At 46.8% G+C, this 69,288-nt stretch overlaps 8 protein-coding genes across 9 annotated transcripts; 2 read left to right on the top strand and 6 right to left on the bottom strand.

The window, feature by feature from the left end:
• Nucleotides 1–17,965: 17,965 nt before the first annotated feature.
• Nucleotides 17,966–19,049, bottom strand: LOC134198677 (chorion class high-cysteine HCA protein 12-like). Its single transcript, XM_038016233.2, has 2 exons — nt 18,973–19,049; nt 17,966–18,476 (listed from the first exon to the last, which is right to left on the bottom strand). Exons 1-2 carry the CDS (start codon nt 19,021–19,023, stop codon nt 18,123–18,125), a joined length of 405 nt encoding a protein of 134 aa, XP_037872161.1. The 5' UTR covers nt 19,024–19,049; the 3' UTR covers nt 17,966–18,122.
• Nucleotides 19,050–19,326: 277 nt separating this feature from the next.
• On the top strand, nt 19,327–28,726 carry LOC110386598 (chorion class high-cysteine HCB protein 12). The gene is made up of 2 exons (XM_062673356.1): nt 19,327–19,404; nt 28,285–28,726. The coding sequence occupies exons 1-2, from the start codon at nt 19,354–19,356 to the stop codon at nt 28,627–28,629; spliced, it is 396 nt and encodes a 131-aa protein (XP_062529340.1). The 5' UTR covers nt 19,327–19,353; the 3' UTR covers nt 28,630–28,726.
• LOC101739377 (chorion class high-cysteine HCA protein 12-like) lies at nt 26,756–27,847 on the bottom strand. Its single transcript, XM_004933883.5, has 2 exons — nt 27,771–27,847; nt 26,756–27,279 (listed from the first exon to the last, which is right to left on the bottom strand). The coding sequence occupies exons 1-2, from the start codon at nt 27,819–27,821 to the stop codon at nt 26,926–26,928; spliced, it is 405 nt and encodes a 134-aa protein (XP_004933940.2). The 5' UTR covers nt 27,822–27,847; the 3' UTR covers nt 26,756–26,925.
• Nucleotides 28,727–47,414: 18,688 nt separating the features above from the next.
• Nucleotides 47,415–48,283, bottom strand: LOC119629662 (chorion class high-cysteine HCA protein 12-like). The gene is made up of 2 exons (XM_038016184.2): nt 48,233–48,283; nt 47,415–47,747 (listed from the first exon to the last, which is right to left on the bottom strand). Exons 1-2 carry the CDS (start codon nt 48,281–48,283, stop codon nt 47,415–47,417), a joined length of 384 nt encoding a protein of 127 aa, XP_037872112.2.
• Nucleotides 48,284–52,282: 3,999 nt separating this feature from the next.
• LOC119629666 (chorion class high-cysteine HCA protein 12-like) lies at nt 52,283–53,958 on the bottom strand. Its single transcript, XM_038016203.2, has 2 exons — nt 53,882–53,958; nt 52,283–53,410 (listed from the first exon to the last, which is right to left on the bottom strand). The coding sequence occupies exons 1-2, from the start codon at nt 53,930–53,932 to the stop codon at nt 53,048–53,050; spliced, it is 414 nt and encodes a 137-aa protein (XP_037872131.1). The 5' UTR covers nt 53,933–53,958; the 3' UTR covers nt 52,283–53,047.
• Nucleotides 53,959–58,836: 4,878 nt separating this feature from the next.
• On the bottom strand, nt 58,837–59,705 carry LOC119629665 (chorion class high-cysteine HCA protein 12-like). Its single transcript, XM_062671969.1, has 2 exons — nt 59,655–59,705; nt 58,837–59,169 (listed from the first exon to the last, which is right to left on the bottom strand). The coding sequence occupies exons 1-2, from the start codon at nt 59,703–59,705 to the stop codon at nt 58,837–58,839; spliced, it is 384 nt and encodes a 127-aa protein (XP_062527953.1).
• Nucleotides 59,706–60,008: 303 nt separating this feature from the next.
• LOC119629645 (chorion class high-cysteine HCB protein 12-like) lies at nt 60,009–66,258 on the top strand. 2 transcript variants are annotated; one of them, XM_038016174.2, is made up of 2 exons: nt 60,009–60,086; nt 65,817–66,258. In XM_038016174.2, the coding sequence occupies exons 1-2, from the start codon at nt 60,036–60,038 to the stop codon at nt 66,159–66,161; spliced, it is 396 nt and encodes a 131-aa protein (XP_037872102.1). In that variant the 5' UTR covers nt 60,009–60,035; the 3' UTR covers nt 66,162–66,258. The 2 variants fall into 2 exon arrangements, with proteins under 2 accessions (XP_037872102.1, XP_037872101.1); XM_038016173.2 differs by lacking the exon at nt 60,009–60,086 and adding an exon at nt 65,680–65,734.
• On the bottom strand, nt 64,305–65,380 carry LOC119629664 (chorion class high-cysteine HCA protein 12-like). Its single transcript, XM_038016189.2, has 2 exons — nt 65,304–65,380; nt 64,305–64,832 (listed from the first exon to the last, which is right to left on the bottom strand). The coding sequence occupies exons 1-2, from the start codon at nt 65,352–65,354 to the stop codon at nt 64,470–64,472; spliced, it is 414 nt and encodes a 137-aa protein (XP_037872117.1). The 5' UTR covers nt 65,355–65,380; the 3' UTR covers nt 64,305–64,469.
• Nucleotides 66,259–69,288: the final 3,030 nt, after the last annotated feature.

Here is a 69,288-nt window from a genome sequence, read left to right as displayed (position 1 = left end):
CCGGTTGTGGCTGCGGCTGTAGAGGTTGTAGCTGCGGTTGTAGAGGTTGTGGCTGTGGATGTTGTGAAAATTTCCGTGTATGTTCCAATTCGGCTGCTCCTACTGGTCTAAGTATATGTTCTGAGAACAGGTACAAGGGTGGTGTCTGTGTCTGCGGTGAAGTGCCTTTCCTTGGTACTGCTGATGTCTGTGGCGACATGTGCAGCTCGGGTTGTGGTTGTATCGACTACGGCTGCGGAAACGGTTGCGTCGGTATCACCCGAAGCTGCGGCGGGTGCGGATGCGGCTGTGGAGGCTGCGGTTGCTGCTAAGGATGCAGTTGCGGACGTTCATGTTGTGGCGTCTATTAAAAAGCTCATTGAGTTATGTATTATTGAAAAAATCAATAAAACCCACATTCAGTAATTATCCTCATTGTCTTTTCAGTACCACAATTGTATTTTATTGTAATGTGTGAAATGTTCCTGAATACGTGTTAATTGCTGATTCTTTTAATTGCTTAATTGGGTGGACGAGGCCCACCTGATGTTATGTGTTGACCGGAGCCCATAGACATCAACAACGTAAATGCCGCCCTACCCGTCTTGAGATATAAGTTCCTAATCTCAGTTTTATAGTACAACTAGGTGTACCCGTCCGCTTTGCTGGGCATTTAAAATTAACATTATTATATCTCACCCTCACAAAGATTCTCATCATTAACGCCCCCGGAACTGGTGTAGCGAACCCAACACTCATATAAATATTAGCCTATCCATTAAATACATGTATTTTCTACATGAATACCAAGTTTCAAGTCAATCGGATGCATGGTTCAGTAGTTATAACGGAACTTCCGTAAAAACCACTGTAGATTTATATATTAGTATAGATGGCTGCCCCACCTTTAAATAGCCATGTGTTATTTGTCAAGGCTAAAATGGACGGGGGTTGATACTTAACCATGAGATATTCCAGTATGTTTTATGGTTGGATAAAACTTGGCCGGCAAATATATTGAAGAATCACGATCACATCTGATATCAAATATAACTAATTAGGCAATAGGAGCTTACAATCTTTTTCAGAAAAACTAATAGTCTAAAAAACTGAATGGTTAAAATATGTCAGGATAGATTATTACCCGAGGGACCTGGGCGGGCCCCCCGGCGCGCACTCTGCGTGGCCGGGGGCTCCGTCTGTGGGGGAGTTTTGCTGGACTTCCACCGGGCGCGTCCGTAGGTGGCGGATAACGGGATCCTCTGGGAACAGTCCCACTCCCAGGGGTATCGTCCGATCTTTTTCGTTGCAAGGATTCTTAGGTGTTAGGGAGGTAGGTTAGGTGTAGGTGTAGGGTAGCCTAGTTAGGCTTTGCAACGAAAGAGATCGGATGACGCGGACCAAAACCAGCAGGGGGAGTTGCGGGCTCTCCACGCCCTTCACTCGCTGAAGGGTGTTCCTCCTGGAGACGCTCGGGCTCCCTCTCTTGTCCCCTTTCTTCCCCCTTTTTGTTTTTCGGGTCACGTCCGACCCGTTTCGGACGTAGCCCATGGGTGACGGTGGGCCACTTTTGGTCTGCCTTTTGATGGAGTAGTGAGCCGGCGTTGCTTATGCATCTTCCGGCCGCTGGTCGCCATGTCCCCGGCTTCGGCTACAGGGGCACGCCCTCCAGAGGGGGGCACCGGTATACCGGCGTGGCTTCGTCGTTGTTGCTCTTTTGAGCGTCGGGCGGTGGTCTGTCGTGTTGCTCGTTGCACTCGGCGGGCCGCCGGCCAACCCGTAATCCTCACCGCGTGGGGGACGGGGGCCGCTGCCGCGAGGCACGGGGCCGCGAGGACGTAAACCTCTTTAAAAAATGCCCCAATCCTAAGCTCTGGTGCCCGGCGATGGGATGAATGGCTGGAGGGAGTCCAGTCCCGAGGGTACCAACCAGACCCCAGGGGACCGACCCCTGGTTAATAAAAAAGGAAAACAATGAAATATGGCACTTGTTAAAAAATTATTACCCCAGGAGGGTACCTCCCGCTCCGCGGGAGGAGAATCCCTCCGTGCGGTCGAGGAATCGGCCGCACGCTGCCCCACCGTTTCTGGGGGGGGCAAACAATGCCACGATGAAGGGGGCGACAGCACGGGTCGCGTAAGGGATCGAGTTCCCACCGTGCTCCTCGAACGATGCGACAGCCTGTTCTCGCTTCACTCGGCGCGAAGCTCCGCGAGGGGCGACGCGTCCAGTGGGAGGGAGACGCCAGTGCTGTTCGCAGACAGCGCGCAAAAGCGGACTCGGCGGAAGCGGAAGTCGGCTCGACGGCCGGCGTCCTCCGCTCCGTCTGACTCGTCCGAGGGTGAGCCTGCCAGCGCCAAATATATGGCGTTGGCGGAAGGGCCGGCGACTGCTGCGGCGTCGCCCGCCACTGATTTAGAGACTCGTTCGTCTCGCGGACTGGCTGCTGCCTCCTCGGCGCAAACCAGGGCCGCCCGCCGTGAGGCCAACGAACCTATAAAAAACGGAGAGGTTGAGCATCTGGAGCGCTCCCTTACCGAGGTGGGTCCCTCCGACCCCCTCAGAACATGTGATATCGCCCAGAAATTAGTGGCTGCGGTAGTGAAGAAGTCGGCCAAGGGCCTAAAGGGCGACTGCGTGCGGGCCCTAAAATCGGCTACCTCCTCCCTGGAGGAGCAAATGGCAATTGCAGTAAGCCGCACCACGAATGATGAAACGGTGGGTCTACGAAAAACAGTGGACCTGCTGCACGCCCGACTGGCCCAAATCAGTGCCGAAAACGATCGCCTTCGGCAGGAGAACGGGCAGATGAAGGTCGACATGGCTGAGATGCGCACGCTCGTGAACGACTTAGTCGAGAAGCAGTGCAACTCGGCCCCTGCATCTACTCCGCTCGCGACAGAAGAGGCCAACGAGGCCGAGGAGTTGAGGCGGCGGCTCCTAATACAGGAGGCACGCAGCTCGAACGTGGAGCGTGCGAGACCGCCCCTCGCTCACGAGAGAAAGGGAGAAGCACCAACACCGGCACCCCGCAGGATCATGAAGACGACCGCCAGCTCTAACGCGGTATCAAGGGCCACCAAAACATATGGCGGCCCCAAAACCAAAATGGGCGTAACTCCTGCGGCACGTCCCGCCGCGATTGCTGCTGCGAGGGCAACAACGTCCGCCCCTCCGAAGACACCGGCGTCTGCTCCTGCCCCTACCCAGCCTGTGAAGGCGGGGCCTGGCAGGAGCCGGACTAAGAAAAATAGGAGCGTCAACGCCGCAAAACCGGCCCCGACCCCCCAGCCCCGCCCACTGCCCCCTGCCCCGGCCAATATGGAAGAGGCCTGGACGACGGTAGTGCGGCGTGGGCCTAGGAAAGTGGCGGCGCCTGCTGCGCCGCGTCCCAAGCCCGCCCCTACGGCCACCGCTCCCCGCCAAGAGGGTCGAGCGGAGCCGAGGGGCCAAAAAGGAAGAAGAGGAGCACGCAGAAAGCCGCGCGCCCCGCGGTCGGCTGCAGTGGTATTGGAGCTGCTGCCGGCCGCCAAAGAAAAGGGCATCACGTACCACGACGTGATGACCCAGGCGCGCGGCGGCGTAAATGTGGACGCCCTCGGCGTGGAGGGTGGCGTCAAGGTCCGGCAGACGGCCAACGGGGCTCGTCTTTTGGAGTGCCCCGGCGAAAACACGAACGCCGCGGCCGAAAAACTGGCGGCCCGGCTTCGAGAAATTCTGCCGGACCCCGAGATGGTGCGCATCGCGCGGCCCGTGAAGATGGGAGAAGTTAAAATCACGGGCCTCGACGAGTGCGCCACAAAGGAGGAGGTCGCCGCAGCCATTGCGTCGCAGGGCAACTGCGCCCTCGCCGACGTCAAAGTCGGAGAGCTCCGGGTGACATATTCCGGAACCCGGACGGCGTGGGCGCGTTGCCCGATTGCAACGGCGACCCTCCTGGCCACCCCTCCACAGGGGCGGCCTTCCGACAGCCCAGGAAGGCTGCGCGTGGGCTGGGTAGTGGCCCACGTGCAGCTGCAGGATGCCAGGCCGTGGCGTTGTCTTCGGTGCTTCGGCACCGGCCACGGCCTCGCCAAGTGCCCCTCGACCGTGGACCGCAGCGGCTTGTGTTTCCGCTGCGGCCAACCGGGGCACAAGGCAGCCTCCTGTACCACAGCCGCGCCGCACTGCGTCTTGTGCGACGCGGCCAAAAGGAAGGCCGACCACCGGGCCGGGGGCCCGGCGTGTAAATCCGCCCCCTCCTCTACAAAAACGAGGAGGGGCGGAAAGAAAAAGAAGCCGGCTGCAAAAAGGGCAGCCGGTGAGTCAGCTCCCGCCGCGGCACCAGAGCAGCCGCAGGGCGGGACAGACGAGGGAGCGATGGACGTAGCCCCGTAATGGGTTGCGTCCATCGCTTCCTCCAATGTAATTTGAACCACTCCGCCAGGGCACAGGATCTCCTCGTCCACACCATGGCGGAGTGGTCAATCGATGTTGCTGTCGCTGCGGAGCCGTATTTCGTCCCCACCGACCAGGACTGCTGGATGGGGGACGTCGACGGCTCCGTGGCCATTGTGTTGAGACAGTCCGCGGCGTTACCCCCCTTGGATATGGTGGCCAGGGGACCCGGGTACGTCGCGGCTAGGATCGACGGGACCGTCGTGATCGGGGCGTACTTTTCTCCGAACAGGAGCCTCGCCGAATTCGAACGGTTTCTGGGCGGGCTCGAGGCGCTTTTACACCGCCTCGGGTCCCGCCCTGTCATCGTCGCGGGGGACTTCAATGCCAAGTGCACGGCTTGGGGTTCCCCCCGCACGGATGCGCGAGGCGAGGCCCTTTCGGAGTGGGCGATCGCGATCGGCCTCTGTCTCCTAAACAGAGGCACGGTCGCGACTTGCGTGCGGTGGAACGGGCAATCTCACGTGGACGTTACGTTCGCGTCCCCGTCCGCCGTGCGCCGCACCCGCGGCTGGCGCGTACTCGAGGGGGCGGAGACGCTCTCGGACCACAGGTACGTCCGATTCGAGCTCTCCGCCTCCTCCTTGTCGTCGTCGTCAGCCGCGGGCGCCCGCGGTGAGGAAGAGCTCCCGCAAGGTGCGCCCCGTTCGTTCCCCAGGTGGGCCTTGAAACGAATGAACAAGGAGTTGCTGATGGAGGCGGCCGCTGTTGCTGCGTGGGCGCCAAAACCCGCGCGGCTCGCGGACGTGGATGCGGAGGTCGACTGGTTCCGGGGCACCATGGCAAACATTTGTGATGCCGCCATGCCCCGGGTCGGCCCCCGAGCACCACGTGGGGGTGCATTCTGGTGGTCGCCCGAGATCGCAAGACTCCGAGAGGAGTGCGTGAGGGCGCGCCGCCGGAGCGCACGCCACCGCCGCCGCCGTAGTCGCGACGCAACGTTCGCGGAGACGGCGGCCCGGCTGCACGCTGACTGTCGTCAAAAGCAGACGGCGTTGCAGCTGGCCATCGGCGAGGCCAAGAAGCAGAGCATGAAGACTCTCCTGGAGTCGCTCGACGAAGATCCCTGGGGGCGCCCATACAAGATGGTTCGCAGGAAACTGCAGCCGTGGGCGCTCCCGGTGACCGAGCGGCTCCAGCCTCGGCAGCTGCGGGAAATAGTTTCCGCGCTTTTCCCGCCAGCAGCGGGGGGAGACTTTGAGCCCCCCCAGATGGACGCCACGTGGGGCACGCCTCCGCGTCGCCCCAGCGTTCCCGCTGCCGAGGAGCCCCCTCCCCCTATCACGGGGGCGGAGATCCATGCGGCCGTGTCCAAAATGAGAGCGAAGGACACGGCCCCCGGCCCTGACGGCGTTCACGGCCGGGTCTGGAGCTTGGCCTTCGAGGCCCTAGGGGACCGGCTCGGGGGGCTTTTCGAAGCGTGCCTCGAGTCGGGACGGTTCCCGTCGAAATGGAAGACGGGCAGACTGGTCCTTCTGCGGAAGGACGGGCGCCCCGCGGACTCACCCGCGGGCTATCGCCCCATCGTGTTGCTGGACGAAGCGGGCAAGATGCTCGAGAGGATCGTCGCGGCCCGCATCGTCCGGCACCTGACCGAGACGGGTCCCGATCTTTCGGCGGAGCAATACGGCTTCAGAGAGGGCCGCTCGACTATCGACGCAATTCTGCGCGTGCGGGCCCTCTCCGACGAAGCCGTATCCCGGGGCGGGGTGGCGATGGCGCTATCCTTAGATGTAAGGAACGCCTTCAACACCCTGCCCTGGTCGGTGATTGCGGGGGCGCTGGAGTATCACGGCGTCCCCGCATACCTCCGCCGACTGATTGGCTCCTACCTCGAGGGCAGGTCGATCCAGTGCATCGGACACGGTGGGACGATGTACCGCTTCCCCGTCGAGCGCGGTGTTCCGCAGGGGTCTGTCCTGGGCCCCCTGCTGTGGAACATCGGCTACGACTGGGTCCTGCGGGGCGTCATTCGGGGTCCCCTCCCCGGGCTGAGCGTAATATGTTACGCCGACGACACGTTGGTCGTGGCTCCGGGGAGGGACTACCGGGAGTCTGCCCGTCTGGCGTGCGCAGGCGTGGCACACGTCGTCACTAGGATCCGACGGTTGGGGCTCGAGGTGGCGCTCGATAAAACCCAGGCCCTGCTTTTTCACGGGCCGGGACGAGCGCCGCCTGTGGGTGCCCACCTCGTGATCGGAGGCGTCCGCGTCGGGGTTGGGGTGACCGGTCTTCGGTACCTCGGCCTCGAACTGGATAGTCGGTGGAACTTCCGCGCTCACTTTGAGAAGTTGGGCCCTCGACTGATGGCGACGGCCGGCTCTCTGAGCCGGCTGCTTCCAAACGTCGGGGGTCCCGATCAGGTGGCGCGCCGCCTCTACATGGGGGTGGTGCGGTCGATGGCACTATACGGGGCTCCCGTATGGTGCCGCGCCCTGACCCGCAAGAACGTCGCGGCTCTGCGACGTCCGCAGCGTGCGATCGCGGTCAGGGCGATCCGAGGATACCGCACCGTCTCCTTCGAGGCGGCGTGCTTGCTCGCCGGGGCGCCACCCTGGGACCTGGAGGCGGAGGCGCTCGCTGCCGATTACAGGTGGCGTAGCGACCTCCGCTCTAGGGGGGAAGGGCGCCCCGGCGAAGGTGTAGTTCGAGCGCGGAGGCTCCACTCTCGGCGGTCCGTGCTGGAGGCGTGGTCTCGCCGCTTGGCGGACCCGTCGGCCGGCCTCCGAACCGTCGAGGCGGTCCGCCCGGTTCTCGCGGACTGGGTGGGCCGCGACCGCGGATGCCTCACCTTCCGGCTAACGCAGATGCTTACCGGCCATGGTTGTTTCGGCCGGTACTTGCACAAGATAGCCGGAAGGGAACCGACGGCGCAGTGCCACCACTGCGCGGACCGCGACGAGGAAGACACAGCGGAACACACGCTGGCGCGTTGCTCTGGATTCGACGAGCAACGCGCCGCCCTCGTCGCGGTCATTGGAGAGGACCTCTCGCTGCCGCGCGTCGTGGCTACGATGCTCGGCAGCGACGCGTCCTGGAAGGCGATGCTCGACTTCTGCGAGTCCACCATATCGCAGAAGGAGGCGGCGGAGCGAGAGAGGGAGAGCTCTTCCCTTTCCGCACCGATCCGTCGCCGTCGAGCCGGGGGCCGGAGGCGGGAATACGCCCGTACGTCCCGGCCCCTGTAGGTGGCGGCCTCCCCCCGGTGAAGGTCAAGGGGCGACCTGAGGGGGTGAGGCCGCGCGGCGCGCTACCAGCACTCTAGCGCGCTGCCGTGGAGTGAATAGAGCGACCGGTCGACGGTGTATCGCGTCCCGACCCGGCAGGCTGGTTCTGGTCCAGCGGGGTATTCCGGGACACCAGCGGCACCGTCTGGGCGGCCCGACGGGCTGCCGTACCGAGACGGCCGACGTTTCAGAGCCTTCGATTCGCCTCGAAGGCTCCGTCGGCTGGGCGTCCTTGGGGTGAGCCGCGCCGTCTGGTTGTAGTGTTGACCGCGGTAGCCCCCCTACCTCATCCGGGTTCTGACCTCGGAGGGGATCGGACGTCGGGTGTAAGAGTGCAGAGGAGTCGTTTAGTGGGTGGGCTCTAAAATCCTTGGGCCCGCGGTCTGCTCACAACACCATGCAGATCGTTGAGTCTCACATACCCCGCGCGCCCCTTTTGCGCGGGGACCTCGTAGGAGGTTCGGCCCTCTACCCGAAAAAAAAAAAAAAAAAAAAAAAAGGATAGATTATTAGAATTAATTTATTTGTTAAATACAGATAGTAGCTTGGTCGTATGCCCCTGGCATAATTGATGTACTCCAATTTAATGCACAAGAACAGGCATTATTCCATAACAATTGAATTCTATCTCTTCGAAAACAGTACAATGTTCGCGTACTTATAGTACTTATAAATCACGACAACTTGACTCGAGGTGGCTGTGGTGAGTGAAGCCAATAAGTGTGGCTAGTTGAATAGTCTATTAATTTCCTAATACAGTCTTAAGCCTCAAGGCTTCGATTCATTCGGGATGTTCTCGATGTTATTTTGTCCTCTAAATACTGCGCAAAGCTTGCCCTTGTTTTACCCCTGATTTTAGTGGTAGCGACACGTGCAGATCACCTGTATGGGTGGATAACTCTACTGACTTCTGCGTTACAATACTAGACCATTCCGGTCTTAAGGTTATGAAACCAGTATTAAAAATATTGGGTTAAAATTAATTTGTGCTATTAACCACTTAAAATGAACAAGTTTTTTTTTTTTTTTATGATTGAAGTATTACTGGTGGCCCGGAGACCTTTCCAGTTTCACCAGGACAGGTGGGCGAGCAAAGGCTCAGCCAGGAGGGGTGGGATTTGCTAACAGCTACCTGAGCGCCTCCGAAGGAGACCTTACAGCTCAAGAGCAGCTGTTTCGCGAATGAATCTACTACCGGATCGGAATCGCGACCCGCTGAGAAGATCCGGCGAGAAACTCAGCGAGCTGATTCATGGGTTAGGTTGCACGGCGAACTCTTTGTCGAGTTCGACGAGTACGGTTACTGGGGTCCCTAAGCCTGCTCCTAGTCGTCGTGTAGGTCAACGTTTCTCACGAACCACGGAGCTCCGACGGCTAACCTGCAAAAGCGGGATTGTAGAGATTGGAGGGTGTCTATGTGTGTGCGGGCCGCGTGAGCGAGCACCACACTCGCGTAAGTCATGACGGGCCTTATCCAAGTTTTGTAAAGTGTCACCTAATTCCGAAGGGACATTTTACTCCGCTTACAGATCATGGGGTAGAGTCTACCGAGAATAAACGCGGCACGGTCACGGACTGATTTTATAAGTGGGCGGAAGGTCATCGATGCATCCAGGGTAACGCCCAGGTACTTGACCTTCCTGGCCAGGGTATGGGTTGTCTAAAGAGAGTAATCGGGGTGTGAGATTCCTCCTCCTAATCCGGGAGGAAATCCGTGTGGAGCTTCCCCTCTGAAATAGCACCGCAGTACTTTTCGCTGGGTTGATGTCTATGCGCCATTTTCGGAACCAATGTCCTAGGGCTAGGGCTGCGCTCTGAAGCTTCTTCGCAATTAGGGACTTGTTTCTACTGGAATAGTAAACAGTCGTGTCGTTGGCGAATAAAGCTAACTGGGTCGGCGGCGACCGGGGAATATCGTTGACGAATAAGCTAAATAGGAGGGGTGAGAGGACAGAGCCTTGCGGGTCTCCAGCTGTGAGAGGTCGCGGGGAGGAGCGGGTTCCCTCGACTCGATATCAAAAAGAACGGTTCGACAAGAAGTCCCGTATGATGAGCACGAAACTATCCGGCACACCCATGTTGAATAGTTTGAAAATCAAACCGTTGTGCCAGACTTTGTCGAACGCTTTTGCGACGTCGAAGAAGAGAGCTCCCGTGTATAATGGTTTTAGTCGATTAAGCCCCACAAGAATGTGCTCCGTGAGGCGGTGCACCTGTGGAACGCATGAGTGATTTGTACGAAATCCGAATTGTTCATCGATGAGAATGCCCTTGGATGAGACGAAGTCTCTGAGGCGTTTGTAGAGCAGACGCTCATGCAGTTTGCCTAGAGACATGAGGAGGCTAATCGGGCGGTAGCTCGTCGGATGATTTTTTGGTTTACCGGGTTTATGTATGCCGATAACGTCCGTTTCTTTCCACACCGCGGGAAAGATACAGTTTGCCATAGCGGCATTGAAAATAAATGCCAACATCACGATGAGTTGGATGGGTAGAAGTTTAATAACGCGGTTGGATATACCGTCGGAACCGGGAGCCTTGCGAGGACTTAGGTCTTTGATCAAGTCTTTAACTTCCATCGGGGTGACGGGTGGTAACGCATCCGAGGGCGGCAAGGAGGCTCTGCGTTCTACCTCATTGTCTACTAATTCTTCATGAACAGGGTCCACGGATTGAGTGCTGGGCGTGCACTGGGTTTGCAATGTATCGGCCAGCAACTCTGCTTTTTCGTCATCATCAAACGCCGTGAGTCGGCCTGAGGGGCCTACGAGGGGGGGCATAGTTACTACCGTATCCGATTTCAGAGTACGAGCAAAGCCATAGTAAGACCGTTGTGAGGACATGAGTTCTTCTAAGATATTAGACGGACGGACATATTGGACTTCCGACGATGCGAGACTTTACGTCGCGTTGTAGGGCACGCATTCGAATACGATTTTCCGCGGTAGGATACCTGTCGTAGGCGCGTATCGAGGCGTTCTTAGCTCTAAGGTGTTCCCTAATATCGTCGGGCAATTTGAAGCGGTAAAGGAAGTCCTCCGCTACAACTTGTTGCGATGACCTATCTAATGTCGAGGTGATGTGTGACGTTAAGATGTCTATGGCTTCAGCGGTATCCTGAGGAGACGGGGTAGAGTCCGAGCTAAATGGGAGCGATGGTGGATCAGATTCAGCCAGGCTGATGCCTAGCGTGTGCCAATCCACCACAGTCCTCGTGACAGGAACGGAATCGGAAGCGCGACCGAGCTTCATAACGACGGGACGGTGGTCTGAATCTAACTCTGAAACTACTTCGATCGAGTGTAAACGCAGAGTTACGTTTTTTAATAACGCTATGTCGAGTATATCCGAGCGATGCGCGGTATTTAGCGGGTAGTGAGTCGGGGTTAGCGGAGCGACGATATCGAAGGCGAGATCATTGACTAACGCGTCAAGCCGCCTGCCATTCGGGGTTGTAGTGTGTGAGTTCCACCTAATGTGTTTACAATTTAGGTCGCCCGCCAGAATGACAGAGCTCCCCATGCCGAGCAGCGCCTCGATATCACTGCTTAGAACGATCTTATCCGGTGGAAGATAAACGGACGCGATAACGATCGGCGCGTGTCCCGTCAGTGAGATTCGTCACACTGATAATTCGATATTAGCGAGCGCGGGAGGATCGAGCGGGACGCAATGCAGGGCTCTTCTATAGTAAATGACGGTACCACCACCACGAGCAAAGAGCCTGTCGTTCCTGACCATGTTATAGATCGCGATTTTAGGGTCACGGCGCGCGGGCTTAAGTAGGGTTGCACTAAAAATATATCAATTTGATGGTCACACAAAAAGTTAGAAACCTGATCACGTTGATATGCGAGACCGTAAGCGTTAAAAAATCCTATCGTTACGGATAGGGGCTTTACTCTACTTATATACGCCATTGATTACCGGCGGAGTGAGGGGAGGACGTACGTATTTAGTGACGCGTATGCGTCGGCGTATTCCTGCACAACGGCGATAAAGTGTTGTGCAGTGGAGGCAGCGCGAATGGCGTCGCCCAAAGCGTAAACGCGCTCAAAGTTGATCGACTGAAAGAAGTCGATCGCTAAAGCGAGATTTTCGGACGCCGTCGGAGGGCAAGTCGCGGGAGAGGGACGAGTCGCGGGGGTGGGACGAATCACGGAGGAGGGAGTTCTAGCCGTGTTCGTGTACGGCAGCGGTTTCGCCCAGGCCGAGACACTGGGCACCGGCGCCGGAACGAACGCTGGCTTAGCCTGCGACACAGAGGGTGCCGAGGCTTTGATGTCTGGGCAGGAAGCTCGGAGGCGGTTTTGGCGGGCGACACGGCGATTTATTTTCGGGGCTCGGGGGCATCCGCGGTAATTTGCGGGGTGACCCTATGTTCGGCACAGGCCGCAGCTAGGCGGTTCCGTCGCGGTTATTTGGTCGCGAGCGCAGAGGGCCGTGGCGTGATCGCCCAAATACTTAACACATCGGGGGCGCGCGTGACAGTTACGGGAAGAGTGCCCCTACAGTTGACAGTTATGGCACTGGGTAGGAGTGCCTTTTTAATGGGGGGCTTCGACGGCGATACAGGAGAGCCTACAGACGGTCTGCGTTTTGAAGATTTTCTTACCCTCGGGGGTAGGCTGGAGGGCGACGAGAACCATGTTATATGGCTCCCTTCCGCGACCTGTGTGCATGCGGTGTACGGAGTTAACCGGTAGGCCTTGTTCGAGAAGGTCGGCCTTGACTAGCTCGACATCCAACTCTTTAGGGATGCCACGTATGACGGCACGGAGTTCGCGCTCCTCCTGGAGCGTATACGTGTGGAAACTTATACGCTCCTTACGGAGGTAAGAAGAGAGGGCCCTATGGTCGTCGGGTGTTCGAACCTTAATTTGAATGCCGTTCGCGAGGTTACGGGCATTCGTGAAGTTGATATTTTTGGCCTTAAGGGCCAGGCAAACTCGATCCCAAGCTGCCTTCTCTTGGAGGATTACCGGGGGAGAGGTCTCGGTTTTATTTTGTGCCACCGGACGCGGCGACGGAGTGGCACGGGCTGGGGGCGCAACGGGAGTCTGAGGGCGGGGGCGCGACGCGTTCGCGGCTTTGCTAATTTTAGCGGCCGCGGGAGCTCGAGACTCCACGGCACGCTTCTTACCCTTTTGTACCAAGGTGAATCTATCCGTCGATGAGGCGGGGGCGAGGTCGACCTCCATCTCCGAGTCAGAGTCGGAGGACGAGGAGGCGGGCGCAGGTGACCTACGAGCAGGTATTTTGGAGGGCGCGACGGAGGCCGTGGATGATCGCGCTGCTGGAACGGTGGCCACGGCGGACGACGCAGCAGTTTTACTCGCCAGTATAGGCGACGCGGGAACGGCAGGCACGACGGAGGCTGCGGTGCTCGATGCAGAAGCTTTGCACGCAGGTACAGGCGACGCAGAAGCAGCGAGCACGGCGGAGTCTTCGAGAGGGCTCGCAGTGTGATTGGCCTTGAAGGCCAGAAACTCTGAGGCGAGCTGTGGGTGACGAAGTCGGAGGAATTCCGCGAATACAGCGTCCATGATCGCTGAGTGCCCAGGTGGGGCGGCCCCGGGTCTTGAAAACACTCACCTTACGGCGAAGCTCCAACTTCTCGGAGCTGAGCGGTTCTATTGAACACAGGTGGCGATGCAGCGCAATTACTATAGGACAAAGAAGAACACAACAAAACAGAAATAACAAAAAGAAACAAAACAAATAAAAACTTCCAGGAAAAAAACTTGGTCGGCAGACGTACCACGAACGGACCGCGACGAGGAAGACACAGCGGAACACACATTGGCGCGTTGCTCTGGATTTGACGAGCAACGCGCCGCCCTCGTCGCGGTCATTGGAGAGGACCTCTCGCTGCCGCGCGTCGTGGCTACGATGCTCGGCAGCGACGCGTCCTGGAAGGCGATGCTCGACTTCTGCGAGTCCACCATATCGCAGAAGGAGGCGGCGGAGCGAGAGAGGAAGAGCTCTTCCCTTTCCGCACCGATCCGTCACCGTCGAGCCGGGGGCCGGAGGCGGGAATACGCCCGTACGTCCCGGCCCCTGTAGGTGGCGGCCTCCCCCCGGTGAAGGTCAAGGGGCGACCTGAGGGGGTGAGGTCGCGTGGCGCGCTACCAGCACTCTAGCGCGCTGCCGTGGAGTGATTAGAGCGACCGGTCGACGGTGTATCGCGTCCCGACCCGGCAGGCTGGTTCTGGTCCAGCGGGGTATTCCGGGACACCAGCGGCACCGTCTGGGCGGCCCGACGGGCTGCCGTACCGAGACGGCCGACGTTTCAGAGCCTTCGATTCGCCTCGAAGGCTCCGTCGGCTGGGCGTCCTTGGGGTGAGCCGCGCCGTCTGGTTGTAGTGTTGACCGCGGTAGCCCCCCTACCTCATCCGGGTTCTGACCTCGGAGGGGATCGGACGTCGGGTGTAAGAGTGCAGGGGAGTCGTTTAGTGGGTGGGTCCTAAAATCCTTGGGCCCGCGGTCTGCTCACAACACCATGCAGACCGTTGAGTCTCACATACCCCGCGCGCCCCTTTTGCGCGGGGACCTCGTAGGAGGTTCGGCCCTCTACCCGAAAAAAAAAAAAAAAAGATGTACCACGAACACAAGCCAAGTAGGACGAACAAAGGCCGAGCGATCGAGTGGTCGATGAGCACGTCCGCACGTGACGGGTGCTTCTATCGTAATGATTAACAAGTATCTTCACATCTGCTGCATTAGAACTCTGAACCTCTGGGTATACGAAAGTACTTTAATTCCACTGTGTTTTGTATCTTATGTTCCATAGTAAAATTGTAATTATTATTCTAATATCATTTATTTACAAGTACCGATGTTATTGCCAGATAGTTAAGCGAAACTTTGTTAATAGATGCTTTACGACGAATTATTAACTCATTTTTATTGAAAGCCCAATTTCGATATTGTTTTGCACAAAGACCTTTGCTTTCAACTTTCTTTTCAGTAGCCACGACATCTATATCCGCAGCTGCAGCTACCGGTAGGATCGAAACGTCTGCAGATAGAGACACGACTGCTAGCGCAGGCGGGACCTCTGCACTCGACAGTACCGATTTTGGACAATCAGGCATCGAAAGCGGTAACAACACACACGGGCATCTCACCGGCTCCACCAACATTACCGACGCTCTCGTTCCCATAACTATTGCAAGCAGCACCGCATCCGCAGCTGCAGCCTCCCATACATCTACCCAGGCACCAGTCCAATTAAAAGCTAAGAATGAAATCTTCATTTCTCTGTATTCAGAGTGTCCCGCGATGGGTATATCAAGGCGAAATGTGGCTGTAATATCAACAAGGTCGATGACAGTAAAAATGTTTAAAAAATCTTCTCATAATTAGTAGCACTAAGTAACTACATAATTAGTTTACTGGTGGTAGGACCTCTTGTGAGTCCACGCGGGTAGATACCACCACCCCACCTGTTTCTGTCGTGAAGCAGTAATGCGTTTCGGTTTGAAGGGTGGAGCAGCCGTTGTAACTATACTGAGATCTTAATCTCAAGGTGGGTGGCACGTTTACGTTGTAGATGTCCATGGGCTCCAGTAACCACTTAACAACAGGTGGGCTGTGAGTTCGTCCACCCATCTAAGCAATAAAAAAAAATAAAAAATAAAAAACATCAAAATCAAAATTAAATTACAACAGGTAAACATACAAATATTAAGGTAAACGTTACATAAATAAGCAACTAGGCCTTCTCAACTAAGATTATAATGAGACTATTGAGAAACAATATCAATTTGGTTCAAAAGCGTTGTACACAAGAGGCGATTAAAACTTGTGTCTGAAGTGGAGAATTCTCTGGGGCGGGTTTCCAAGTGGGGTGAACTGAATTCAGTTCAGTTCAACCCATTGAAGACACAGGTTTGCGCGTTCACTGCGAGGAATGACCCTTTTGTCATGGCGCCGGAATTTCAAGGAGTATCCCTGCAGCTTTCTGCGAGTATCAGGATTCTAGGGGTCGATATTTCGAACGATGTCCAATATCGGAGTCATTTGGAAGGTAAAACCAAATTGGCCTCTAAAATGTTGGGAGTTCTCAACAGCGCGAAGCGGTATTTCACGCCTGGGCAGAGACTCGCGCTTTATAAAGCGCAGGTCCGGCCTCGCGTGGAGTACTGCTCTCACTTCTAGGCTGGGGCTCCCAAATACCAGCTACTTCAATTTGACTCCATACAGAAACGGGCTGTTCGGATGGTCGATAGTCCCGCTCTCGCGGATCGCTTGGGGCCTCTGGGTCTACGGAGGGACTTCGGTTCTCTCTGTGTTTTATACCGTATGGTCCATGGGGAATGCTCTAAGGAATTATTCGAGATGATCCCCTCATCTCCTTTTTATCATCGCACCTCCCGCCATCGGAGCAGAGTTCATCCATATTATCTGGAACCACTGCGTTCATCGACAGTGCGTTTCCAAAGATCTTTTCTGCCACGTACCATCCGGCTTTGGAATGAACTCCCCTCCACGGTGTTTTCCGAGCGCTATTACATGTCCTCAAACGAGGCTAGCAGAGAGAACTTAATGGTACGCAGCGGCTTGGCTCTGCCCCTGGTATTGCTGACGTCCATGAGCGACGGTGACCACTTACCATCAGGTGGGCCGTATGCTCGTTTGCATACAAAGGCAATAAAAAAAAAAGTTATACATATTTGGATTCTGATTCACAACTCTGAACGCAGATAAGGAGAATAGATAGCACAGAAGGTAACAACGCTCAGAATTTACTTAGGGAATCCTGAATACTTCAAGCTTCAAGACTTTGTTCTTATATCGAGGGGACACAGACTATTTGGTTTACGCGACATTTCGCCTAATACACAACATTTATCTTTGTAATTAAAGGTGCGTTTTATTTGGTACTAGCCCAACAATTCGATGCTTTTAACTGATCTTCAATTATGTTTAACCCATTCAAATGACTGAAGAAGTTTTTTTGGTGATGACAGCTTTTTCAAATTTTAAACTTTTAATAGCTTTCCTGTAAAGTTGCAACGTCGCTTACACCAAATAGCCATTCGCCCTTCGATATAGTAACTGAGGATCATGTTCACCTTGAGATATGAAACAATTCAATTCAATTCATGTATTTATCACATAACAATAATCCATCAATCCACGTACACATCAAAATCAAAATTTAATTACAACAGGTACATAATATAAAAAGCAAAATAAAATAAACAAAGAATAAACAAGTAGTTAGGCCTTCTCAGCTAAGATTATAATGAAACAGGTGAGAAAAAACGATAGTTTGATTTTTAATCAAACAGTTGTCCGTAATTGTTTCTCGATTACACCGTCCGAAGGACGAAATTCCAGAATATCTCTGAAGTCACGTCTATATGCTATTTAGATACAGAGTAAGTGGATTTTCAAGGAAACTGCTTGGTATAGAAGCTGATCCAGTTCAAAGTCAACTGATTCTGAAGTCGCTACCGCCCTCGTGGTTCTGGTAAGTCTTTTAAAATTAAAATTGAAATAAGTGGACATAGAGCGGCAAAAACTTAACCGTTCCGCATTGTTCACAGTTGGAGGTTACAGTGGATGCAGATGTGTGATGCATCTACTAAAAAGCTTATTAAATTAAGTGTTATTGAGAAATTAAATAAAATCAACATTCAATAATAAACTTCACTGTCCTTTCAGTAAGATAATTTAAGCAAAAAAAAAACTGGTAACTGATTTTAAATAGGTTCTGTGTATTCAAATAAAATAAAAAAAGACATTATAAATCATTGTAAACATTACAAAATAGAATCTCTACTAAATCTGTAGCAGTTTGAAAACTGATGCAGCCCTTTTCCAATTAGGACCTATCTTTGTTGATTTTAATGCAACCACGAATTCTTTAGTCTTTCGGAATTGTCGTATCTGAACTGAAACTCACTGTTGGGATTGGACATATTCGTTGTTGAACATCTCCATAAAGGACCACACGTGGGCTACTTTAAATCCATTTAGACGTATCACCCTCTTTGCTCCTTGGAAATGACACTAGACTAACTTGTTTTATATAAATGGTGAGTATCAAATGTTGCAAAGGAACGCATAATTATTATTATTGGTGCAGGTCAGAGTATGGGGTTTTTTATTACTTAGACGGGTCTATGAGCTCACATCCCAACTAGTATGAAGTGGCCATGCGTGTATACCTCAACAACTTGGGACACTCGGGCCACACACGTGGGCCACTTGTAATTCATACTCTTTAGAGCGTATTGTCAGCATTAGCGCTTTGCTGGATGTGACCAAGACAACAGATCTAATGAAAATAGACGAATTATGAACTCGCTTTTATAGAAAACTCAATTTAGATTTTTTTTTATTGCACAAAGATGTTTGCTTTCAATCATAAATAAAATACATTGTGGTATTGAAAATACAATGAGAATTATTATTGAATCTGGATTTTATTGATTTTTTCAATAATAAATAACTCAATGGGTTTTTTAGCAGCAACAGCATCTACGTCCGCATCCGCATCCTCCGCAGCCTCCACAGCCGCATCCGCATCCACCGCAGCCGCATCCACATCCACCGCAGCCTCCACAACCGCATCCGCAACCACCGCAACCTCCGCACCCGCATCCGCAGCAACGTCCGCAGATAGAGACACAACCACTAGCACAGGCAGGGCCCTTGAAGCAAACACCTCCGCAGATGGGCACGCGGCCACAGACACAGGTTTCACCACACACGGGCAGCTCACCGCAGACGTTCACATTACCGTCGCCCTCGCCGCCATAGCAACCGCAACCGCAACCACCACCGCATCCACAGCCACAGCACTGACCGTACACATTCTAAAACAGCCACATAAATTAAAATTTAACATTGACACATTAGTTTCTCTGCACATAATCCACCAATTTCGTCAATTGTAGAATTTGAGTAAGTACTTATCTGCCTCAATTACAATGTATCTAAAGTATTGGAGTAAAAAAGTAGACGTACATAAATATATCATTTACGTACCCATCACGTTTTTAATAATAATTTCCACGGTGAAGGAATAATATCGTGTAATGATTAAATTATTAAATGCACAATTACTAGTGGTAACATGGTCTATTATGAGCTGCTACAGACAGGAAACATTGTTCTCCGGCTTGAAGGGAGCACTTACAGAACAAATCAGAATTCGACCTCATGTCTCAAGATCTGTCAAATCCTCTACGTTTTCGTTTTTATTACGAAGATAATCAGAGAACAATGAAAGGGCACAAAAGAGGTCTACAACTGACCTATTAAGTTAAAAATATTGCTTACATTCGGAAGCTTTTAAAAAATAAAACTTACTTGGATCAGGCAGCCCTGAACGCAGAGAAGGAGAATAGCGAAGGTAAACATGATGCTGGATATGCAGGCACTTAATCTTGAATACTTTAAGCTTCAAGACTTCGTTCTTATATAGTAACTAAGGATCATGTTCACCTTGAGATAAGAAACAATTCAATGACAAACAGTTGAGAAACAATGATAGTTTGGTTTTTAATCAAACAGGTGTTCGTAATTGTTTCCTTATTACACGACCCGAAGGACGAAAACTGCAGAATATCTCCAAAGTCACGTCTTTATGCTATTTAGATATGAAGCATGCGGATTTTCAAGGAAACTGCTCGGTATAAAAGCTGATGTAGTTCAGAGTTAACTCATTCTGAAGTCATTCAGTGAAACAACATGGCCGCTAAACTCATTCTCTTCGTCTGCGCCATCGCCCTCGTGGCTCAGGTAAGTCTTTTAATTTTAAATTTAATTAATTGAACTTAAAATGATTACTTAAAAATATTTAATTTTTTCATTTGTTCATAGTCCGTTTTGGGCACCGGTTGTGGCTGCTGCTGTAGAGGTTGTGGCTGCGGTTGTGGAGGTTGCGGCTCTAGATGTTGTGACCGTTTCTGTGTGTGTTCCAACTCGGCTGCTCCTACTGGTCTAAGTATATGTTCCGAGAACAGGTACAATGGTGATGTCTGTGTCTGCGGTGAAGTGCCTTTCCTTGGTACTGCTGATGTCTGTGGCGACATGTGCAGCTCGGGTTGTGGTTGTATCGACTACGGCTGCGGAGACGGTTGCGTCGGTATCACCCAAAGCTGCGGCGGGTGCGGATGCGGCTGTGGAGGCTGCGGTGGATGCGGATGCGGAGGCTGCGGCGGATGCGGCTGTGGAGGCTGCGGTGGATGCGGATGCTGTGGAGGTTGTGGTGGATGCGGATGCGGCTGTGGAGGCTGCGGTGGATGCGGATGCTGTGGAGGTTGTGGTGGATGCGGATGCGGCTGTGGAGGCTGCGGCTGCTGCTGAGGATGCAGTTGCGGACATGCATTTGTGGCGTCTACTAAAAAGCTCATTGAGTTATGTATTATTGAAAAAATCAATAAAACCCACCTTCAGTAATTATCCTCATTGTCTTTTCAGTACCACAATTGTATTTTATTGTAACGTGTGAAATGTTCCTGAATACGTGTTAATTGCTTATTCTTTTAATTGCTTAATTGGGTGGACGAGGCTCACCTGATGTTATGTGTTGACCGGAGCCCATAGACATCAACAACGTAAATGCCGCCCTACCCGTCTTGAGATATAAGTTCCTAATCTCAATTTTGTACTACAACTAGCTGTGACCGTCCGCTTCGCTGGGCATTTAAAATTAACATTATTATATCTCACCCCCACAAAGATTCTCATCATTAACGCCCCAGGAACTGGTGTAGTAAATCCAACACTCATATTAAATATTAGCCTATCTATTAAGTATATGTATTGTCTATATGGATACCAAGTTTCAAGTCAATCGGATGCATGGTTCAGTAGTTATAATGGAACATCCGTAAAAACCACGGGGGATGCGCGATATATCGGCCATCAGAGTCTCTCTCGAAGCGTTGTACACAAGAGGCGATTAAAACTTGTGTCTGAAGTGGAGAATTCTCTGGGGCGGGTTTCCAAGTGGGGTGAACTGAATTCAGTTCAGTTCAACCCATTGAAGACACAGGTTTGCGCGTTCACTGCGAGGAATGACCCTTTTGTCATGGCGCCGGAATTTCAAGGAGTATCCCTGCAGCTTTGGGGGTTGATTGCTTCCCGCTTCCGTAGGTTTAACCCGCGATTCCCTACAAGTGACCCCTGGGTGGTGCAAAACGGGAGCCGAACACATAATCGGTGGTAGGACTTGTCCGACTGGCTGGCGACCACCCTCCAACTAGAGTCCGCCGCCAAATAGCCTAGCTGTGTTCCGGCGTGTGGGTTGGAGAGCCAGTTTTATTCCTTCCCTTTCCTCTTCCTTGTTCGGGGTGAATCTTGATGATGCCTGGAACATGCGGAGCAGACGTGCGTGCGAGCTCGCGGGACGTGATTGTTTGACGGGGGTATAGGGAGACCCAGTGAAACGGTGTTCGCCGCCGCCCGCCGGTCAGTTGGGGACCTGAACCCGGGTGTCTCTACTAAACTCCGCCCCGGGAAGCTGTCCCGCCAACCGGTGTAAAATCCTGCCGTGCGGTCGTCGTGCCGGAGTCGGAGACCGGAGTGGATCCCGGCGATCGCACGCAGGGTGGACTGGGGGCCCTTCCATGCCCTGCGTCAGTCTCTCACGCAACCCGTGGTCGAGCACGTACTGTGTTCCGCGCTTTATTCAGGTATCGTCATGATTTCGCTTCGAACTTCCTACCCCACCCATTCCCACTCTCCAAACAAAAAAAAATCAAACATGACAGTACAAAAAAGGAAAAGGGTTTTGTCGGCGATGCCCCATTCCACATTTAATGTGGATTTCAGCAATGTAAGGGGCCTACACAGCAACCTCGACGCCGTACACCACCATCTTGAGACGGCGCAGCCTGCCCTCCTTTTTCTGACGGAGACGCAGATATCTGCTCCGGATGATACTTCGTACCTTGAATACCCCGGCTACGTATTGGAGCACAACTTCCTGCGTAAAGCCGGGGTGTGTGTATTCGTCCGGGCTGATGTCTGTTGTCGCCGTCTACGAGGCCTCGAACAACGGGACCTGTCCCTCTTGTGGCTGCGCGTAGACCATGGGGGTTGTACCCGAGTCTACGCGTGCCTGTACAGGTCCCAGAGCAGTGATGCAGGTTCAGCTCTGATAGAGCATGTGCAAGAGGGGACTAGCCGCGTGCTTGAGCAGTACCCATCTGCGGAGGTGGTGGTTCTTGGAGATTTTAACGCTCACCACCAAGAGTGGTTGGGGTCCAGAACCACTGACCTCCCGGGTCGGGCTGCCTACGATTTCGCCCTGGCCTACGGCCTCTCCCAGCTGGTGACACAGCCCACCCGTGTCCCAGATATTGAGGGGCACGAGCCTTCTCTGTTGGACCTTCTGCTGACCACCGATCCAGCCGGATACAGTGTAGTGGTCGACGCTCCGCTTGGATCGTCTGATCACTGCCTTATCCGTGCTGCCACACCACTCTCTCGTCCTAGTCGTCGAACGACGACCAGGTATCGAAGAGTTTGGCAGTATTTGTCAGCAGATTGGGATGGATTGCGTGAATTTTACGCATCCTACCCATGGGGGCGGTTCTGCTTTTCCTCTGCTGATCCTGACGTCTGTGCGGACCGTCTTAAAGACGTGGTGCTCCAGGGGATGGAATTGTTTATTCCCTCCTCTGAAGTGCCCGTTGGGGGTCGCAGCAGACCCTGGTATAACAATGCCAGCAGGGATGCTGCACACCTCAAGCGGTCCGCATACGTGGCATGGGATAATGCCAGGAGACGTCAGGACCCTAACATCTCAGAGGAAAGGCGGAAATATAACGCCGCTTCCAGGTCCTACAAGAAGGTTATTGCCAAGGCGAAGTCGGAGCACGTTGCTAGAGTTGGCGAGCGACTAAAGAGCTATCCCTCTGGGAGCCGTGCTTTTTGGTCGCTCGCCAAAGCCGCAGAAGGAAACTTTTGCAGGTCTAGTCTCCCACCACTGCGAAAGTCCGATGACAGTCTGGCCCATAGTGCGAAAGAGAAGGCTGACCTTCTGGTCAAACTCTTCGCCTCGAACTCGACCGTGGACGACGGGGGTGCCACACCACCGAACATCCCCCGGTGTGATAGTTCCCTGCCGGAGATCTGCTTTACACAGTGTGCAGTCAGGCGGGAACTCCGACTCCTGGACGTCCATAAGTCGAGTGGGCCAGACGGCATCCCCGCAGTGGTTCTGAAAACGTGCGCTCCTGAGCTGACGCCTGCGCTAACGCGTCTGTATCGCCTCTCTTATTGCGCTAACAGGGTTCCGTCTTCATGGAAGACCGCCCACGTCCACCCTATCCCCAAGAAGGGTGACCGGTCGGACCCATCGAGCTATAGGCCTATCGCGATAACTTCCTTGCTTTCCAAGGTGATGGAGCGAATAATAAATATACAACTCCTGAAGTATCTTGAAGATCGCCAGCTGATCAGTGACCGACAGTACGGTTTCCGTCACGATCGCTCAGCTGGCGATCTTCTCGTATACCTTACTCACAGGTGGGCTGAAGCCTTGGAGAGCAAGGGCGAGGCTCTTGCTGTGAGCCTTGATATCGCGAAGGCCTTCGACAGGGTCTGGCATAGGGCACTTCTGTCGAAGCTACCATCTTACGGAATCCCCGAGGGTCTCTGCAAGTGGATCGCTAGCTTTTTGGATGGGCGGAGCATCACGGTCGTTGTAGACGGTGACTGCTCTGATACCATGACCATTAACGCTGGCGTTCCACAAGGTTCGGTGCTCTCCCCCACGCTTTTCATCCTGTATATCAATGACATGCTGTCTATTGATGGTATGCATTGCTATGCGGATGACAGCACGGGGGATGCGCGATATATCGGCCATCAGAGTCTCTCTCGGAGCGCGGTGCAAGAGAGACGATCTAAACTTGTGTCTGAAGTGGAGAACTCTCTGGGGCGAGTCTCCGAATGGGGTGAATTGAACTTGGTTCAATTTAACCCGATAAAGACACAAGTTTGCGCGTTCACTGCGAAGAAGGACCCCTTTGTCATGGCGCCGCAATTCCAAGGAGTATCCCTGCAACCTTCCGAGAGTATTGGGATACTTGGGGTCGAGATTTCGAGCGATGTCCAGTTTCGGAGTCATCTGGAAGGCAAAGCCAAGTTGGCGTCCAAAATGCTGGGAGTCCTCAACAGAGCGAAGCGGTACTTCACGCCTGGACAAAGGCTTTTGCTTTATAAAGCACAAGTCCGGCCTCGCGTGGAGTACTGCTCCCATCTCTGGGCCGGGGCTCCCAAATACCAGCTTCTTCCATTTGACTCCATACAGAGGAGGGCCGTTCGGATTGTCGATAATCCCATTCTCACGGATCGTTTGGAGCCTCTGGGTCTGCGGAGGGACTTCGGTTCCCTCTGCATTTTGTACCGTATGTTCCATGGGGAGTGCTCTGAGGAATTGTTCGAGATGATCCCCTCATCTCCTTTTTATCATCGCACCTCCCGCTATCGGAGCAGAGTTCATCCATATTATCTGGAACCACTGCGTTCATCGACATTGCGTTTCCAAAGATCTTTTCTGCCACGTACCATCCGGCTTTGGAATGAACTCCCCTCCACGGTGTTTTCCGAGCGCTATGACATGTCCTTCTTCAAACGAAGCTTGCGGAGAGTACTTAATGGTAGGCAGCGGCTTGGCTCTGCCCCTGGCATTGCTGAAGTCCATGGGCGACGGTAACCACTCACCATCAGGTGGGCCGTATGCTCGTCTGCCTACAAGGCAATAAAAAAAAAAAAAAAAAAGCTTTCTGCGAGTATCAGGATTCTAGGGGTCGATATTTCGAACGATGTCCAATATCGGAGTCATTTGGAAGGTAAAACCAAATTGGCCTCTAAAATGTTGGGAGTCCTCAACAGCGCGAAGCGGTATTTCACGCCTGGACAGAGACTTGCGCTTTATAAAGCGCAGGTCCGGCCTCGCGTGGAGTACTGCTCTCACTTCTAGGCTGGGGCTCCCAAATACCAGCTACTTCAATTTGACTCCATACAGAAACGGGCTGTTCGGATGGTCGATAGTCCCGCTCTCGCGGATCGCTTGGAACCTCTGGGTCTACGGAGGGACTTCGGTTCTCTCTGTGTTTTATACCGTATGGTCCATGGGGAATGCTCTAAGGAATTATTCGAGATGATCCCCTCATCTCCTTTTTATCATCGCACCTCCCGCCATCGGAGCAGAGTTCATCCATATTATCTGGAACCACTGCGTTCATCGACAGTGCGTTTCCAAAGATCTTTTCTGCCACGTACCATCCGGCTTTGGAATGAACTCCCCTCCACGGTGTTTTCCGAGCGCTATTACATGTCCTCAAACGAGGCTTGCAGAGAGAACTTAATGGTACGCAGCGGCTTGGCTCTGCCCCTGGTATTGTTGACATCCATTAGCGACGATGACCACTTACCATCAGGTGGGCCGTATGCTCGTTTGCATACAAAGGCAATAAAAAAAAAGTTATACATATTTGGATTCTGATTCACAACTCTGAACGCAGATAAGGAGAATAGATAGCACAGAAGGTAACAACGCTCAGAATTTAGGGAATCTTGAATACTTCAAGCTTCAAGACTTCGTTCTTATATCGAGGGGACACAGACTATTTGGTTTACGCGACATTTCGCCTAATACACAACATTTGTCTTTGTAATTAAAGGTGCGTTTTATTTGGTACTAGCCCCAACAATTCGATGTTTTTAACTAATCTTCAATCATGTTTAACCCATTCAAATGGCTGAAGAAGTTCTTTTTGGTGATGACAACTTTTTCATATTTTAAACTTTTAACAGCTTTCCTGTAAAGCTGCAACGTCGCTTACACCAAATAGCCATTCACTCCTCGATATAGTAACTGAGGATCATGTTCACCTTGAGATATGAAACAATTCAATTCAATTCAATTCATTTATTTATCAGATAACAATAATCCATCAATCCACGTACACATCAAAATCAAAATTTAATTACAACAGGTAAGTACATAATATAAAAATCAAAATAAAATAAGCAAAGAATAAACAAGTAGTTAGGCCTTCTCAGCTAAGATTATAATGAAACAGTTGAGAAAAAACGATAGTTTGATTTTTAATGAAACAGGTGTCCGTAATTGTTTCTCGATTACACCGTCCGAAGGACGAAATTCCAGAATATCTCTGAAGTCACGTCTATATGCTATTTAGATACAGAGTAAGTGGATTTTCAAGGAAACTGATTGGTATAGAAGCTGATACAGTTCAAAGTCAACTGATTCTGAAGTCGCTACCGCCCTCGTGGTTCTGGTAAGTCTTTTAAAATTAAAATTGAAATAAGTGGACATAGAGCGGCAAAAACTTAACCGTTCCGCATTGTTCACAGTTGGAGGTTACAGTGGATGCAGATGTGTGATGCATCTACTAAAAAGCTTATTAAATTAAGTGTTATTGAGAAATTAAATAAAATCAACATTCAATAATAAACTTCACTGTCCTTTCAGAAAGATAATTTAAGCAAAAAAAAAACTGGTAACTGATTTTAAATAAGTTCTGTGTATTCAAATAAAATAAAAAAAGACATAATAAATCATTGTAAACATTACAAAATAGAATCTCTACTAAATCTGTAGCAGTTTGAAAACTGATGCAGCCCTTTTCCAATTAGGACCTATCTTTGTTGATTTTAATGCAACCACGAATTCTTTAGTCTTTCGGAATTGTCGTATCTGAACTGAAACTTTCACTGTTGGGATTGGACATATTCGTTGTTGAACATCTCCATAAAGGACCACACATGGGCTACTTTAAATCCATTTAGACGTATCACCCTCTTTGATCCTTGGATAATGACACTAGACTAACTTGTTTTATATAAATGGTGAGTATCAAATGTTGCAAAGGAACGCATAATTATTATTATTGGTGCAGGTCAGAGTATGGGGTTTTTTATTACTTAGACGGGTCTATGAGCTCACATCCCAACTAGTATGAAGTGGCCATGCGTGTATACCTCAACAACTTGGGACACTCGGGCCACACACGTGGGCCACTTGTAATTCATACTCTTTAGAGCGTATTGTCAGCATTAGCGCTTTGCTGGATGCGACCAAGACAACAGATCTAATGAAAATAGACGATTTATGAACTCGCTTTTATTGAAAACTCAATTTAGATTTTTTTTTATTGCACAAAGATGTTTGCTTTCAATCATAAATAAAATACATTGTGGTATTGAAAATACAATGAGAATTATTATTGAATCTGGATTTTATTGATTTTTTCAATAATAAATAACTCAATGGGTTTTTTAGCAGCAACAGCATCTACGTCCGCATCCGCATCCTCCGCAGCCTCCACAGCCGCATCCGCATCCACCGCAGCCGCATCCACATCCACCGCAGCCTCCACAACCGCATCCGCATCCACCGCAACCTCCGCACCCGCATCCGCAGCAACGTCCGCAGATAGAGACACAACCACTAGCACAGGCAGGGCCCTTGAAGCAAACACCTCCGCAGATGGGCACGCGACCACAGACGCAGGTTTCACCACACACGGGCAGCTCACCGCAGACGTTCACATTACCTTCGCCCTCGCCGCCATAGCAACCGCAACCGCAACCACCACCGCATCCACAGCCACAGCACTGACCGTACACATTCTAAAACAGCCACATAAATTAAAATTTAACATTGACACATTAGTTTCTCTGTACATAATCCACCAATTTCGTCAATTGTAGAATTTGAGTAAGTACTTATCTGCCTCAATTACAATGTATCTAAAGTATTGGAGTAAAAAAGTAGACGTACATAAATATATCATTTACGTACCCATCACGTTTTTAATAATAATTTCCACGGTGAAGGAATAATATCGTGTAATGATTAAATTATTAAATGCACAATTACTAGTGGTAACATGGTCTATTATGAGCTGCTACAGGCAGGAAACATTGTTCTCCGGCTTGAAGGGAGCACTTACAGAACAAATCAGAATTCGACCTCATGTCTTAAGATCTGTAAAATCCTCTACGTTTTCGTTTTTATTACGAAGATAATCAGAGAACAATGAAAGGGCACAAAAGAGATCTACTGCTATTAAGTTAAAAATATTGCTTACATTCGGAAGCTTTTAAAAAATAAAACTTACTTGGATCAGGCAGCCCTGAACGCAGAGAAGGAGAATAGCGAAGGTAAACATGATGCTGGATATGCAGGCACTTAATCTTGAATACTTTAAGCTTCAAGACTTCGTTCTTTTATAGTAACTAAGAATCATGTTCACCTTGAGATAAGAAACAATTCAATGACAAACAGTTGAGAAACAATGATAGTTTGGTTTTTAATCAAACAGGTGTTCGTAATTGTTTCCTTATTACACCCCCCGAAGGACGAAAACTGCAGAATATCTCCAAAGTCACGTTTTTATGCTATTTAGATATGAAGCATGCGGATTTTCATGGAAACTGCTCGGTATAAAAGCTGATGTAGTTCAGAGTCAACTCATTCTGAAGTCATTCAGTGAAGCAACATGGCCGCTAAACTCATTCTCTTCGTCTGCGCCGTCGCCCTCGTGGCTCAGGTAAGTCTTTTAATTTTTAAATTGAATTAAAAGGACTTAAAATGATTACTTAAAAATATTTAATTTTTTCATTTGTTCATAGTCCGTTTTGGGCATCGGTTGTGGCTGCGGCTGTAGAGGTTGTGGCTGCGGTTGTGGAGGTTGTGGCTGTGGATGTTGTGAAAATTTCCGTGTATGTTCCAATTCGGCTGCTCCTACTGGTCTAAGTATATGTTCCGAGAACAGGTACAAGGGTGATGTCTGTGTCTGCGGTGAAGTGCCTTTCCTTGGTACCGCTGATGTCTGTGGCAACATGTGCAGCTCGGGTTGTGGTTGTATCGACTACGGATGCGGAAACGGTTGCGTCGGTATCACCCGAAGCTGCGGTGGGTGCGGATGCGGCTGTGGAGGCTGCGGATGCGGCTGTGGAGGCTGCGGTTGCTGCTAAGGATGCAGTTGCGGACGTTCATGTTGTGGCGTCTATTAAAAAGCTCATTGAGTTATGTATTATTGAAAAAATTAATAAAACCCACATTCAGTAATTATCCTCATTGTCTTTTCAGTACCACAATCGTATTTTATTGTAATGTGTGAAATGTTCCTGAATACGTGTTAATTGCTTATTCTTTTAATTGGGTGGACGAGGCCCACCTGATGTTATGTGTTGACTGGAGCCCATAGACATCAACAACGTAAATACCGCCCTACCCGTCTTGAGATAAAGGTTCCCAATCTTAGTTTTATAGTACAACTAGGTGTACCCGTCCGCTTTGCTGGGCATTTAAAATTAACATTATAATATGTCACCCCCACAAAGATTCTCATCATTAACGCCCCCGGAACTGGTGTAGGGAACCCAACACTCATATAAATATTAGCCTATCCATTAAGTACATGTATTTTCTACATGAATACCAAGTTTCAAGTCAATCGGATGCATGGTTCAGTAGTTATAACGGAACTTCCGTAAAAACCACTGTAGATTTATATATTAGTATAGATGGCTGCCCCACCCTTTAAATAGCCATGTGTTACTTGTCAAGGCTAAAATGGACGGGGGTTGTTACTTAACCATGAGACATTCCAGTATGTTTTTCGGTTGGATAAAACTTAGCCGGCAAATATATTGAAGAATCACGATCACATCTGATATCAAATATAACTAATTAGGCGATAGGAGCTTACAATCTTTTTCAGAAAAACTAATAGTTTAAAAAACTGAATGGTTAAAATATGTCAGGATAGATTATTAGATTTAATTTATTTGTTCAATACAGATAGTAGCTTGGTCGTATGCCCCTGGCATAATTGATGTATTCCAATTTAATGCACAAGAACAGGCATCATTCCATAACAATTAAATTTTATCTATTCCCAAACAGTACAATGTTTACGTACTTATAGTACTTATAAATCACAACAACTCGACTCGAGGTGGCTGTGGTGAGTGAAGCCAATAAGTGTGGCTAGTTGAATAGTCTAGTAATTTCCTAATACAGACTTCAGCCTCAGGGCTTCGATTCATTCGTGATCTTCTCAATGTAATTTTATCTTCCAAATACTGCGCAAAGCTTGGCCTAGTTTTATCCCTCATTTTAGTGGTAGCGACACGTGCAGATCACCTGTATGGGTGGATAACTCTACTGACTTCTGCGTTACAATACTAGACGATTCCGGTCTTAAGGTTATGAAACCAGTATTAAAAATATTGGGTTAAAATTAATTTGTGCTATTAACCACTTAAAATGAACTAGTATCTTCCCATCTGCTGCATTAGAACTCTGAGTCTCTGGGTATATGAAGATATCTTAGTTCCACTGTCTTTTGTATCCTATGTTCCATGGAAAATACTTTGAGGACTTGCTTGAAATGATTTCATAATCTGCTGACTGCTGAATTATACTTCATCCCTGCTACTTAGATCCAGTGCGTTCATCCACAGTGTCACAGTTTTGCAGTCTATACAATCGAAATATTTATACAGCATACTTTTATATCGGACGACACCGGTGCACCTTTCAGTACTTACGCTACCGGTCACAAATGTACAAGGGTTCAAATTGCCCTCAAAAAAGAAAAATAGTAAAAATTTAATTATTATGCTAATATCATTTATTTACAAGTACCGATGTTATTGCCAGATAGTTAAGCGAAACTTTGTTAATAGATGCTTTACGATGAATTATTAACTCATTTTTATTGAAAGCCCAATTTCGATATTGTTTTGCACAAAGACCTTTGCTTTCAACTTTCTTCTCAGTAGCCACGACATCTATATCCGCAGCTGCAGCTACCGGTAGGATCGATTTTGGACAATCAAGCATCGAAAGCGGTAACAACAGACACGGGCATCTCACCGACTCCACCAACATTACCGACCTAGCCCCCATAACTATTGCAAGCAGCTCCGCATCCGCAGTTGTAGCCTCCCAGACACTCAGGGTCGGATTTAAACTGAATGCCGCTCCTGGGCACCGGAAAAAGATCCACCCCATTACTGGAATTTTACTTAAGCTTACAGTTTACAACATATTTTATTTTTCAAAATTAAAATATGTAATTTATTGCAGAAACTTCATTAGATTGCTGAGTCTCTATATAGGGCAAGGATTAATAGGACACGTGTTCAGTTAAGTGACTAAAGTATATTGGGATTACAACCTAACGTGCTATCGACAGCCCCGACAGTCCCGAGACTGACGTAGCATTACTGCAATATAATTATTGCTCACACATACATATTAATAGTTGCTATGGGGACATTTGTGGTCCCTAAAAGATGTTATTATATTCCAAAAACATAAACAAATATTTGTTTTTTTTCTAACTTCAAAAATTTTCCGCCCTAAAAAATTTACCGCCCTGGGCACTTATATAGACGCCCGGTGTATTTGTATGTAGCGAGGCAAGGGTGTTTGAATGCTGCAGGCAAGTGCCAATTTTTCTGATGAAATCCGTACTTAACTAATGTTCAGGATCGATTTCCACGATGAAGGAATAAGTTGCATAATTACTGTTGGTAGGACGTCTTGTGAGTCCGCACGGGAGTCGACTAAAGCTCTATTTAGAGAATTTCTCCGCCTACGACACCGGAAACTAACCACGGAATTACTGGCCTTCAAAGCTGAACACGCCGCAAACTCTCTCGCGGATTTCGTCGCGCTCGCCGCTTCCGTGTCCTCGGTACCCGAATGCAAAGCTCCCGCGTCGTACACGGCGGGTTCGGTCGTGCCCTCCGCTCCGGCGTCGCCTGTACTGGCGCGTAAAACCGCCGCGGCCCCCGTTTCTTCCGTGCGATCGTCCGCGGCCTCCGTCACGCCCGCCGCTCCCGCGACTTCTGAACTACCTGCACCCACCCACATGTCGTCCGCGCCTGCCTCCTTGTCCTCCGATTCTGACACAGATATGGAGGTCGACATTGCCCCTGTCTCATTGACGGACGGATTCACCTCGTACAAAAGGGTAAGAAACACGCCGCGGAGTCTCGAGCTCCTGCAGCCGTTAAAGTAAGTAAAGGCGCAAACGCGTTGCGCCTCCGGCCTCGGACCCCCGTCGCTCCCCCTGCCCGCGCCACACCGTCACCGCGTCTGGTGGTACAAAATAAAACTCAGACCCCTCCCCCGATTATCCTTCAAGAGAAGGCAGCTTGGGACCGAATTTCCCTGGCCCTTAAGGCCAAAAATATCAATTTTGTCAGCGTCCGTAATCTCGCCAACGGGATTCAAATAAAAGTAACGACACCGGACGACCATAAGGCTCTTTTCAAGTTACCTCCGCGAGGAGCGTATAAGTTTCCACACTAAAGTAAGTTTCCACACTTATACGCTCCAGGAGGAGCGCGAACTCCGCGTTGTCATACGCGGAATCCCGAAGGAGCTAGATGCCGAGCTCGTCATGGCTGACCTGCTAGAACAAGGTCTACCAGTAAATTCCGTGCACCGCATGCACACCGGCCGTGGTAGGGAGCCATATAATATGGTTCTAGTCGCTCTCCAGCCTACCCCCGAGGGTAAGCAAATTTTTAACATACGGACCGTCTGCAGGCTCTCCGGTATCGCCGTCGAAGTCCCTCATAAAAAAGGCACTCCTAGTCAGGGCCATAACTGCCAACTGCGCGCCCCCGATGTGTTAAGTGTTTGGTTCTCGGCCGTCTTTATCCTATGATCTGTAAGCGGAGTAAAATGTCTCTTCGGAACAAGGTGACACTCTACAAAACCGATAAGAAACAATTCAATTAATTTATTTATCAGATAGCAATAATCCATCAAATTACATACACATCAATATCAAAATTAAATTATAACAGGTACATATAAAAAACAAAATAAAATAAACAAAGAATAAACAACTAGGCCTTCTCAACTAAGATTATAATGAGACTATTGAGAAACAATTACAGTTTGGTTTTTAATCAAACAGGTGTTCGTAATTGTTTCCTTATTAGATCGCCCGAAGGACGAAAACTGCATAATATCTCCAAAGTCACGTTTTTATGCTATTTAGATATGAACCAAGCGGATTTTCAAGGAAACTGCTCGGTATAAAAGCTGATACAGTTCAGAGTCAACTCATTCTCTTCGTCTGCGACACCGCCCTCGTGGTCCGGGTAAGTCTTTTAATTTTAAATTGATTTAAATGGATTTAAAATGATTACTTAAAAATATGTAATTGTTTTATATTTTGTTCATAGTCCATTTTGAGCATCGGTTGTGGCTGCGACTGTAGAGGTTGTGACTGTTTCCGTGTGTTTCCAACCGACTGCTCCTACTGGTATATATACCGAGAATCGGTACAATGGTGAAGTTTGTGCCTACGGTGAAGTGCCGTTCCTTGGTATTGCTGTTATCTGTGGCGACATGTGCAGCTCAGGTTGTGGTTGAATCGACTACGTCTGCGGAAACAGTTGCGTCGGTATCACCCAAAGCTGCGGCGGATGCGGATGTGGCAGCGGAGGCGGCTGTGGATGCTGTAGACCATGCGGATGCCGCGGTAGTGGTTATGGATGATGGGGATGCGGTTGTGGAGGTTGTGGAGGATGTGGATGCTGTTGTAGAGGCTGCGGTGGATGCGGATGCGGCTGTGGAGGTTGTGGAAGAAGTGAATGCTGCTGTGGAGGCTGCCGTGACTGCGGACGATGCGGATGCGGACAAAGATGTTGAGGCTCATTGAGCTGAATATTAGTGAAAAAATCAATAAAACCTACATTCAGTAATAATCGGGCTCGAAGGACCATATGTTGCGTTGTAGTGAATAAGAGTGGACTGTATTATTAGTTTGATATTTTTATTTATCTATAAGTGACAAAATAAAGAATTTAAAATTAATGACTATAAGAAATTAGAAACAGATGTATCGCCCTTGACGGCTGGAAATGGAAAAAGGGGTAAGGCGTCATAGCGGACGTCGCTCGTTGACACCTTTTTCGTTCCGAATTCAAACATCCTCATTGTCTGTTTAGTGACAAAATTGTATTTTATTTGAACGTGCGAACTATTTTCCTCAATACATGTTAGGTTTTCTAATTCCTTAATCAAGTGGACGCGATCCTCCTGATGTAATGTGTATACGGGAGCACATAGACATCAACAACGTAGCTCCCGCCTTACCCATCTTGAGACATGAGTTCCAAATCTCAGTTTTGTAAATACATTGGCTGCCTCGCTCTTCAAATCGCATTGCGTTAATGTTTCATGGCTGACATAGGCAGGGAGATGATAGTTCTCATACGGATTCGCAGAGATTCTACCACCAGTATTTTACCCAGTCGAACTTATGTCACTACCAACTATACCGACTCCAATCAACCAGTATTGATACGGGAATCAGGTTAATGTGGTGGGATGGTCGGAGACGCTATAGGATATGTTGCTGCAATGTGGTGTTAGGAGTGGGCTAACATCACCGAACCTCTTCACCTTTTATGTCGATGACCTAGTCCCTGAGCTCAGCAGAGCCGGTTGTTCGATTAAGGATGTTTTTATAAACAACATTAGTTATGCAGACGATATGGTCCTGCTCAGCCCATCGACCAAAACCCTCAAGGAAGTCTTCACCATATGTGTGCGAAAAAGGGGGCTCATGAACTCAGATATACTACTATTTACTCTGCACTACCTACCTTTGGTTAACTGGTAGAGAATACCTTAGGCATTAAGTCCGCCAATGTAAGTTTTACATGAAGTCTAGTAAATAAATAAAAATAAATATAAAATAAAAAGCCTATATTCTTCATTTTACTGTAAACAACATAGTAAATGCTATATTGCAAGATGTAAATGTTGGTTTTCATTTGTTAGTATTTATATAAATATAATAGTTTTTCTTTTAATCTAAGATAGTTCGTTTTTTGGGATACGAACTCTTTGTTTTTTTTCTATTTGTCCCTATTTATTGCAAATAATCAGCCACTCATTGCCTGCAATATCTGTTATGTCGTCAGCCCACCTTTTCTTCGGTCTGCCTGCTATTCTTTTTCTTTTTGGCTCTATCCACTCTGATGTTATGACTTTCCACCGATTATTTTTGTATCGTGCCAGTCCATTGCCTGCACCTGCATTGCATAAGTTAGCTTGGCTTTTTGTCGCAAAAACGCCTCGATCCATGCCTACAATAGGTATCCTACCGAGGAGAATCGTATTCCAATTGGTGCTCTACAATAGGACGTAAAATCTCGCATCGTCGAAGTCCAATATGTCCGTTCGTCTAATATCTTAGAAGGACTCATGTCCTCACAACGGTCTTACTATGGCTTTGCTCGTACTCTCAAATCGGATACGGTAGTAACTATGCCTCCCCTCGTAGGCCCCTCAGGCCGACTCACGGCTTACAATAACGACCAACAAGCAGAACTGCTGGCCGATACATTGCAAAACCAGTACACGTCCAGCACTCAATCTGCGCACATACCTCGGTCACCGTCGACCCGGCCAGCCTAGTTACTCTTAACCTAGTAGTTACTCTTAGGCTTAAGGACCCCGGTAACCTTAATCGTCAAACTTGGCAAAGAGTTCGACATGCAACCTAACCTAAATATCAGCCCGCTGATTTTCTCGCTGATCTTCTCAGCATGTCGCGATTCATTCGCGAAACAGCTGCTCTTGAGCCGATAGGCCTTCGGAGGCGCTCGGATAGCTGTTAGCAAATCTTATCACTTCTGGCTGAGCCCTTGCTCGCCCACCTGTCCTAGTGAAACTGGAAAGGCCTCCGGGCCACCAGTAATCCTTCTAAAATCTTGAATTGTAAACCAATATTGTAACGTTTTAAAGTAAAATCTCTAAATCTTTACTTTATGAATATGGCAGCAGCTTGAAATTTGATGTAGTCTCTTCGATTTGAAAGCAATCACGAATTCTTCAGTCTCCCCGAATTGTCATATCTGAACTGAATCTCTCTCACTTTTGAGACACAACGAGTTCCTCGTGATGCAGGAGTTGTTGGACTTTCTTTTCACGGGACTTGGAAACACGGTTAATCAACTCTGACTTTAGTCGCTCGTACTTCCTACTGGCTGGAGGATTGGGGATGATACCCTCCACTGTCGAGGCGTAGGTTTCATCCAACTGGCTGCAGGTATAGTGGAATTTTGTCGAGTCAGCGGTGATACTCGACAACAGGAACTGGCTCTCCAGCTGTGCAAACCACAGCGCAGGTTTATCCGGGTAGAACGGTGGTACCCTTACACCCACACGACCAAGGTCACTACTGCCAATTGCAATTGTTTTTTCCACACTCATATTGCGTTCTGTATGAGAGGTCACCAATAAAGTGTTGTAAAATTAAACCACCCGCACAGTTTAAAGTACTATCAGTTTATTGTCAAAAGAAAGCACAAACACAAAGAAGGAGAAAAGAGTGGAGATATGAGAAACGATAACATGAAGCGACAGTATATACTATTACAAACTTATAAGTATTTTATAATCACTGTTGTTAGCCAAAGTCATTCAAAAAGCGCAAGCGTCTCGCCTTAAGTCGACCAGCTGACTGACTTGGCGAGGACCTACACCAAGTGTGTCTAGATGTACATTTATTTTGTATATGTAGTCACTATATAAAAATTCGGATCGTTTGTCCGTTCAACATACAATTATTTATAAAAATTTAAATTGTAACGTGCGGAACTGAAATATAATAAAAAGATCCTCGCACGCTAAGCGGAACCCTAAAGTGTTGACCAACGCCGCGCGACCGACACCTGCGCAAGATTCGTAAAAATGCAGTCAGTGAGTTTCGAAAAATTTGAATAACGCGCATGCGCCGGTCGCTGCACAAAATTATTAATTTAAAACTATCTTGTTATACCTTGTTGTACCTTAAGTTGTAACGATTAAATAAATGATTAACATTAAATTGGCGCCCAACGTGGGGCCGTCATCGTATTTAAGTCGACGTACATAAATACTTACCCACTAGAAATTTCGAGAAGTACCTGAAAAATGCCGCCGCGAAAAATACGCCAACAGACGGATGACAATAGTGATTCTGGTGATGAAAAGGTGGACGCAGTGCCCTCGCCAGCACCAGTGCTCATGTCCGGGGATCAGCTGTCCTCGCTCCTGGCCGCCTTCTCAAAGTCGCAGGCCGAGGCGAACCGACAACTCGTCGAGTCCCTGTGGGCATCGCATGGTTTGGGAAGTGGATCGAAGTTCACCACCCCGATAGTGTCACCGTCCCCGACGCCAACAAGTAACATGGCTAAATGCACCGCGCGTTTTGATGGCGTCGCTCGCGATCCGGAGGCCGTTGAAGCGTTTATCGACTCTGTGGAGGTGTACAAGGAGTGTGCGTGCGTCTCCGACGATATCGCATTGCGTGGACTACCAATGCTCATGGAAGGCGAAGCAGCCATATGGTGGAGAGGGGTCCGGAACGAAGTGTCCTCGTGGCCCGACGCTCTCAAAAGGTTACGAGCTATGTATGGTGTGCCACGCCCTGCACATAAAGTTTTTCGTGACGTGTTTTCGTCTGAGCAAGGTGATGAGCTTGCTGACAGTTTCATAGTGAGGATACGTGCTATGCTGTCCAGATTGCCGTACCAGCTACCAGAGGAAGCCAGGTTAGACATAATCTATGGTCTACTTCATAAACGGATAAGGAAAAGACTACCGAGAGATGGTGTGAGCGACATAGAAACACTCATAGAGAAGTCGCGCATGGTGGAGGAGTCACTTGTGGAGTGCACGGCTGCCCCCAACATTCCGCCGCAGCCACACAAGTCGTTACCTACGGTGTTCGGCGAACGCAGCTCCGCGCCTGACGTGACAAGTGTGAGATCGCCGAGACCTGCCGGCGCCGCCGCTGCGCTAGTGCGCTCCTCCGTTGCTGTTGCACCGTCGTCGCTACCTCAACCGTCCCCATCCCCGCGTAGTGTAAAAAGCGAAACATTGGTTAAAAAGCTATTTTGTGTGTATTGCAAATCGCGTGGACATGTCCGTGATTCTTGTAACAAAATTAGTGAAAACAAATCTGTATCTTGTTATGGTTGTGGTGAAAAAGGTTTTATTAAAAGTAACTGTCCAAAATGTAACAATATTCCTAGCAATATTCAGAGTAATGTTATTAATAGAAACTCGCACGTTAAGGACAATGTATTCTATTCTGTAAATGTAAACACTTTCTCAGATTCACATTGTAATGATAAACATTCTGTAAGTCGACCTATATTGCATATAGGTATACAGGGTTATAATGGGACTGCTTTGTTAGATACCGCCGCACGGCGTAGTATCGCGGGTTACACACTCTACGCGCTTTTTCAACGTTTAGGTATGAAGTTTCGCACTGAAAATATGTCGGTGAGACTCGCAGATGGTACCACTCGGAACACTAAGATATTATTAACACATGCAGACGTTGAATTAAGTTCAGTATGTATACCTATTGAGTTTATTATATTCCCCGATTCTCAGAATAATGAAACCTTGTTAGGAATAGATTTTATTTTGAAGGCACGATTAATAATTGATTTCTCTTCTATGACTTGGCGCTCGGCTGATCAGCCCCGGGACATTCACCCTTTGTCATGTGAAAATTCACGTGACCCCATAAGTTGCGCTTCTATAAACTTGTTGCGCGAGGATGAAGGCAAATTCTTATCGGAGTCTGAAAAGGGGCGTCTGGTGGATTTACTGGGTGAATATACTGATGTTTTCGAGGAAGTCGGTGAGCCGACTCCTTTTTCAGAGCATCGGATCGACACCGGCGACCACCCTCCTATCGCTGTACCTCCGTATCGTGTCACGCCGGCGAGGAAAGAGGTCATGCGCGCCGAGCTCGACAAGATGCTAGCAGAGGACGTGATCGAGGAATGTGAGTCTGCGTGGTCCGCGCCGTGTGTCTTGGTGCCGAAACCTAACGGTACGTATAGGTTTTGTGTTGATTATAGGAAACTGAATGCGGTCACCAAGACCGATTCCTATCCCATGCCTCGAATTGATGAACTTCTTCAGTCTACCAATGGAGGTTGCGTTATGAGCTCGTTGGACCTTCGGAGCGGGTACTGGCAGGTTCAAACCCTGGACAGAGACAAAACTGCTTTTAGTACACCCTTTGGTACCTTTCGTTTTAAGCGTATGCCTTTCGGCTTGAAGAACGCACCGGCAACCTTTCAGAGACTGATTGATCGGTTTCGATCGGGCTCTTCTCTCCAGGAGGTAGCTATCCTGGCGTATCTCGACGATATTTTAGTAATATCAGAAAATATTGATAAGCATTTTTCAGATCTCCGTGCGGTGTTTGACCGGCTCCGCGTGTTCAAGCTGCGAGCCAATAGGGACAAATGCGCTTTTGCCCGGGAGCAAGTCAAATACCTTGGTCACGTGATCTCGAGGTCAGGTATATCTCCGGACAGGGACAAGGTAAGCGCTGTGTTGGATATGAAGGAACCTACATGTCTTCGACAACTTCGTACTTTTCTCCAGACGTGCTCGTGGTTTCGTAAGTTCATCCCGAACTTTGCGAAGATAGCCGAACCACTCACACGATTGACCAAAAAGAGTCAGCTTTGGATTTGGGGCCTGGAGCAGGATGATGCCTTCAAATCTCTTAAGAGGCTACTGACGACATCTCCGATTTTGGTACAGGCAGACTATACTAAGCCTTTCATCCTTAGGACTGACGCGAGTGATTATGCTCTAGGTGCATGTTTGCTCCAGGGGGAGTCATCCAATGATGAGCGTCCCATTGAGTACGCCAGTCGTCTTCTGACATCGGCGGAGCGCAACTATTCGACGACCGAACGGGAGGCGCTCGCTGTCGTCTGGGCTGTGGAGCGATTCCGAGGCTACATCGATGGACATCTGGTGCACGTTCGTAGTGACCATCAGCCCCTGAAATGGTTGTTTTCAGTAAAGTCACCGAGCAGCAGGTTAGTTCGCTGGGCTATGAAGCTTCAAGCTTACGATTTGCAAATTGAGTACACCCCAGGAAAAGTTAATGTGATAGCCGACACGCTTAGCCGCCCAGTGACCGAGCTCAACTCGCCACCGGACTGTGGAATCTGTCCCGTTATCGTCGACGTGCCCCACTGGGATGCCGCTTCGACCTGGGACGCTCAGATGGCTGATCCGGAAATTTCCAAGATCATCATTGATTTGGAAGGGACCGATGAATTATCTGTTAATAGATGGTCTGAACGAGGCTATCTCCTAACTCAAGGCGTTCTATACCGCTACGCCGAAGATTCTGAGTCCGAGGAACCTCAGCTAGTCGTACCAGAGAGCTTGCGTGGCAAGGTCATGTTCGAGTGTCATGACTCGCCCACAGCCGCTCACGGGGGGATTCAAAGGACCATTCATCGTATCTCCCAACGATTCTATTTTCCAGGTTTGAGACGCTATGTTACTGAGTATTTGAAAACGTGTATAGAGTGCCAGCGGTACAAGCCGTCTAACTTTAAGCCAGCGGGACTACTCCAGACTCCAGTTCCAGCTCAGCGGTTTGAAGTTATTGCAGTGGACCTTTTCGGGCCTTTACCCAAAGGACCCTGCGGTGAGAGGTGGATCCTGATAGTCGAAGACACCGCCAGTAAGTGGGTTGAGCTGTTCGCTCTCATTGATGCCACTGCCGAGGTATGTGCAAAAAACCCTCGTTAATGAAGTCTTTATGAGATTCGGAGTGCCTCGCCGGATGATTTCCGACAACGGAGTTCAATATGTGGCCGATGTCATGCAAAAGGCTATGTTTTTTTTAGGGGTAAAACAAAATCTCATTCCTCTTTATCATCCCGAAGCCAATCCGGTTGAGCGGAAGAATCGGGACTTAAAGGCTCACCTTGCCATATTGCTTAAAGGCCGTCACCAGCAGTGGCCTGAGGTACTGTCGTTCGTCCGATTCGCTTTTAATAGTTCCGTCTGCACGTCAACCGAGCAAACGCCAGCTTATCTTACCTTTGGTCGTGAGCTCCGATCTCCAATATCCGCTCAGCTTGATCTTCGCGCCGTCGTAGAGTCCGAGAACTTTGTCCCCCAGATAAGCCCATACTTGTCCAAGCTTGCCGAGACCATCTCGACCGCTAAGGAGAATATTGAACATCATCAAGATATTCAAAAGACGCGCGCTGATCTAAGGCGCTCTGAACCTTACCAGTTTGCAGAAGGGGATCTCGTATTGATGAAGACCCACGTACTTAGTAATGCTAGTAAGGGTATTACGTCGAAGTTTAATCCTAAGCGGGATGGGCCATATGTGATTTCAAAAAAGGTGAGTCCTACTTCCTACCTTCTAGCATACGAGTCGTCGGGCGAAGTTTTTGGTAAGTATCATGTCTCGGATTTGCGACCTTATCATGCGAGGGAGGATGTATGTCCCGAGCCTGTGATTCCCAAGCGCCGCCGGGGTCGACCGCGTAGGGTGGTGGAGTAGACTGGGTCTCATTCCGCGTTGTTTGTTTGACCAGTCAAGGATTTCTCGCCAGGTCAAAAGGGGGAGTGTGTAACGTGCGGAACTGAAATATAATAAAAAGATCCTCGCACGCTAAGCGGAACCCTAAAGTGTTGACCAACGCCGCGCGACCGACACCTGCGCAAGATTCGTAAAAATGCAGTCAGTGAGTTTCGAAAAATTTGAATAACGCGCATGCGCCGGTCGCTGCACAAAATTATTAATTTAAAACTATCTTGTTATACCTTGTTGTACCTTAAGTTGTAACGATTAAATAAATGATTAACATTAAAAAATCTATTTATATAATGTAATAATGTAAATGTAATAATAATAATAATATTACGTAACAAAGAATTTTTAACATGCTACAGATCTAATGAAAATAGACGAATTATGAATTTCGCTTTTATTGAAAACTCAATTTAGATTTTTTTTTATTGCACAAAGATGTTTCCTTTCAATCATAAATAAAATACATTGTGGTACTGAAAATACAATGAGAATTATTATTGAATCTGGATTTTATTGATTTTTTCAATAATAAATAACTCAATGGGTTTTTTAGCAGCAACAGCATCTACGTCCGCATCCGCATCCTCCGCAGCCTCCACAGCCGCATCCGCATCCACCGCAGCCTCCGCAGCCGCATCCACATCCACCGCAGCCTCCACAACCGCATCCGCATCCACCGCATCCGCAGCAACGTCCGCAGATAGAGACACAACCACTAGCACAGGCAGGGCCCTTGAAGCAAACACCTCCGCAGATGGGCACGCGGCCACAGACACAGGTTTCACCACACACGGGCAGCTCACCGCAGACGTTCACATTACCGTCGCCCTCGCCGCCATAGCAACCGCAACCGCAACCACCACCGCATCCACAGCCACAGCACTGACCGTACACATTCTAAAACAGCCACATAAATTAAAATTAAATATTGACACCTTAGTTCCTCGGTACATAACCCACCAATTTCGTCAATTGTAGAATTTGAGTAAGTATCTGCCTCAATTACAATGTATCTAAAGTATTGGTGTAAAAAAGTAGACGTACATAAATATATCATTTACGTACCCATCACGCTTTTAATAATAATTTCCACGGTAAAGGAATAATATCGTGTAATGATTAAATTATTAAATGCACAATTACTAGTGGTAATATGGTCTATTATGAGCTGCTACAGACAGGAAACATTGTTCTCCGGCTTGAAGGGAGCACTTACAGAACAAATCAGAATTCGACCTCATGTCTCAAGATCTGTCAAATCCTCTACGTTTTCGTTTTTATTACGAAGATAATCAGAGAACAATGAAAGGGCACAAAAGAGATCTACTGCTATTAAGTTAAAAATATTGCTTACATTCGGAAGATTTAAAAAAATAAAACTTACTTGGATCAGACAGCCCTGAACGCAGAGAAGGAGAATAGCGAAGGTAAACATGATGCTGGATATTCAGGCACTTAATCTTGAATACTTTAAGCTTCAAGACTTCGTTCTTATATAGTAACTAAGAATCATGTTCACCTTGAGATAAGAAACAATTCAATGACAAACAGTTGAGAAACAATGATAGTTTGGTTTTTAATCAAACAGGTGTTCGTAATTGTTTCCTTATTACACGACCCGAAGGACGAAAACTGCAGAATATCTCCAAAGTCACGTCTTTATGCTATTTAGATATGAAGCATGCGGATTTTCAAGGAAACTGCTCGGTATAAAAGCTGATGTAGTTCAGAGTCAACTCATTCTGAAGTCATTCAGTGAAACAACATGGCCGCTAAACTCATTCTCTTCGTCTGCGCCATCGCCCTCGTGGCTCAGGTAAGTCTTATAATTTTAAATTTAATTAATTGAACTTAAAATGATTACTTAAAAATATTTAATTGTTTCCTTTGTTCATAGTCTGTTTTGGGCACCGGTTGCGGCTGCGGCTGTAGAGGTTGTGGCTGCGGTTGTGGAGGTTGTGGCTCTAGATGTTGTGACCGTTTCTGTGTGTGTTCCAACTCGGCTGCTCCTACTGGTCTAAGTATATGTTCCGAGAACAGGTACAATGGTGATGTCTGTGTCTGCGGTGAAGTGCCTTTCCTTGGTACTGCTGATGTCTGTGGCGACATGTGCAGCTCGGGTTGTGGTTGTATCGACTACGGCTGCGGAGACGATTGCATCGGTATCACCCAAAGCTGCGGCGGGTGCGGATGCGGCTGTGGAGGCTGCGGTGGATGCGGATGCGGAGGCTGCGGCGGATGCGGCTGTGGAGGCTGCGGTGGATGCGGATGCTGTGGAGGTTGTGGTGGATGCGGATGCGGCTGTGGAGGCTGCGGTGGATGCGGATGCTGTGGAGGTTGTGGTGGATGCGGATGCGGCTGTGGAGGCTGCGGCTGCTGCTGAGGATGCAGTTGCGGACATGCATTTGTGGCGTCTACTAAAAAGCTCATTGAGTTATGTATTATTGAAAAAATCAATAAAACCCACCTTCAGTAATTATCCTCATTGTCTTTTCAGTACCACAATTGTATTTTATTGTAACGTGTGAAATGTTCCTGAATACGTGTTAATTGCTTATTCTTTTAATTGCTTAATTGGGTGGACGAGGCTCACCTGATGTTATGTGTTGACCGGAGCCCATAGACATCAACAACGTAAATGCCGCCCTACCCGTCTTGAGATATAAGTTCCTAATCTCAATTTTGTACTACAACTAGCTGTGACCGTCCGCTTCGCTGGGCATTTAAAATTAACATTATTATATCTCACCCCCACAAAGATTCTCATCATTAACGCCCCAGGAACTGGTGTAGTAAATCCAACACTCATATTAAATATTAGCCTATCTATTAAGTATATGTATTGTCTATATGGATACCAAGTTTCAAGTCAATCGGATGCATGGTTCAGTAGTTATAATGGAACATCCGTAAAAACCACGGGGGATGCGCGATATATCGGCCATCAGAGTCTCTCTCGAAGCGTTGTACACAAGAGGCGATTAAAACTTGTGTCTGAAGTGGAGAATTCTCTGGGGCGGGTTTCCAAGTGGGGTGAACTGAATTCAGTTCAGTTCAACCCATTGAAGACACAGGTTTGCGCGTTCACTGCGAGGAATGACCCTTTTGTCATGGCGCCGGAATTTCAAGGAGTATCCCTGCAGCTTTCTGCGAGTATCAGGATTCTAGGGGTCGATATTTCGAACGATGTCCAATATCGGAGTCATTTGGAAGGTAAAACCAAATTGGCCTCTAAAATGTTGGGAGTCCTCAACAGCGCGAAGCGGTATTTCACACCTGGACAGAGACTTGCGCTTTATAAAGCGCAGGTCCGGCCTCGCGTGGAGTACTGCTCTCACTTTTGGGCCGGGGCTCCCAAATACCAGCTACTTCAATTTGACTCCATACAGAAACGGGCTGTTCGGATGGTCGACAGTCCCGCTCTCGCGGATCGCTTGGAACCTCTGGGTCTACGGAGGGACTTCGGTTGTCTCTGTGTTTTATACCGTATGGTCCATGGGGAATGCTCTAAGGAATTATTCGAGATGATCCCCTCATCTCCTTTTTATGATCGCACCTCCCGCCATCGGAGCAGAGTTCATCCATATTATCTGGAACCACTGCGTTCATCGACAGTGCGTTTTCAAAGATCTTTTCTGCCACGTACCATCCGGCTTTGGAATGAACTCCCCTCCACGGTGTTTTCCGAGCGCTATTACATGTCCTCAAACGAGGCTTGCAGAGAGAACTTAATGGTACGCAGCGGCTTGGCTCTGCCCCTGGTATTGCTGACGTCCATGAGCGACGGTGACCACTTACCATCAGGTGGGCCGTATGCTCGTTTGCATACAAAGGCAATAAAAAAAAAGTTATACATATTTGGATTCTGATTCACAACTCTGAACGCAGATAAGGAGAATAGATAGCACAGAAGGTAACAACGCTCAGAATTTAGGGAATCTTGAATACTTCAAGCTTCAAGACTTCGTTCTTGTATCGAGGGGACACAGACTATTTGGTTTACGCGACATTTCGCCCAATACACAACATTTATCTTTGTAATTAAAGGTGAGTTTTATTTGGTACTAGCCCAACAATTCGATGTTTTTAACTGATCTTCAATTATGTTAAACCCATTCAAATGGCTGAAGAAGTTATTTTTGGTGATGACAACTTTTTCATATTTTAAACTTTTAACAGCTTTCCTGTAAAGCTGCAACGTCGCTTACATCAAATAGCCATTCATTCCTCGATATAGTAACTGAGGATCATGTTCACCTTGAGATATGAAACAATTCAATTCAATTCATTTATTTATCAGATAAAAATAATCCATCAATCCACATACACAACAAAATCTAAATTTAATTACAACAGGTACATAATATAAAAAACAAAATAAAATAAACAAAGAATAAACAAGTAGTTAGGTCTTCTCAGCTAAGATTATAATAAAACAGTTGAGAAACAATGATAGTTTGATTTTCTATCAAACAGGTAATTGTTTCTTAATTACACCGTCCGAAGGACGAAAACTCCAGAATATCTCTGAAGTTTTTTTTTTATTGCCTTTGTAGGCAGACGGGCATACGGCCCACCTGATGGTGAGTGATTACCGTCGCCCATGGACTTCAGCAATGCCAGGGACAGAGCCAAGCCGCTGCCTACCGCTTAATACTCTCCACAAGCCTCGTTTGAAGAAGGACATGTCATAGCGCTCGGGAAACACCGTGGTGGGGAGCTCATTTTATAGCCGGACGGTACGTGGCAAAAAAGATCTCTGGAAACGTACTGTGGATGACCGCAGTGGCTCCAGGTAGTATGGATGAACTCTACTCCGGTGGCGGGCGGTGCGATGGTAAAAACGAGATGCCGGTATCAACTCGACCAATTTCTCACGTCTATATGCTATTTAGATACAGAGCAAGTGGATTTTCAAGGAAACTACTATATAGAAGCTGATCCAGTTCAAAGTCAACTGATTCTGAAGTCGCTACCGCCCTCGTGGTTCAGATAAGTGTTTTAAAATTAAAATTGAAATAAGTGGACATAGAGCAGTAAATACTTAACCATTCCGCATTGTTCGCAGTCCAGCCAGTTCAATTTTGGGCATTGGTTGTGGTTGCGGTTGTGAAGGTTGTGGCTACGGCTTTGGGAGTCTCAGCGCTGGATATGATAGCTCCGGTGGGGATCTCAATGTCTTCTGCTTGGGCTGCTCCTACTGCCCAGGGTTTACGAGGGCTGTATCGGTGTCTGCGGTAACATGCCTTACCTCGGTACTGCTGATATCGCTGACTAATTCCCCACCGCTAGTGCTAGTAGTCTCAACTACTCAGCTCGACGAACGAATCAACGAATCGGCTATGACGCTGGCTATGGTCTCGGCTGCGGAGGCGGCTGTAGAGGCTGCGGTGGACGCAAAGGATACGGATGCGGCTATGGAGGTTACAGTGGATGCAGATGTATGATGCATCTACTAAAAAGCTTATTAAATTAAGTGCATGAGAAATGAAATAAAATCAACATTCAATAATAAACTTCACTGTCCTTTCAGTAAGATAATTTTAGCAAAAAAAAAACTGGTAACTGATTTTAAATAAGTTCTGTGTATTCAAATACAATAAAAAAAAACATAATAAATAGTTGTAAACATTACAAAGTAGAATCCCTACTAAATCTGTAGCAGTTTGAAAACTTATACAGCCCTTTCCCAATTAGGACCTATCTTTGTTGATTTTAATGCAACCACGAATTCTTTAGTCTTTCAGAATTGTCGTATCTGAACTGAAACTTTCACTGTTGGGATTGGACATATTCGTTGTTGAACATCTCCATAAAGGACCACACGTGGGCTACTTTAAATCCATTTAGACGTATCACCCTCTTTGCTCCTTGGATAATGACACTAGACTAACTTGTTTTATATAAATGGTGAGTATCAAATGTTGCAAAGGAACGCATAATTATTATTATTGGTGCAGGTCAGAGTATGGGGTTTTTTATTACTTAGAAGGGTCTATGAGCTCACATCCCAACTAGTATGAAGTGGCCATGCGTGTATACCTCAACAACTTGGGACACTCGGGCCACACACGTGGGCCACTTGTAATTCATACTCTTTAGAGCGTATTGTCAGCATTAGCGCTTTGCTAGATGCGACCAAGACAACAGATCTAATGAAAATAGACGAATTATGAACTCGCTTTTATTGAAAACTCAATTTAGATTTTTTTTTATTGCACAAAGATGTTTGCTTTCAATCATAAATAAAATACATTGTGGTATTGAAAATACAATGAGAATTATTATTGTATCTGGATTTTATTGATTTTTTCAATAATAAATAACTCAATGGGTTTTTTAGCAGCAACAGCATCTACGTCCGCATCCGCATCCTCCGCAGCCTCCACAGCCGCATCCGCATCCACCGCAGCCTCCACAACCGCATCCGCAACCACCGCAACCTCCGCACCCGCATCCGCAGCAACGTCCGCAGATAGAGACACAGCCACTAGCACAGGCAGGACCCCCGTAGCAAACACTACCGCAGATGGGCACGCGGCCACAGACACAGGTTTCACCACACACGGGCAGTTCACCGCAGACGTTCACATTACCGTCGCCCTCGCCGCCATAGCAACCGCAACCGCAACCACCACCGCATCCACAGCCACAGCACCGACCGTACACATTCTAAAACAGCCACATAAATTAAAATTTAACATTGACACATTAGTTTCTCTGTACATAATCCACCAATTTCGTCAATTGTAGAATTTGAGTAAGTATTTACCTCAATTATAATGTATCTAAAGTATTGGAGTACAAAAGTAGACGTACATAAATATATCATTTACGTACCCATCACGTTTTTAATAATAATTTCCACGGTGAAGGAATAATATCGTGTAATGATTAAATTATTAAATGCACAATTACTAGTGGTAACATGGTCTATTATGAGCTGCTACAGGCAGGAAACATTGTTCTCCGGCTTGAAGGGAGCACTTACAGAACAAATCAGAGTTAGACCTCAGGTCTCAAGATCTGTGAAATCCCCTGTTTTCGTTTTTGTTACGACGATAATTAGAGAACAATGAAATGGTGCAAAAGAGGTCTACCGCTATTAAGTTAAAAATATTGCTCACATTCGGAAGCTTTTAAAAAATATTACTTACTTGGATCAGACAGCCCTGCACGCAGAGAAGGAGAATAGCGAAGGTAAACATGATGCTGGATATTCAGGCACTTAATCTTGAATACTTTAAGCTTCAAGACTTCGTTCTTATATAGTAACTAAGGATCATGTTCACCTTGAGATAAGAAAAAATTAAATGACAAACAGTTGAGAAACAATGATAGTTTGGTTTTTAATCAAACAGGTGTTCATAATTGTTTCCTGATTAGATCGCCCGAAGGACGAAAACTGCAGAATATCTCCAAAGTCACGTCTATATGCTATTTAGATATGAAGCAGGCGGATTTTCAAGGAAACTGCTCGGTATAAAAGCTGATGTAGTTCAGAGTCAACTCATTCTGAAGTCATTCAGTGAAACAACATGGCCGCTAAACTCATTCTCTTCGTCTGCGCCATCGCCCTCGTGGCTCAGGTAAGTCCTTTAATTTTAAATTTAATTAATTGAACTTAAAATGATTACTTAAAAATATTTAATTTTTTCATTTGTTCATAGTCCGTTTTGGGCACCGGTTGTGGCTGCTGCTGTAGAGGTTGTGGCTGCGGTTGTGGAGGTTGTGGCTCTAGATGTTGTGACCGTTTCTGTGTGTGTTCCAACTCGGCTGCTCCTACTGGTCTAAGTATATGTTCCGAGAACAGGTACAATGGTGATGTCTGTGTCTGCGGTGAAGTGCCTTTCCTTGGTACTGCTGATGTCTGTGGCGACATGTGCAGCTCGGGTTGTGGTTGTATCGACTACGGCTGCGGAGACGGTTGCGTCGGTATCACCCAAAGCTGCGGCGGGTGCGGATGCGGCTGTGGAGGCTGCGGCGGATGCGGCTGTGGAGGCTGCGGTGGATGCGGATGCGGCTGTGGAGGCTGCGGTGGATGCGGATGCGGCTGTGGAGGCTGCGGCTGCTGCTGAGGATGCAGTTGCGGACATTCATGTTGTGGCGTCTACTAAAAAGCTCATTGAGTTATGTATTATTGAAAAAATCAATAAAACCCACCTTCAGTAATTATCCCCATTGTCTTTTCAGTACCACAATTGTATTTTATTGTAACGTGTGAAATGTTCCTGAATACTTGTTAATTGCTTATTCCTTTAATTGCTTAATTGGGTGGACGAGGCTCACGTGATGTTATATGTTGACCGGAGCCCATAGACATCAACAACGTAAATGCCGCCCTACCCGTCTTGAGATATAAGTTCCTAATCTCAATTTTATACTACAACTAGTTGTACCCGTCCGCTTTGCTGGGCATTTAAAATTAACATTATTATATCTCACCCCCACAAAGATTCTCATCATGAACGCCCCCGGAACAGGTGTAGTAAATTCAACACTCATATTAAATATTTGCCTATCTATTAAGTACATGTATTGTCTATATGAATACCAAGTTTCAAGTCAATCGGATGCATGGTTCAGTAGTTATAACGGAACATCCGTAAAAACCACGGGGGATGCGCGATATATCGGCCATCAGAGTCTCTCTCGAAGCGTTGTACACAAGAGGCGATTAAAACTTGTGTCTGAAGTGGAGAATTCTCTGGGGCGGGTTTCCAAGTGGGGTGAACTGAATTCAGTTCAGTTCAACCCATTGAAGACACAGGTTTGCGCGTTCACTGCGAGGAATGACCCTTTTGTCATGGCGCCGGAATTTCAAGGAGTATCCCTGCAGCTTTCTGCGAGTATCAGGATTCTAGGGGTCGATATTTCGAACGATGTCCAATATCGGAGTCATTTGGAAGGTAAAACCAAATTGGCCTCTAAAATGTTGGGAGTCCTCAACAGCGCGAAGCGGTATTTCACGCCTGGACAGAGACTTGCGCTTTATAAAGCGCAGGTCCGGCCTCGCGTGGAGTACTGCTCTCACTTCTAGGCTGGGGCTCCCAAATACCAGCTACTTCAATTTGACTCCATACAGAAACGGGCTGTTCGGATGGTCGATAGTCCCGCTCTCGCGAATCGCTTGGAGCCTCGGAGTCTACGGAGGGACTTCGGTTCTCTCTGTGTTTTATACCGTATGGGCCATGGGGAATGCTCTGAGGAATTATTCGAGATGATCCCCTTATCTCCTTTTTATCATCGCACCTCCCGCTATCGGAGCAGAGCTCATCCATATTATCTGGAACCACTGCGTTCATCGACATTGCGTTTCCAAAGATCTTTTCTGCCACGTACCATCCGGCTTTGGAATGAACTCCCCTCCACGGTGTTTTCCGAGCGCTATGACATGTCCTTCTTCAAACGAAGCTTGCGGAGAGTACTTAATGGTAGGCAGCGGCTTATCTCTGCCCCTGGTATTGCTGACGTCCATGAGCGACGGTGACCACTTACCATCAGGTATACCAGGCCGTATGCTCGTCTGCATACAAAGGCAATAAAAAAAAGTTATACATATTTGGATTCTGATGCACAACTCTGAGCGCAGATAAGGAGAATAGATAGAACAGAAAGTAACAATGCTCAGAATTTAGGGAATCTTGAATACTTCAAGCTTCAAGACTTCGTTCTTATATCGAGGGGACACAGACTATTTGGTTTACGCGAAATTTCGCCCAATACACAACATTTATCTTTGTAATTAAAGGTGCGTTTTATTTGGTACTAGCCCAACAATTCGATGTTTTTAACTGATCTTCAATCATGTTTAACCCATTCAAATGGCTGAAGAAGTTATTTTTGTTGATGACAACTTTTTCATATTTTAAACTTTTAAGAGCTTTCCTGTAAAGCTGCAACGTCGTTTACATCAAATAGCCATTCACCCCTCGATATAGTAACTGAGGATCATGTTCACCTTGAGATATGAAACAATTCAATTCAATTCATTTATATAACAGATAACAATAATCCATCAATCCACGTACACATCAAAACAAAGAATAAACAAGTAGGCCTTCTCAGCTAAGATTATAATGAAACAGTTGAAAAACAAGAATAGTTTGATTTTTTATCAAACAGGTAATTGTTTCTTAATTACACCGTCCGAAGGACGAAAACTCCAGAATATCTCTGAAGTTTTTTTTTTATTGCCTTTGTAGGCAGACGGGCATACGGCCCACCTGATGGTGAGTGGTTACCGTCGCCCATGGACTTCAGCAATGCCAGGGACAGAGCCAAGCCGCTGCCTACCGCTTAATACTCTCCACAAGCCTCGTTTGAAGAAGGACATGTCATAGCGCTCGGGAAACACCGTGGAGGGGAGCTCATTTTATAGCCGGACGGTACGTGGCAAAAAAGATCTCTGGAAACGTACTGTGGATGACCGCAGTGGCTCCAGGTAGTATGGATGAACTCTACTCCGGTGGCGGGCGGTGCGATGGTAAAAACGAGATGCCGGTATCATCTCGACCAATTTCTCACGTCTATGTGCTATTTAGATACAGAGCAAGTGGATTTTCAAGGAAACTGCTTGGTATAGAAGCTGATCCAGTTCAAAGTCAACTGTTTCTGAAGTCGCTACCGCCCTCGCAGTTCAGGTAAGTCTTTTAAAATTAAAATTGAAATAAGTGGACATAGAGCGGCAAAAAATTAACCGTTCCGCATTGTTCACAGTCCAGCCAGTTCAATTTTGGGCATTGGTTGCGGTTGTGGAGGTTGTGGCTACGGCTTTGGGAGTCTCAGCGCTGGATATGATAGCTCCGGTGGGGATCTCAATGTCTTCTGCTTGGGCTGCTCCTACTGCTCAGGGTGTACGAGGGCTGTATCGGTGACTGCGGTAACATGCCTTACAACGGTACTGCTGATATCGCTGACTAATTCCCCACCGCTAGTGCTAGTAGTCTCAACTACTCAGCTCGACGAACGAATCGGCTATGACGCTGGCTATGGTCTCGGCTGCGGAGGCGGCTGTAGAGGCTGCGGTGGACGCAAAGGATACGGATGCGGCTATGGAGGTTACAGTGGATGCAGATGTGTGATGCATCTACTAAAAAGCTTATTAAATTAAGTGCATGAGAAATGAAATAAAATCAACATTCAATAATAAACTTCACTGTCCTTTCAGTAAGATACTTTAAGCCAAAAAAAAGACTGGTAACTGATTTTAAATAAGTTCTGTGTATTCAAATACAATAAAAAAAACATAATAAATCATTGTAAACATTACAAAGTAGAATCTCTACTAAATCTGTAGCAGTTTGAAAACTTATACAGCCCTTTCCCAATTAGGACCTATCTTTGTTGATTCTAATGCAACCACGAATTCTTTAGTCTTTCGGAATTGTCGTATCTGAACTGAAACTTTCACTGTTGGGACTGGACCTATTCGTTGTTGAACATCTCCTTAAAGGACCACACGTAGGCTACTTTAAATCCATTTAGACGTATCACCCTCTTTGCTCCTTCGATAATGACACTAGACTAACTTGTTTTATATAAATGGTGAGTATCAAATGTTGCAAAGGAACGCATAATTATTATTATTGGTGCAGGACAGAGTATGGGGTTTTTTATTACTTAGACGGGTCTATGAGCTCACATCCCAACTAGTATGAAGTGGCCATGCGTGTATACCTCAACAACTTGGGACACTTGGGCCACACACGTAGGCCATTGGTAATCCATACTCTTTAGAGCGTATTGTCAGCATTAGCGCTTTGCTGGATGCGACCAAGACAACAGATCTAATGAAAATAGACGAATTATGAACTCGCTTTTATTGAAAACTCAATTTAGATGTTTTTTATTGCACAAAGATGTTTGCTTTCAATCATAAATATATTGTGGTATTGAAAATACAATGAGAATTATTATTGAATCTGGATTTTATTGATTTTTTCAATAATAAATAACTAATAATGAGTTTTTTAGCAGCAACAGCATCTACGTCCGCATCCGCATCCTCCGCAGCCTCCACAGCCACATCCGCATCCACCACAGCCTCCACAGCCGCATCCACATCCACCGCAGCCTCCACAGCCGCATCCGCATCCACCGCAACCTCCGCACCCGCATCCGCAGCAACGTCCGCAGATAGAGACACAACCACTAGCACAGGCAGGGCCCTTGAAGCAAACACCTCCGCAGATGGGCACGCGGCCACAGACACAGGTTTCACCACACACGGGCAGCTCACCGCAGACGTTCACATTACCTTCGCCCTCGCCGCCATAGCAACCGCAACCGCAACCACCACCGCATCCACAGCCACAGCACTGACCGTACACATTCTAAAACAGCCACATAAATTAAAATTTAACATTGACACATTAGTTTCTCTGCACATAATCCACCAATTTCGTCAATTGTAGAATTTGAGCAAGTATCTACCTTAGTTACAATGTATCTAAAGTAGTCGAGTCAAAAAGTAGACGTACATAAATGTATCATTTACGTACTCATCACGTTTTAATAACAATTTCCACGGTGAAGGAATAATATCGTGTAATGATTATTAAATGCAAAATGTTCTATTATGAGCTGCTACGGACAGGAAACATTGTTCTGCGACTTGAAGGGAACACTTGCAGAACAAATCAGAATTCGACCTCATGTCTCAAGATCTGTAAAATCCTCTAAGTTTTCGTTTTTATTACGAAGATAATCAGAGAACAATGAAAGGGCACAAAAGAGGTCTACAGCTGACCTATTAAGTTAAAAATATTGCTTATATTCGGAAGCTTTTAAAAAATAAAACTTACTTGGATCAGGCAGCCCTGAACGCAGAGAAGGAGAATAGCGAAGGTAAACATGATGCTGGATATGCAGGCACTTAATCTTGAATACTTTAAGCTTCAAGACTTCGTTCTTATATAGTAACTAAGAATCATGTTCACCTTGAGATAAGAAACAATTCAATGACAAACAGTTGAGAAACAATGATAGTTTGGTTTTTAATCAAACAGGTGTTCGTAATTGTTTCCTTATTACACGACCCGAAGGACGAAAACTGCAGAATATCTCCAAAGTCACGTCTTTATGCTATTTAGATATGAAGCATGCGGATTTTCAAGGAAACTGCTCGGTATAAAAGCTGATGTAGTTCAGAGTCAACTCATTCTGAAGTCATTCAGTGAAACAACATGGCCGCTAAACTCATTCTCTTCGTCTGCGCCATCGCCCTCGTGGCTCAGGTAAGTCTTATAATTTTAAATTTAATTAATTGAACTTAAAATGATTACTTAAAAATATTTAATTGTTTCCTTTGTTCATAGTCTGTTTTGGGCACCGGTTGCGGCTGCGGCTGTAGAGGTTGTGGCTGCGGTTGTGGAGGTTGTGGCTCTAGATGTTGTGACCGTTTCTGTGTGTGTTCCAACTCGGCTGCTCCTACTGGTCTAAGTATATGTTCCGAGAACAGGTACAATGGTGATGTCTGTGTCTGCGGTGAAGTGCCTTTCCTTGGTACTGCTGATGTCTGTGGCGACATGTGCAGCTCGGGTTGTGGTTGTATCGACTACGGCTGCGGAGACGATTGCATCGGTATCACCCAAAGCTGCGGCGGGTGCGGATGCGGCTGTGGAGGCTGCGGTGGATGCGGATGCGGAGGCTGCGGCGGATGCGGCTGTGGAGGCTGCGGTGGATGCGGATGCTGTGGAGGTTGTGGTGGATGCGGATGCGGCTGTGGAGGCTGCGGTGGATGCGGATGCTGTGGAGGTTGTGGTGGATGCGGATGCGGCTGTGGAGGCTGCGGCTGCTGCTGAGGATGCAGTTGCGGACATGCATTTGTGGCGTCTACTAAAAAGCTCATTGAGTTATGTATTATTGAAAAAATCAATAAAACCCACCTTCAGTAATTATCCTCATTGTCTTTTCAGTACCACAATTGTATTTTATTGTAACGTGTGAAATGTTCCTGAATACGTGTTAATTGCTTATTCTTTTAATTGCTTAATTGGGTGGACGAGGCTCACCTGATGTTATGTGTTGACCGGAGCCCATAGACATCAACAACGTAAATGCCGCCCTACCCGTCTTGAGATATAAGTTCCTAATCTCAATTTTGTACTACAACTAGCTGTGACCGTCCGCTTCGCTGGGCATTTAAAATTAACATTATTATATCTCACCCCCACAAAGATTCTCATCATTAACGCCCCAGGAACTGGTGTAGTAAATCCAACACTCATATTAAATATTAGCCTATCTATTAAGTATATGTATTGTCTATATGGATACCAAGTTTCAAGTCAATCGGATGCATGGTTCAGTAGTTATAATGGAACATCCGTAAAAACCACGGGGGATGCGCGATATATCGGCCATCAGAGTCTCTCTCGAAGCGTTGTACACAAGAGGCGATTAAAACTTGTGTCTGAAGTGGAGAATTCTCTGGGGCGGGTTTCCAAGTGGGGTGAACTGAATTCAGTTCAGTTCAACCCATTGAAGACACAGGTTTGCGCGTTCACTGCGAGGAATGACCCTTTTGTCATGGCGCCGGAATTTCAAGGAGTATCCCTGCAGCTTTCTGCGAGTATCAGGATTCTAGGGGTCGATATTTCGAACGATGTCCAATATCGGAGTCATTTGGAAGGTAAAACCAAATTGGCCTCTAAAATGTTGGGAGTCCTCAACAGCGCGAAGCGGTATTTCACACCTGGACAGAGACTTGCGCTTTATAAAGCGCAGGTCCGGCCTCGCGTGGAGTACTGCTCTCACTTTTGGGCCGGGGCTCCCAAATACCAGCTACTTCAATTTGACTCCATACAGAAACGGGCTGTTCGGATGGTCGACAGTCCCGCTCTCGCGGATCGCTTGGAACCTCTGGGTCTACGGAGGGACTTCGGTTGTCTCTGTGTTTTATACCGTATGGTCCATGGGGAATGCTCTAAGGAATTATTCGAGATGATCCCCTCATCTCCTTTTTATGATCGCACCTCCCGCCATCGGAGCAGAGTTCATCCATATTATCTGGAACCACTGCGTTCATCGACAGTGCGTTTTCAAAGATCTTTTCTGCCACGTACCATCCGGCTTTGGAATGAACTCCCCTCCACGGTGTTTTCCGAGCGCTATTACATGTCCTCAAACGAGGCTTGCAGAGAGAACTTAATGGTACGCAGCGGCTTGGCTCTGCCCCTGGTATTGCTGACGTCCATGAGCGACGGTGACCACTTACCATCAGGTGGGCCGTATGCTCGTTTGCATACAAAGGCAATAAAAAAAAAGTTATACATATTTGGATTCTGATTCACAACTCTGAACGCAGATAAGGAGAATAGATAGCACAGAAGGTAACAACGCTCAGAATTTAGGGAATCTTGAATACTTCAAGCTTCAAGACTTCGTTCTTGTATCGAGGGGACACAGACTATTTGGTTTACGCGACATTTCGCCCAATACACAACATTTATCTTTGTAATTAAAGGTGAGTTTTATTTGGTACTAGCCCAACAATTCGATGTTTTTAACTGATCTTCAATTATGTTAAACCCATTCAAATGGCTGAAGAAGTTATTTTTGGTGATGACAACTTTTTCATATTTTAAACTTTTAACAGCTTTCCTGTAAAGCTGCAACGTCGCTTACATCAAATAGCCATTCATTCCTCGATATAGTAACTGAGGATCATGTTCACCTTGAGATATGAAACAATTCAATTCAATTCATTTATTTATCAGATAAAAATAATCCATCAATCCACATACACAACAAAATCTAAATTTAATTACAACAGGTACATAATATAAAAAACAAAATAAAATAAACAAAGAATAAACAAGTAGTTAGGTCTTCTCAGCTAAGATTATAATAAAACAGTTGAGAAACAATGATAGTTTGATTTTCTATCAAACAGGTAATTGTTTCTTAATTACACCGTCCGAAGGACGAAAACTCCAGAATATCTCTGAAGTTTTTTTTTTATTGCCTTTGTAGGCAGACGGGCATACGGCCCACCTGATGGTGAGTGATTACCGTCGCCCATGGACTTCAGCAATGCCAGGGACAGAGCCAAGCCGCTGCCTACCGCTTAATACTCTCCACAAGCCTCGTTTGAAGAAGGACATGTCATAGCGCTCGGGAAACACCGTGGTGGGGAGCTCATTTTATAGCCGGACGGTACGTGGCAAAAAAGATCTCTGGAAACGTACTGTGGATGACCGCAGTGGCTCCAGGTAGTATGGATGAACTCTACTCCGGTGGCGGGCGGTGCGATGGTAAAAACGAGATGCCGGTATCAACTCGACCAATTTCTCACGTCTATATGCTATTTAGATACAGAGCAAGTGGATTTTCAAGGAAACTACTATATAGAAGCTGATCCAGTTCAAAGTCAACTGATTCTGAAGTCGCTACCGCCCTCGTGGTTCAGATAAGTGTTTTAAAATTAAAATTGAAATAAGTGGACATAGAGCAGTAAATACTTAACCATTCCGCATTGTTCGCAGTCCAGCCAGTTCAATTTTGGGCATTGGTTGTGGTTGCGGTTGTGAAGGTTGTGGCTACGGCTTTGGGAGTCTCAGCGCTGGATATGATAGCTCCGGTGGGGATCTCAATGTCTTCTGCTTGGGCTGCTCCTACTGCCCAGGGTTTACGAGGGCTGTATCGGTGTCTGCGGTAACATGCCTTACCTCGGTACTGCTGATATCGCTGACTAATTCCCCACCGCTAGTGCTAGTAGTCTCAACTACTCAGCTCGACGAACGAATCAACGAATCGGCTATGACGCTGGCTATGGTCTCGGCTGCGGAGGCGGCTGTAGAGGCTGCGGTGGACGCAAAGGATACGGATGCGGCTATGGAGGTTACAGTGGATGCAGATGTATGATGCATCTACTAAAAAGCTTATTAAATTAAGTGCATGAGAAATGAAATAAAATCAACATTCAATAATAAACTTCACTGTCCTTTCAGTAAGATAATTTTAGCAAAAAAAAAACTGGTAACTGATTTTAAATAAGTTCTGTGTATTCAAATACAATAAAAAAAAACATAATAAATAGTTGTAAACATTACAAAGTAGAATCCCTACTAAATCTGTAGCAGTTTGAAAACTTATACAGCCCTTTCCCAATTAGGACCTATCTTTGTTGATTTTAATGCAACCACGAATTCTTTAGTCTTTCAGAATTGTCGTATCTGAACTGAAACTTTCACTGTTGGGATTGGACATATTCGTTGTTGAACATCTCCATAAAGGACCACACGTGGGCTACTTTAAATCCATTTAGACGTATCACCCTCTTTGCTCCTTGGATAATGACACTAGACTAACTTGTTTTATATAAATGGTGAGTATCAAATGTTGCAAAGGAACGCATAATTATTATTATTGGTGCAGGTCAGAGTATGGGGTTTTTTATTACTTAGAAGGGTCTATGAGCTCACATCCCAACTAGTATGAAGTGGCCATGCGTGTATACCTCAACAACTTGGGACACTCGGGCCACACACGTGGGCCACTTGTAATTCATACTCTTTAGAGCGTATTGTCAGCATTAGCGCTTTGCTAGATGCGACCAAGACAACAGATCTAATGAAAATAGACGAATTATGAACTCGCTTTTATTGAAAACTCAATTTAGATTTTTTTTTATTGCACAAAGATGTTTGCTTTCAATCATAAATAAAATACATTGTGGTATTGAAAATACAATGAGAATTATTATTGTATCTGGATTTTATTGATTTTTTCAATAATAAATAACTCAATGGGTTTTTTAGCAGCAACAGCATCTACGTCCGCATCCGCATCCTCCGCAGCCTCCACAGCCGCATCCGCATCCACCGCAGCCTCCACAACCGCATCCGCAACCACCGCAACCTCCGCACCCGCATCCGCAGCAACGTCCGCAGATAGAGACACAGCCACTAGCACAGGCAGGACCCCCGTAGCAAACACTACCGCAGATGGGCACGCGGCCACAGACACAGGTTTCACCACACACGGGCAGTTCACCGCAGACGTTCACATTACCGTCGCCCTCGCCGCCATAGCAACCGCAACCGCAACCACCACCGCATCCACAGCCACAGCACCGACCGTACACATTCTAAAACAGCCACATAAATTAAAATTTAACATTGACACATTAGTTTCTCTGTACATAATCCACCAATTTCGTCAATTGTAGAATTTGAGTAAGTATTTACCTCAATTATAATGTATCTAAAGTATTGGAGTACAAAAGTAGACGTACATAAATATATCATTTACGTACCCATCACGTTTTTAATAATAATTTCCACGGTGAAGGAATAATATCGTGTAATGATTAAATTATTAAATGCACAATTACTAGTGGTAACATGGTCTATTATGAGCTGCTACAGGCAGGAAACATTGTTCTCCGGCTTGAAGGGAGCACTTACAGAACAAATCAGAGTTAGACCTCAGGTCTCAAGATCTGTGAAATCCCCTGTTTTCGTTTTTGTTACGACGATAATTAGAGAACAATGAAATGGTGCAAAAGAGGTCTACCGCTATTAAGTTAAAAATATTGCTCACATTCGGAAGCTTTTAAAAAATATTACTTACTTGGATCAGACAGCCCTGCACGCAGAGAAGGAGAATAGCGAAGGTAAACATGATGCTGGATATTCAGGCACTTAATCTTGAATACTTTAAGCTTCAAGACTTCGTTCTTATATAGTAACTAAGGATCATGTTCACCTTGAGATAAGAAAAAATTAAATGACAAACAGTTGAGAAACAATGATAGTTTGGTTTTTAATCAAACAGGTGTTCATAATTGTTTCCTGATTAGATCGCCCGAAGGACGAAAACTGCAGAATATCTCCAAAGTCACGTCTATATGCTATTTAGATATGAAGCAGGCGGATTTTCAAGGAAACTGCTCGGTATAAAAGCTGATGTAGTTCAGAGTCAACTCATTCTGAAGTCATTCAGTGAAACAACATGGCCGCTAAACTCATTCTCTTCGTCTGCGCCATCGCCCTCGTGGCTCAGGTAAGTCCTTTAATTTTAAATTTAATTAATTGAACTTAAAATGATTACTTAAAAATATTTAATTTTTTCATTTGTTCATAGTCCGTTTTGGGCACCGGTTGTGGCTGCTGCTGTAGAGGTTGTGGCTGCGGTTGTGGAGGTTGTGGCTCTAGATGTTGTGACCGTTTCTGTGTGTGTTCCAACTCGGCTGCTCCTACTGGTCTAAGTATATGTTCCGAGAACAGGTACAATGGTGATGTCTGTGTCTGCGGTGAAGTGCCTTTCCTTGGTACTGCTGATGTCTGTGGCGACATGTGCAGCTCGGGTTGTGGTTGTATCGACTACGGCTGCGGAGACGGTTGCGTCGGTATCACCCAAAGCTGCGGCGGGTGCGGATGCGGCTGTGGAGGCTGCGGCGGATGCGGCTGTGGAGGCTGCGGTGGATGCGGATGCGGCTGTGGAGGCTGCGGTGGATGCGGATGCGGCTGTGGAGGCTGCGGCTGCTGCTGAGGATGCAGTTGCGGACATTCATGTTGTGGCGTCTACTAAAAAGCTCATTGAGTTATGTATTATTGAAAAAATCAATAAAACCCACCTTCAGTAATTATCCCCATTGTCTTTTCAGTACCACAATTGTATTTTATTGTAACGTGTGAAATGTTCCTGAATACTTGTTAATTGCTTATTCCTTTAATTGCTTAATTGGGTGGACGAGGCTCACGTGATGTTATATGTTGACCGGAGCCCATAGACATCAACAACGTAAATGCCGCCCTACCCGTCTTGAGATATAAGTTCCTAATCTCAATTTTATACTACAACTAGTTGTACCCGTCCGCTTTGCTGGGCATTTAAAATTAACATTATTATATCTCACCCCCACAAAGATTCTCATCATGAACGCCCCCGGAACAGGTGTAGTAAATTCAACACTCATATTAAATATTTGCCTATCTATTAAGTACATGTATTGTCTATATGAATACCAAGTTTCAAGTCAATCGGATGCATGGTTCAGTAGTTATAACGGAACATCCGTAAAAACCACGGGGGATGCGCGATATATCGGCCATCAGAGTCTCTCTCGAAGCGTTGTACACAAGAGGCGATTAAAACTTGTGTCTGAAGTGGAGAATTCTCTGGGGCGGGTTTCCAAGTGGGGTGAACTGAATTCAGTTCAGTTCAACCCATTGAAGACACAGGTTTGCGCGTTCACTGCGAGGAATGACCCTTTTGTCATGGCGCCGGAATTTCAAGGAGTATCCCTGCAGCTTTCTGCGAGTATCAGGATTCTAGGGGTCGATATTTCGAACGATGTCCAATATCGGAGTCATTTGGAAGGTAAAACCAAATTGGCCTCTAAAATGTTGGGAGTCCTCAACAGCGCGAAGCGGTATTTCACGCCTGGACAGAGACTTGCGCTTTATAAAGCGCAGGTCCGGCCTCGCGTGGAGTACTGCTCTCACTTCTAGGCTGGGGCTCCCAAATACCAGCTACTTCAATTTGACTCCATACAGAAACGGGCTGTTCGGATGGTCGATAGTCCCGCTCTCGCGAATCGCTTGGAGCCTCGGAGTCTACGGAGGGACTTCGGTTCTCTCTGTGTTTTATACCGTATGGGCCATGGGGAATGCTCTGAGGAATTATTCGAGATGATCCCCTTATCTCCTTTTTATCATCGCACCTCCCGCTATCGGAGCAGAGCTCATCCATATTATCTGGAACCACTGCGTTCATCGACATTGCGTTTCCAAAGATCTTTTCTGCCACGTACCATCCGGCTTTGGAATGAACTCCCCTCCACGGTGTTTTCCGAGCGCTATGACATGTCCTTCTTCAAACGAAGCTTGCGGAGAGTACTTAATGGTAGGCAGCGGCTTATCTCTGCCCCTGGTATTGCTGACGTCCATGAGCGACGGTGACCACTTACCATCAGGTATACCAGGCCGTATGCTCGTCTGCATACAAAGGCAATAAAAAAAAGTTATACATATTTGGATTCTGATGCACAACTCTGAGCGCAGATAAGGAGAATAGATAGAACAGAAAGTAACAATGCTCAGAATTTAGGGAATCTTGAATACTTCAAGCTTCAAGACTTCGTTCTTATATCGAGGGGACACAGACTATTTGGTTTACGCGAAATTTCGCCCAATACACAACATTTATCTTTGTAATTAAAGGTGCGTTTTATTTGGTACTAGCCCAACAATTCGATGTTTTTAACTGATCTTCAATCATGTTTAACCCATTCAAATGGCTGAAGAAGTTATTTTTGTTGATGACAACTTTTTCATATTTTAAACTTTTAAGAGCTTTCCTGTAAAGCTGCAACGTCGTTTACATCAAATAGCCATTCACCCCTCGATATAGTAACTGAGGATCATGTTCACCTTGAGATATGAAACAATTCAATTCAATTCATTTATATAACAGATAACAATAATCCATCAATCCACGTACACATCAAAACAAAGAATAAACAAGTAGGCCTTCTCAGCTAAGATTATAATGAAACAGTTGAAAAACAAGAATAGTTTGATTTTTTATCAAACAGGTAATTGTTTCTTAATTACACCGTCCGAAGGACGAAAACTCCAGAATATCTCTGAAGTTTTTTTTTTATTGCCTTTGTAGGCAGACGGGCATACGGCCCACCTGATGGTGAGTGGTTACCGTCGCCCATGGACTTCAGCAATGCCAGGGACAGAGCCAAGCCGCTGCCTACCGCTTAATACTCTCCACAAGCCTCGTTTGAAGAAGGACATGTCATAGCGCTCGGGAAACACCGTGGAGGGGAGCTCATTTTATAGCCGGACGGTACGTGGCAAAAAAGATCTCTGGAAACGTACTGTGGATGACCGCAGTGGCTCCAGGTAGTATGGATGAACTCTACTCCGGTGGCGGGCGGTGCGATGGTAAAAACGAGATGCCGGTATCATCTCGACCAATTTCTCACGTCTATGTGCTATTTAGATACAGAGCAAGTGGATTTTCAAGGAAACTGCTTGGTATAGAAGCTGATCCAGTTCAAAGTCAACTGTTTCTGAAGTCGCTACCGCCCTCGCAGTTCAGGTAAGTCTTTTAAAATTAAAATTGAAATAAGTGGACATAGAGCGGCAAAAAATTAACCGTTCCGCATTGTTCACAGTCCAGCCAGTTCAATTTTGGGCATTGGTTGCGGTTGTGGAGGTTGTGGCTACGGCTTTGGGAGTCTCAGCGCTGGATATGATAGCTCCGGTGGGGATCTCAATGTCTTCTGCTTGGGCTGCTCCTACTGCTCAGGGTGTACGAGGGCTGTATCGGTGACTGCGGTAACATGCCTTACAACGGTACTGCTGATATCGCTGACTAATTCCCCACCGCTAGTGCTAGTAGTCTCAACTACTCAGCTCGACGAACGAATCGGCTATGACGCTGGCTATGGTCTCGGCTGCGGAGGCGGCTGTAGAGGCTGCGGTGGACGCAAAGGATACGGATGCGGCTATGGAGGTTACAGTGGATGCAGATGTGTGATGCATCTACTAAAAAGCTTATTAAATTAAGTGCATGAGAAATGAAATAAAATCAACATTCAATAATAAACTTCACTGTCCTTTCAGTAAGATACTTTAAGCCAAAAAAAAGACTGGTAACTGATTTTAAATAAGTTCTGTGTATTCAAATACAATAAAAAAAACATAATAAATCATTGTAAACATTACAAAGTAGAATCTCTACTAAATCTGTAGCAGTTTGAAAACTTATACAGCCCTTTCCCAATTAGGACCTATCTTTGTTGATTCTAATGCAACCACGAATTCTTTAGTCTTTCGGAATTGTCGTATCTGAACTGAAACTTTCACTGTTGGGACTGGACCTATTCGTTGTTGAACATCTCCTTAAAGGACCACACGTAGGCTACTTTAAATCCATTTAGACGTATCACCCTCTTTGCTCCTTCGATAATGACACTAGACTAACTTGTTTTATATAAATGGTGAGTATCAAATGTTGCAAAGGAACGCATAATTATTATTATTGGTGCAGGACAGAGTATGGGGTTTTTTATTACTTAGACGGGTCTATGAGCTCACATCCCAACTAGTATGAAGTGGCCATGCGTGTATACCTCAACAACTTGGGACACTTGGGCCACACACGTAGGCCATTGGTAATCCATACTCTTTAGAGCGTATTGTCAGCATTAGCGCTTTGCTGGATGCGACCAAGACAACAGATCTAATGAAAATAGACGAATTATGAACTCGCTTTTATTGAAAACTCAATTTAGATGTTTTTTATTGCACAAAGATGTTTGCTTTCAATCATAAATATATTGTGGTATTGAAAATACAATGAGAATTATTATTGAATCTGGATTTTATTGATTTTTTCAATAATAAATAACTAATAATGAGTTTTTTAGCAGCAACAGCATCTACGTCCGCATCCGCATCCTCCGCAGCCTCCACAGCCACATCCGCATCCACCACAGCCTCCACAGCCGCATCCACATCCACCGCAGCCTCCACAGCCGCATCCGCATCCACCGCAACCTCCGCACCCGCATCCGCAGCAACGTCCGCAGATAGAGACACAACCACTAGCACAGGCAGGGCCCTTGAAGCAAACACCTCCGCAGATGGGCACGCGGCCACAGACACAGGTTTCACCACACACGGGCAGCTCACCGCAGACGTTCACATTACCTTCGCCCTCGCCGCCATAGCAACCGCAACCGCAACCACCACCGCATCCACAGCCACAGCACTGACCGTACACATTCTAAAACAGCCACATAAATTAAAATTTAACATTGACACATTAGTTTCTCTGCACATAATCCACCAATTTCGTCAATTGTAGAATTTGAGCAAGTATCTACCTTAGTTACAATGTATCTAAAGTAGTCGAGTCAAAAAGTAGACGTACATAAATGTATCATTTACGTACTCATCACGTTTTAATAACAATTTCCACGGTGAAGGAATAATATCGTGTAATGATTATTAAATGCAAAATGTTCTATTATGAGCTGCTACGGACAGGAAACATTGTTCTGCGACTTGAAGGGAACACTTGCAGAACAAATCAGAATTCGACCTCATGTCTCAAGATCTGTAAAATCCTCTAAGTTTTCGTTTTTATTACGAAGATAATCAGAGAACAATGAAAGGGCACAAAAGAGGTCTACAGCTGACCTATTAAGTTAAAAATATTGCTTATATTCGGAAGCTTTTAAAAAATAAAACTTACTTGGATCAGGCAGCCCTGAACGCAGAGAAGGAGAATAGCGAAGGTAAACATGATGCTGGATATGCAGGCACTTAATCTTGAATACTTTAAGCTTCAAGACTTCGTTCTTATATAGTAACTAAGAATCATGTTCACCTTGAGATAAGAAACAATTCAATGACAAACAGTTGAGAAACAATGATAGTTTGGTTTTTAATCAAACAGGTGTTCGTAATTGTTTCCTTATTACACCCCCGAAGGACGAAAACTGCAGAATATCTCCAAAGTCACGTTTTTATGCTATTTAGATATGAAGCATGCGGATTTTCAAGGAAACTGCTCGGTATAAAAGCTGATGTAGTTCAGAGTCAACTCATTCTGAAGTCATTCAGTGAAGCAACATGGCCGCTAAACTCATTCTCTTCGTCTGCGCCGTCGCCCTCGTGGCTCAGGTAAGTCTTTTAATTTTTAAATTGAATTAAAAGGACTTAAAATGATTACTTAAAAATATTTAATTTTTTCATTTGTTCATAGTCCGTTTTGGGCATCGGTTGTGGCTGCGGCTGTAGAGGTTGTGGCTGCGGTTGTGGAGGTTGTGGCTGTGGATGTTGTGAAAATTTCCGTGTATGTTCCAATTCGGCTGCTCCTACTGGTCTAAGTATATGTTCCGAGAACAGGTACAAGGGTGATGTCTGTGTCTGCGGTGAAGTGCCTTTCCTTGGTACCGCTGATGTCTGTGGCAACATGTGCAGCTCGGGTTGTGGTTGTATCGACTACGGATGCGGAAACGGTTGCGTCGGTATCACCCGAAGCTGCGGTGGGTGCGGATGCGGCTGTGGAGGCTGCGGATGCGGCTGTGGAGGCTGCGGTTGCTGCTAAGGATGCAGTTGCGGACGTTCATGTTGTGGCGTCTATTAAAAAGCTCATTGAGTTATGTATTATTGAAAAAATTAATAAAACCCACATTCAGTAATTATCCTCATTGTCTTTTCAGTACCACAATTGTATTTTATTGTAATGTGTGAAATGTTCCTGAATACGTGTTAATTGCTTATTCTTTTAATTGGGTGGCCCACCTGATGTTATGTGTTGACTGGAGCCCATAGACATCAACAACGTAAATACCGCCCTACCCGTCTTGAGATAAAGGTTCCCAATCTTAGTTTTATAGTACAACTAGGTGTACCCGTCCGCTTTGCTGGGCATTTAAAATTAACATTATTATATCTCACCCTCACAAAGATTCTCATCATTAACGCCCCCGGAACTGGTGTAGGGAACCCAACACTCATATAAATATTAGCCTATCCATTAAGTACATGTATTTTCTACATGAATACCAAGTTTCAAGTCAATCGGATGCATGGTTCAGTAGTTATAACGGAACTTCCGTAAAAACCACTGTAGATTTATATATTAGTATAGATGGCTGCCCCACCCTTTAAATAGCCATGTGTTACTTGTCAAGGCTAAAATGGACGGGGGTTGTTACTTAACCATGAGACATTCCAGTATGTTTTTCGGTTGGATAAAACTTAGCCGGCAAATATATTGAAGAATCACGATCACATCTGATATCAAATATAACTAATTAGGCGATAGGAGCTTACAATCTTTTTCAGAAAAACTAATAGTTTAAAAAACTGAATGGTTAAAATATGTCAGGATAGATTATTAGATTTAATTTATTTGTTCAATACAGATAGTAGCTTGGTCGTATGCCCCTGGCATAATTGATGTATTCCAATTTAATGCACAAGAACAGGCATCATTCCATAACAATTAAATTTTATCTATTCCCAAACAGTACAATGTTTACGTACTTATAGTACTTATAAATCACAACAACTCGACTCGAGGTGGCTGTGGTGAGTGAAGCCAATAAGTGTGGCTAGTTGAATAGTCTAGTAATTTCCTAATACAGACTTCAGCCTCAGGGCTTCGATTCATTCGTGATCTTCTCAATGTAATTTTATCTTCCAAATACTGCGCAAAGCTTGGCCTAGTTTTATCCCACATTTTAGTGGTAGCGACACGTGCAGATCACCTGTATGGGTGGATAACTCTACTGACTTCTGCGTTACAATACTAGACGATTCCGGTCTTAAGGTTATGAAACCAGTATTAAAAATATTGGGTTAAAATTAATTTGTGCTATTAACCACTTAAAATGAACTAGTATCTTCCCATCTGCTGCATTAGAACTCTGAGTCTCTGGGTATATGAAGATATCTTAGTTCCACTGTCTTTTGTATCCTATGTTCCATGGAAAATACTTTGAGGACTTGCTTGAAATGATTTCATAATCTGCTGACTGCTGAATTATACTTCATCCCTGCTACTTAGATCCAGTGCGTTCATCCACAGTGTCACAGTTTTGCAGTCTATACAATCGAAATATTTATACAGCATACTTTTATATCGGACGACACCGGTGCACCTTTCAGTACTTACGCTACCGGTCACAAATGTACAAGGGTTGAAATTGCCCTCAAAAAAGAAAAATAGTAAAAATTTAATTATTATGCTAATATCATTTATTTACAAGTACCGATGTTATTGCCAGATAGTTAAGCGAAACTTTGTTAATAGATGCTTTACGATGAATTATTAACTCATTTTTATTGAAAGCCCAATTTCGATATTGTTTTGCACAAAGACCTTTGCTTTCAACTTTCTTCTCAGTAGCCACGACATCTATATCCGCAGCTGCAGCTACCGGTAGGATCGAAACGTCCGCAGATAGAGACACGACCGCTAGCGCAGGCGGGACCTTTGCACTCGACAGTACCGATTTTGGACAATCAGGCATCGAAAGCGGTAACAACAGGCACGGGCATCTCACCGACTCCACCAACATTACCGACGCCCTAGCCCCCATAACTATTGCAAGCAGCTCCGCATCCGCAGTTGTAGCCTCCCAGACACTCAGGGTCGGATTTAAACTGAATGCCGCTCCTGGGCACCGGAAAAAGATCCACCCCATTACTGGAATTTTACTTAAGCTTACAGTTTACAACATATTTTATTTTTCAAAATTAAAATATGTAATTTATTGCAGAAACTTCATTAGATTGCTGAGTCTCTATATAGGGCAAGGATTAATAGGACACGTGTTCAGTTAAGTGACTAAAGTATATTGGGATAACAACCTAACGTGCTATCGACAGCCCCGACAGTCCCGAGACTGACGTAGCATTACTGCAATATAATTATTGCTCACACATACATATTAATAGTTGCTATGGGGACATTTGTGGTCCCTAAAAGATGTTATATATTCCAAAAACATAAACAAATATTTGTTTTTCTTCTAACTTCAAAAATTTGCCGCCCTGGGCACTTATATAGACGCCCGGTGTATTCGTATGTAGCGAGGCAAGGGTGTTTGAATCCTGCAGGCAAGTGCCAATTTTTCTGATGAAATCCGTACTTAACAAATGTTCAGGATCGATTTCCACGATGAAGGAATAACTTGCATAATTACTGTTGGTAGGACGTCTTGTGAGTCCGCACGGGAGTTGACTAAAGCTCTATTTAGAGAATTTCTCCGCCTACGACACCGGAAACTAACCACGGAATTACTGGCCTTCAAAGCTGAGCACGCCGCAAACTCTCTCGCGGATTTCGTCGCGCTCGCCGCTTCCGTGTCCTCGGTACCCGAATGCAAAGCTCCCGCGTCGTACACGGCGGGCTCGGTCGTGCCCTCCGCTCCGGCGTCGCCTGTACTGGCGCGTAAAACCGCCGCGGCCCCCGTTTCTTCCGTGCGATCGTCCGCAGCCTCCGTCACGCCCGCCGCTCCCGCGACTTCTGAAGTACCTACACCCACCCACATGTCGTCCGCGCCTGCCTCCTTGTCCTCCGATTCTGACACAGATATGGAGGTCGACATTGCCCCTGTCTCATTGACGGACGGATTCACCTCGTAAAAAAGGGTAAGAAACACGCCGCGGAGTCTCGAGCTCCTGCAGCCGTTAAAGTAAGTAAAGGCGCACACGCGTTGCGC

This window comes from Bombyx mori, chromosome 2 (genome assembly GCF_030269925.1).
Source record: "Bombyx mori chromosome 2, ASM3026992v2".
In the NCBI taxonomy this organism is placed as follows: domain Eukaryota; kingdom Metazoa; phylum Arthropoda; class Insecta; order Lepidoptera; family Bombycidae; genus Bombyx; species Bombyx mori.
The sequence above is the reverse complement of the archived record's forward strand: the minus strand, read 5'-3'. Positions and strand labels throughout refer to the sequence as shown.

Bases quoted from the DNA above. Each gene is read 5' to 3' on its own strand.
- LOC134198677 (XM_038016233.2), bottom strand. From the start codon at position 19,023: ATGTTTACCTTCGCTATTCTCCTTCTCTGCGTTCAGGGCTGCCTGATC. The intron at 18,477-18,972 runs GTAAGTTTTATT...TGGCTGTTTTAG, and splicing joins TTCAGGGCTGCCTGATCCAA to AATGTGTACGGTCAGTGCTG.
- LOC110386598 (XM_062673356.1), top strand. From the start codon at position 19,354: ATGGCCGCTAAACTCATTCTCTTCGTCTGCGCCATCGCCCTCGTGGCT. The intron at 19,405-28,284 runs GTAAGTCTTTTA...ATTTGTTCATAG, and splicing joins CCATCGCCCTCGTGGCTCAG to TCCGTTTTGGGCATCGGTTG.
- LOC101739377 (XM_004933883.5), bottom strand. From the start codon at position 27,821: ATGTTTACCTTCGCTATTCTCCTTCTCTGCGTTCAGGGCTGCCTGATC. The intron at 27,280-27,770 runs GTAAGTTTTATT...TGGCTGTTTTAG, and splicing joins TTCAGGGCTGCCTGATCCAA to AATGTGTACGGTCAGTGCTG.
- LOC119629662 (XM_038016184.2), bottom strand. From the start codon at position 48,283: ATGTTTACCTTCGCTATTCTCCTTCTCTGCGTGCAGGGCTGTCTGATC. The intron at 47,748-48,232 runs GTAAGTAATATT...TGGCTGTTTTAG, and splicing joins TGCAGGGCTGTCTGATCCAA to AATGTGTACGGTCGGTGCTG.
- LOC119629666 (XM_038016203.2), bottom strand. From the start codon at position 53,932: ATGTTTACCTTCGCTATTCTCCTTCTCTGCGTTCAGGGCTGCCTGATC. The intron at 53,411-53,881 runs GTAAGTTTTATT...TGGCTGTTTTAG, and splicing joins TTCAGGGCTGCCTGATCCAA to AATGTGTACGGTCAGTGCTG.
- LOC119629665 (XM_062671969.1), bottom strand. From the start codon at position 59,705: ATGTTTACCTTCGCTATTCTCCTTCTCTGCGTGCAGGGCTGTCTGATC. The intron at 59,170-59,654 runs GTAAGTAATATT...TGGCTGTTTTAG, and splicing joins TGCAGGGCTGTCTGATCCAA to AATGTGTACGGTCGGTGCTG.
- LOC119629645 (XM_038016174.2), top strand. From the start codon at position 60,036: ATGGCCGCTAAACTCATTCTCTTCGTCTGCGCCATCGCCCTCGTGGCT. The intron at 60,087-65,816 runs GTAAGTCCTTTA...ATTTGTTCATAG, and splicing joins CCATCGCCCTCGTGGCTCAG to TCCGTTTTGGGCATCGGTTG.
- LOC119629664 (XM_038016189.2), bottom strand. From the start codon at position 65,354: ATGTTTACCTTCGCTATTCTCCTTCTCTGCGTTCAGGGCTGCCTGATC. The intron at 64,833-65,303 runs GTAAGTTTTATT...TGGCTGTTTTAG, and splicing joins TTCAGGGCTGCCTGATCCAA to AATGTGTACGGTCAGTGCTG.